Raw genomic sequence first — 72,089 nt, forward strand, 5'->3', positions numbered from 1 at the left:
CGATCTGGAAAGATGGAGATGTAGATCGTGATTAAGGAGATGGTGGTGGTAGTTATGATGATGGTACTGGTGGTGTTGGTTGTGGTGGCGTCGGAGATGGTAGTGGTGGCGGCAGCCATGATAAACTGTGTTGCTCGTTTTTTCATCCGAAGTGAAGAAGAAGAAGAGTAGATAACGCATAAAAGGTTAAAATTGAAAACACATGAAAATAAATCTTTTAGGCTTTAATTTTGCCATCAGGAATATATTTATTGTGTGATAAGATAATTGTATAGTCCATCAAAAATAGGGACAAAAATTCAAGTACCACCTGATAGAAGCTCTACCTAACGGATTGCATGAAAATAATAATCAATCAAGTTTTTCGGAATCCATAATTGACCATATGGACTTAGCGCGTATTCTTGATGATCGAATAAGATTCACAACTAGCATCGCCCAATATAGAACGGGTAATACGATTTTGATATATAAAGGATAATTTAGTCATTTTGATGCCACTAGAACATCTTAAAAAAAAATAAAAAATAAATCTATGGTTTTCACTTTTCAAGTTGGTTCACTTGGGGCATTGCATGGAGGCCCATTCGTTATTTGTCCCATTAGTCAAAATGGTGTAAAAAAATGATCTCCCATCCATATGTCGTTTCTGTTAATCATAGCATAGTCGTGGTGTGTGGAATATGGGCGAAGAACAACTTGAATACTAGTTTATTAGTTGAGGTGAGGATGCAATGTATAATCTTGCTCATCAGGAGTCAGGAAAAAAGATAACAGATCAGCACATTCTTTCGAAAAATTATTATTATTATCCAGGAGTTACTAAAATCTGAATACTATAATTCAGATGTTGGTGAAAACTTAAGTATCATAGATTTTATAGAGCTATGCGGGTGTATTCTACATAACCATCATTGATACTATTGAGTCATCAGTTGATATATGTTGATGTTCGTCTCCCAATATGGTTTCTGCCGACCGTATGCCTATTTATTCGTCTATATTAATTTTGGTGAATAAACATCCGTCGTCAATAACCCATTAAAAATTTGGAAAATAGGTCATTTGGCCAAATATTTTTAAAACATGGTTTTAATGGACGAGTAAAAATTCGTATGGGTGAAATGGAAAATAACAAGAATCAAACTGAATGCATCCTGATGTGAATTAAAATAAGAAAAAGTATTTGAAAGTGGGTAGGATGAAACTGTTTACATCCCGACAATTTTTACATTCTAGTCCATTTAAACAATATCAAATTTTACATGTCTTTTTCACCCAGAAATTATCGTTATTGGGTTAATTGACCAATTTTGTGATAAAAATTGGGAGATGATTCTCCATTTGTAATCTATATAAATCATCTATGGTTGTATGGTTTCTTCTGCTCAATACAACTTATTCGGAAAAAACCCAAAGAGAGTTTCCATAAATAAAAATGTGGAATTTATGTCATTTTTTTTCCTTTATATTTCATGAATGAAGAGGACATAAAACTAGGGATGGGACTTGGGTTGGGTTAACCGACCCGACCCATGCTCAATCCGAACATTGGGCGGACATGGGCAACGTGTTTCAAGACTTTGGGCAAGTTTGGGCATAAGTTTTATAAACCCGAGTTAAATTTGGGCAAGCATGGGCACAAATATTTCTAACCCAAGAAACCCGCCCAACCCGAAGAACTATGATATAGTAATATAAAACTATTTTTATAATTGGTATTATTATCTTTTTAGAGTAATTTTGGATATTATTTTCAAATCTAATAAAGAAAATATGAATTCTGTTTATTTCATTAATTATATTATTGTAAATAATCTTCACTTATTTGGAAATTTGAGATAAATAGAGCAATTAAATCTTATAATTACTAAAATTTGTTATTATTATATTAACAAACTCGTATGTCCAGCGAAACTTGGGCCAACCCGAGGAACCCGACGAACATAACTTGGGCGGGCTTGGGCAGTACTTCCATGGGTTCCACGGTGATGGGCAAGGATTCCTAGCTCGGGTCTGCCTCGGCCAAGCCTTCTAACCCACCCAACCAACCCAAGTCCCACCCCTACATAAAACTACACCCCTAACATCAACGTGATACATATTTCAAACTAATCTACTACAGTAGAAACTCTTTTAATTAATACTCGATTATTTAATAAACTCTCTTAAATAATACTTTTTGCTGGTCCCAAGTCGGGGACAACGTGCCAAATTAGTAATTCGCTAATATTATAAGATAATACTTTTTTGATTACCTATGTAGACCCCATATGAAACATAAATTAATAATGCATTAAATATATATATTCAATACGTTAAAGATTTACGAAGACTTTTTGAAAAATGATTTAATTGTCTTTTGTTTTTTGCTAAAATCAATATTGCAATGAATTTCATCCCTAATTTTTCTTATCATTGTAAGAATTTGTGGCGTTGTTTTCTCATAGCTTAGCAAGAAATTAGTCAATGTGATTGCCACTTTAATAGCCTCGTTTCGTGAAGGGGACTCTACTGTAGAACTTTCATCATCATCTTCCACATCTTTATCAGTTCCCATAGCACTCTCGATTATTTCTTCATCGGTAAACAACTATGTAATTTCATTTCCTTCCGGATAATTTAGGACATCTTCGGCATTCATTGAATTGCGATAGCTCAATTTTTCGATCAAATTTTGCAAGTCTTGAGTGATTTCACCGTCTGTATGTTCATAAAAATTGTCTAAACTTGTGTTATCGGTTGATCGAAGTTTGCAATGACGAAAGCAGTTTGCAAGTGTACTTGTACAAACATCGATGGTCCATGCTGAAATTGCAAGATTCATTGCATCTAACACATTTATTTTTTCTGGATTTGACGCCCCTAATTCATAGCCTTCCAAAAGACCTCTATAAAATCAACAACGATAATGCATTTTAAAAGCTCGTATAATCTTGCGTCACAAGGTTGAATTTTCGAAGTTGTGTTTGGTGGTAAAAAAATAAAAAATAAAAAATCAACATGTTTGAAGTTGTGTTCGGTTAATTAATATCTTGCTTAATTAATATATTTTGATGGTCCCGACAACATTAATTTATAGAGTTTCTACTTTTTTTTTTTTGGACAATCAACATATTTCAATTGATTCAAATCAAAATAGTGATCACATGTTCGCTTACAAGAATAACAAAAACATCAAAATTAAAGATAATCAAAACCCTAATACAAATAAGGACACCAGTTACAAGTAGATCGCGAAGAGAAATAGCGATAAACCGCAAAAATTACCAAAAAAAAAATTTATGTATAGTGTTTCTACTGTATGATTAGTTTTTTTTAGGGTAAAACTAATCAAAATTATGGGAGATCATTTAGTTGATTTTCAATTGGATTCAAAAATTAATCGACACGGACCACGATTGCTAAAGGGGTACCAGTATTTTAGCAATCATGACATCGTCCGATGGACGACATGTAATACAAAAACAAATAAATAGGAGTTACAAATCATGTTTGACGCATGCAAAAACTTAACAAATTTCTGACTTGCGTCTTGTTTGAAATGGGCAGGTGCATTTCAATGAGCTATGCAAATAGCAACCACTGCAATCACTTTCTTAGCTAACTGTTTATCTGTGGAACCAAAATATTCAATGTTCATCACTATAAATTCGACATAAAATAGCTAGTGTACTTCTCTCGAGAAACAAAAATGTGGTTGCTTAATTGAATTCTTCGTAAGTGGGTGAACCTTTTCACTGTTTCAGACACCGCTCGAGTTTGCACTTAATTTGATGCGCATATCTACTGACAATATTCATACATGTAACAACCACTTCATCTACTTTCTCAACTACTGCATCTGCCTATTCCTTTCAAGGAAGGGTAAGTACATATGACTTTCCACGTTGTGACATACTACATATACCAGTCTATGTGTCTATCTTTGGAGTGAAAGACCATGAGTTTAAAGTTTAAAGTGTATAAACATGATAATTGTATCAACTGCATATTCCACGACCTAGACCATCCTAATTTATATATCTGTAAGTGGTAAACAAATAGCAAGTATTACATAGGCCATAGGGTAAGTCGTAATTTATATATATACCATCGAATGTATCAGAGAGAAACAACTAAGGCTAGCAACAATGGAGAACCGGTACAACAGTGAAACAAATAGAGATCATGAAGATACAAGTCCTCCAGTAAGCCCATTATCACGAAGCTTAAATAGCACAATCATATCTTTGATCATTTTTGCTGTTTTTGAACTAGAGACACCGATTACTGAGTTCGAAACACTAGAACTTTTACTCAGCCATTTAGTACCATTGAGTACTCGTTTTTCTTCAATCATGGAGAAAAACAATAAAGGTGTTCTCAGATGGAAGAAAGTTGATGTTCGAATGGAAGATCATTTGATCGTTCCAACGTTCCCAATAGGTTTAAGTAGAGAAGGTTACGATGAACACTTGAGAGAATACTTATCAAAAATAGGTTGTGAGAAGTTTTCAGACGAAAAACCATTATGGGAAGTTCATTTAGTTAAGTACCCAAGCTTGAATGGTGCTTGTACTATGATCTTTAAGTTTAGTCATGCACTTGGTGATGGTTATTCTTTTATAAGAGTGTTTTTCAAGTGTTGTGGAAGAGCTGATAAGCCTTCATCTCCTCTTACTTTTCCGCGACTGTCATTGATGAGAACACAACAACAATATGATGGTTATCGAGTAATAGGATCGGGGAAGAAGTTGTTCGGGCTGATGCGTAAGTGCAAGAACACATCTTATGACCTCATGGAAAGCTTGCTGAGGACAACAGTTTTTGAAGATCGGCTATCTGCAATACGTTCGGAGACGTCAGCAAGTATGAAGATTGAGTTATTCAGACCTTTTAACATCCACTCGGTGACATTATCGCTTGAAAGAGTTAAGCAAGTTAAATCCAAGCTTGGAGCGGTAAGGTCAATTCACCTTAATCAATTAATTCCCCTAATTCTTATATTTATGTAACTCTAGCCGACTACCATTGTATTATGCAGACGGTAAATGATGTAATCGTTGGATTACTATCGTATATCATTCACTTGTACGCGGTGAGGAAGACAAAGAATATGGATCAATATGGTGAAGATGGATCAAAGATGAACTCTACTAATGGTGGCACAAATACAAGCATGACCATATGTGTCATGCTAAACATGAGAATATTTAAGGGATTTACGAACATGGAAGATATGATAAGGGCGGACGCATGGGGTAACCATTCTAGACTCTTGATGATACCATTACCGACTTTTCCATATCTTGAGGAAGTTAACCCTCTTGATTTTATAATCAAAGCGAAAGAGAATATGGACAGAAAAAAGAACTCTATGATTTTTTATCTTATTGATTCACTTCTAAAGACTGCCATGTGGATTAAGGGGCAAAAGGTATGTACAAATTATGATACGCCTATTTCGAATTTAAACTACGAAAAATGGGTCATTTGTCCAAATATTTTTAAAACATGGTTCAAATGGACGAGTAAAAATTATTATGGGTGAAATGGACATCAAAAAAGTAGTAAGGATGAAAGTAGATTCATCCCGGCTTAAACTTAAAAAATGGCAAGGATGAAACTGGATGCATCCTGATATAAATTAAAAATAAGAAAAAGTATTTGAAAATGGGTAGGATGAAAATGTTTACATTCTAGCTATTTTTACATTTTTGTCCATTTAAACAGTATCAAAATCTAAATGTCTTTTTCACTCAGTAATTGTTGATTTTGGTCTTTTTAACCAATTTTGTGTTTAAACTATTCGTTACACTGATTCATTTATCTAAAAGCTACCGTATTAACATATCACGCAGGGGATAGATGAAATGTTGTATTACAGCCTTAAGAATGCAAGCACTATGATAACAAGTGTGATAGGTCCAAAAGAGCAAATGGCTATTTTGAATCATCCTGTTAGCAGTTTTTATTACTTGGTCTCCGGTATACCTCAGGTAATTATCATGCACTTGGATCAGAAATTACTTGTTAATTTTGAAATTCCGTTGACGTGCTTATTTTGAGATGATTAAATCATATTCTGTGCGGTACAAACGAAGATAACGCAATTATTGATTTAAAAGTTGTAAACTTGCTTGTGTTTCTTTTATGCAGAGTGTAACATTCACATCAGTGAGCTGCATGGAACAATTGAAGCTTGTGGTAACAATGGAAAAAGGTTTTATTGATTCAGAACTTTTCATTTCATGTATGGATGAAGCCTTTGAAAAGATTTTTCGAGCAGCATTCGGATATCACCCAGGCATGGACGACAACCAGATCACGAGAAAATCCAATTAATTGTTGAGCCCCTAGACGAATGCAGTGTAACGTTGTTGATCGAAATCGTCCACCCATCTACGAATCCTCTGAACCCTGTAAAGATTTACACTATGATTGCTTACCTTTTAAAGTAAAACATAATAAAAGTAAAAATGTAAAATGTGAAAAAGAAACAGCTTGTCAAGTAAAACTAGAGTAAAGATAAGTAAATTAATAAATTCAAAAGAATTATACAATATTAAATTAATTTATTGAAAATGTCAAATGTGTAAAATAAAAAACAGCTTGGTCAAATGGTACCAATCCTTATCTGTTGTCAAGTAAAATTAGTATACTTATATTTTTAAGTAATGCACATGAAAGCCAAGAGTGAGCACCATCAAGATTGGGTTTTCCCTTTATCCACATCCAATCGGATGTATGGCGGATTACAACTTTGACATATGCATCTTATCCAAAATCAAATGGATTAGATGCAGATAATTTAATCGATTCCGTTTATAATTAACATTTAAAATATGCAAGAAAAATTAATAAACATGGTTTAAAAACTCGTTATCATTACCATGATTTCTAATATTAATTCAAATACACATAATTTTTATTAATGTTTTATTTACTCACTCATTAAATACTAGTCAAAATACTAACCTGGCCCCGTAATTTTTTTTATACACGAAAACCGGACCCAAACCTCTACCCGAACCCATCCAGTTGGACTGGTCCCACTGTCAGACCCAACACCGCTAAACCCACTATACAACTAATCTATCACTAACCTTTACGGCGTTTGGGATTGAACCCCTGACTTCCTCCTTACTGGAGTTGATGGGATACCACTGAGTTATGCTTTTGGACCCATTGAGCTATGCTCATGCCCCCTATAAAATACTAGCGAAGAAACTCGTCAAATTCATTTAGTAAAAACATTTCTAATTTTTATTAATATAGTAGCGCCAGGAAATTTATATTACAGTACTTCACCGAAGCAACTATTACCAACATAGTGAACAAGATAAACACTCCCAAAGAAAAAATAACCATCAACTTGGTGGATATAGACGTACAACAAACTTTTAACTTCCCCCCTTATCCAATCCATGGACACCGAATGTGCCGACTTGCGTCCAACGTGCTAGGGGGTCTGGCTTTCACGCCTCATTATTCTGAACTTTGTCTTTCTCCATCAAACCAAATTAGATTTGAGAGGTTTTTCATTAACTGTGATAAATATCAAAACATAAATTTAATTTTTCTTCCGTAGAGATTTAAGTATCGTAATCGGGAATTTAATGAGGTTGGGTTTTCTAACAAGCTGACTTATTAATATGTGACATTCATGGTATGATAGTGATGATATCAATGAATGGTGATGATAATGCCGTTAAATATCAAGAACACACCAAAAATTCAATCACAAAAAGAAAAGTATCATGCTTTTATGTCAAGAACATCAAAATCGATCAAGAAAATCAACTATCCCAACGTTTTCTTTTATTGTTAGATTAAGACATTTAATAAAATAGAAACCGGAACTTCTTTTTTGTTGTTTCTTTTATCATTGGATCTAAGTAAATTGTGTAAAAACAACACTAAAACTACCCTAACTTCAAATACACCCTTAAAAGGAAAAATGAGGAACCTTTTTGGAAGCGATGAGTTCCTGACTAAATGCTATGGGACTCGACTGAAAAGTTACGTGAGAGGTAGTTTTAGTGTTGTTCATATTCACGGTTCATTAAGTATTTTTGTATTTCTTATTCACTATTGATCCTATATTTGTAGTTCAGATTCGAATATGCTAGTAATTATATGTGGATATTTACGTTCTTAATGTGTTTAAAAACGGTTGCTTTTCATTAATAATTAGCAACAATTGAGAGAATGTAATCTTCAGTAAATTTTATAGAAAAACAGTCACTGCATGCTTAAACAACACAAATATTTGAACTTAAGAAAATTATAGACCTAGTCCGGTTGTGAATTAAATAATGTAATAATAATAAAAGAATTTTTTTTGGCATTTGACTGTTCTTGATAAGTTTTTCATGTTCTTAGAATTAAATATTTTGTTCTGATTGAGATATTCTTCATGTTTTTGATGTTTTATCTTGATTGATTAAGAAGTATTATCATCACCATCTTCATCACTACTCTGGTCATGGATGTTTGTATTTTTTCTTTTTGAAATATTTCTGATAAATTTCCTTTTTTTATTTTTTATTATTGGATAAAGAGTATTATTACAAGAAACTAGTTGGAAGCCTAACAAGCTAAGCTCCAACAGCGTACTACTACATTAGTTTAACAGGTTGCCGTGCTAGCCTACCAGCGAGCCTCATGAGGAACCATCCAAGGAAGCCGAAACAGATAAAGGGGCTGATTATGTCAGCAAGGGGGTAAGCTAACTCTACCTTCTATGTCAAAAACTGCAATATTACGCCATTGGAGACTCGAATCTGGGACCTCCTTGAGAGCATGAAACCTTTAAGAAACCAGGATGACCAGCTGTGCCAGCTACCCGATTTTTTAAAATAAAATATGTAATAATATATAAAGCATCTTGATAAATATATTCACACTAATAAATAAATATTGACACTACTAAATAAATATATTTAAATCAAAAACCAAATTTATTTTATAACATAATTATAGTTCTTTCATTTAGCACTGAAATGAAAATCTTTCAAATCTTAGTTTCAGGGGTAAAATAGTATTATGCTTCCAAAACACCCACGTACGCAAATACGTCGGATTGGAATATGATGAGTGGCGCGCAAACCATTTGTCACTAACTTCCAACTGCTTAAATGCTTGTCAGTATGGCCCTTACCATAATAGATTGTAGTTGTATTAATTTCTTGCATCCATATATGATCTATTTTTTCTGATTACATCTCTTCTATAGTAGAGTTTTTCTATGGATTCTTCTTGGATCACCTTGTTTATGTCTCTATTCTTTATTGCAATTCTATTCTTGTTTTCATATCTCTTCTTAAAGTCATTACTTTCTAAAGGTAGTTACCAGTTACCACCTGGTCCATATGGTTTGCCAATTCTTGGCAATCTTCATAGGTTGGGTGATCTCCCACATCAAAACCTTCAGAAATTATCCCTCAAATATGGACCCATAATGTACATGAGATTAGGTCTAGTTCCAGCCATTGTTGTCACATCACCGGAGTTAGCCGAACTGATCCTGAAAACTCATGACATTGTTTTTGCTAGCAGATCAATACTTGAGAGTGGAAAATACTTTGGTTATGAACAGAAGGGTTTAGTTTTCAAGCAATATGGTTCGGCATGGCGAAACATTCGGAAATTATGTACTTTACATTTACTTACTAATTCGAAGATTGAATCGTTCAAGTCTACACGAGAAAGTGAAGTGAGAAATGCTGTTGAATCCATTAAAGTTGCAGCTGATGGTCAAGTGCTCGTTAATTTGAGCCTTATAGTGGAATCGTTAGCAGAAGATATAACACATAAAACAATATTTGGATCACTTAAGAATGATCGGTACAATTCTAAATCTCTCATCCAAGAAGCTTTTAGGTTAGCAGGAGCCTTCAACGTTGCTGATTACATTCCATATATCGGGCCACTTGACCTTCAGGTACGTATACTAGAAATTCTTGTATAATGCCTTCAATAAATTATAAATATAAGAGTCAGATCCATGACCAATATAGGTTGACAGTTATTTTTTCCTCCAGTTTTCTTAATTGTGATCTATATTTAGGGATTGGCCAGGCAAATGAAATCAACCGGCAAACTTGTAGATGAATTTCTCGAGCACATCATTGACCAACATATAAAAGACCATGGAATGTCACAACAAGATCATTATCAAAGGGACTTTGTGGATATTTTGTTATCCTTGATGAATGCACAAGAGACGACCATGAATAATGAACTGAAATTAGATCGTGAAAATGTCAAAGCAATCTCGTTAGACATGATCGGAGCAATGATGGAGACGTCAGCAACGACCGTCCAGTGGGCAATCTCAGAAATCATAAAGAACACTCGCGTCATGAAACTAGTTCAACAAGAATTGGAAACAGTAGTCGGGTTGGATAGACAAGTAGAAGAGACTGATCTAGTGAAGTTGCCATACTTAGACATGGTGCTAAAAGAGAGTATGAGACTTCATCCTGTGACTCCGCTCTTGATACCTCGTGAATCCATGGATGATATATACATTAACGGTTACCATATACCTAAAAAGACTAGGGTATTTGTGAACGTTTGGGCAATCGGAAGGGACAAGCAAGTGTGGTCGGATAATGCTGAGGAATTTTATCCAGAGAGGTTCATTGAGGTGGATGTAGATATGAGAGGAAAAGACTTTAGGCTTTTGCCATTTGGATCAGGTCGTAGAGGTTGCCCTGGAATGCAAATGGGTCTAACCTTGGTCCGATTGATGTTAGCACAATTGGTTCATTGCTTTAATTGGGAGCTCCCAAATGGAATGTTACCCCATAAGTTGGAAATGAATGAAAAGTGGGGTTTAACTGTTCCTAGAGCTAACCATTTGATGGCTATCCCAATTTATCGTCTAACTAAATAGTGTTCCAACAATCACGATAGGTCAAAACGTCCGTTAATACATGTCTTTCTTGTTTGTTTGTTGCTTGTTTTATGTCTACTTGTAATATTTGAAGTCAGGCCTAGACTCCTCATTTATGTTTTCCATTCTCTTATTAATAAATTTCCCTCGAGGATGTGTTTAAAAAAATTGTACTTGTAATCTCAGTATAATAAAAATTGTACTTTTATTATAAGATTCTCATGTAATAAGATTTGCATTAGAAAAATATTTGGGTTTAGCATACTGGAGTCTACTGGAGTACATTAGAATTGAAAAGCATTGTCTTAGAAAAAAATAAATCCAAACTTGTTTTATATTGCCATAGAAATTAGTTAACATAACAAATTAAAATGGAGTGCTTGCCTGATAAGCAGTTTTGGAATTCTAAAGTTCCTGTAGGGTCTGTTTGACACCTGGGATATGAAATACGTTGTCCAGATTAGGGAATTCTGTGGTTTATCCAAGACTATCATGTCAGTTATTGTAAATGGTGTTTGTTCTCCATTGTGTGTTAATGTAATATGTTGTTTGTCAAAAGATTTGTATACAAGCTAAATTAGTTAATTTAAAAAGAATGAAAAACTAAATCATATAATTTTATGGTTTTGAGCATACGAAAATTTTAAATAAAAAAATTAATTATAAAAATAATCGTCTAACCCAGGAAAGGATTAAGGTATTCCGGGTTTTACATAGAATTTCATAACCCCACCTTTTTAGCCTCCTAAAATTCAGGTAGGATACACTATTCTTATCTTGACATAGAATAAACACCCACACAAACACAATATACGGTTATTTAAGGGATAACTCAACCTAGGTTAGGATATCAAGGCTGCCAAACACGACCTTAAAGATTTCTTTTCTGGTATGGACTTTTTTCTATAATGGTGCGCCCATTCTTGATTACTTTTATAATGTTGGCATGATTCAAGGGTCAATTTAGTTACTTGTAGGTAAGGTTTTCGAAACAAAGGAGCACTTGTTTGTAGGACTGCAAGACTTCTTTCGAAGTACAGACTTATTTCTCAAATAGTTTTGGGTTGTCATTGAATTGTGTTCTATCGTGACGGATTGGGGCGCTTGTCCATTTCGTTTTCAATTATCATGGTTAGAAAATACCAACATCATTTCTTTGATGAAAGAATGGTGGGAATCTTTTTCTTTTGTAGGTACCGCGAGCGCATGATTTTCAAAGAAACTTATTGCCTTGAAAGAAAAATTGAAGATATGGAACAAAGAAGTTTTTGGAAGTATAGATCGGGCTTTCGACGCGTCTCTTGAAAAGATGCGAGTTTTGGATGATAGTGGTGATGATAGACTTCTTAGCGAGGTGGAAGAGGACATGCTCGTGACGGCTAAAGTTGGGTTTGAAAAGGCTCGTAGATGTAAGGAAATTTGCATTCGTCAAAAATCTAGGGTCAACGCGATTCGTGATGGTGATAGAAATACCAAGCATTTTCATCGTATGTTAAGAAGGAATAGAGCAAGAAACAACATCAATAACATTCGCATCAATGGTATATGGACCGGTAATAAAGATGAGATTAAAGAAGGCATTGAAAATCACTTTGAGGTATATTTTAAGGAAGTATCTAATCATAGACCGAGAATTAAGAATATGTGCTTAAAGAGTATCGATGAGAATGCTAGAGTTTGGTTAGAGAGGCCTTTTAGTGAAGAAGAAGTGAAGAAAGCAATTCATGATTTGGGAGTGGATAGAGCTCCGGGTCCGGACGACTTCCCTATGAAATTTTATATTGTTGGGTGGGAGTTTATCAAAGAAGACTTGATGAAGGTGTTTCAAGAATTCCATGATAACAACATTCTCGATACTTCTCTAAGGAACAACTTTATAGCGTTAATTTCTAAGAAGATTTGTGTGGAGGAGGTGAAGGATTTTCGGCCTATTAGTGAAAAAGTGGGGGTCTAACAACACCACCCAATATTTTGCTTAGCAATCTGTATGGACTAACTCTGAAATACTTTGCTAGAGAATCAACTAGACAGTCAGACTCAATCTAGATAAAAGTATCTCAAGGAGTTAATATCTCTCTCTTGATTTGATTTTTACTCAAGATAAAATCAATAGCGAGTCTTTATCAAATACAAGGAATAACTTGGACGGTATCAAAGACCAATGTCCAAGGATCAATCAATATCAATCAACAACCAAAGGTTGGATTTATAATTGATGATCACGAACGCACAACCTGTATTATTTCAATTATATAAAATATAATGCGGAAAAGAAATAACACAGACCGCAAATGCAGAAAAAACCCCGGACCTAGTCCAGATTGAATACACATTGTATTAAGCCGCTACAGACACTAGTCTAATCCAAGCTAACTTCGGACTGGACTATAGTTGAACCACAATCAGTCTCCCACTGATCCAAGGTACAGTTGTACTCCTACGCCTCTGATCTCAGCAAGATACTGTGCACTTGATTCCCTTAGATGATCTCACCCATAACCAAGAGTTATTGCAAACCAAAATCGCAGACTTGATAATAAACAAATCTGTCTCACACAGAAAAGTCTATCAAAGGATAAATCTGTCTCCCACAGATAAACCCTAGGTTTTGTTCCGTCTTAAGATATGAAATCAAGGTGAACATGAAACAATTGATCAATCACCTCTCTACAATCCTTCCTGACTACACAGACGGTTTGTCGAGGAATCATAAACAGTGAGACGAAGATGTTTGTGACTTCTTTATCTTGCCTATCGGAGAACTCTCACGATCTCAAGCCAATCAAAGATTGTACTCGTACGATAGAAGATGCAAGATCAGATAACACAACTACGATAAAGTAGTATCGGTCTGGCTTCACAGTCACAATGAAGTCTTTAAGTCGTTACCCTGGTTTTAGAGAAGAAAACCAAAGGTTAAAGGATAATCGACTCTAGCGAGCGCACTAGTATCACACAGACGTGTGGGGATTAGTTTTGCACAATGCTAGATGTCTCCTTTATATAGTCTTCAAATCAGGGTTTTTCCTTAGTTACAGAGCAATCCATATTCACCGTTAGATGAAAACCTGATTTAGATTCAAGCTAATATTTCTCAACCGTTAGATCTAAAACTTATCTTGTCACACACATTTGGGTAGACGTTTACTGGGTTTGTGAAAACCATGCCCAAACGTGTACGTGTATGTTGGTTCAACATAGTAACCCAAAAGGATAACCATATGAGCATTTCATATTAACCTTGTTCTTCTTCACCAGAACTAGTTCAATTGACTCAAATGAACTAGTTAAAGAGTTGTTCAATTGCTATGAGATATTATGTAACTACATAAGACACAATTAAAACAAAGATGATTCGATTCGATTGAATCGGCTCATGAACTTTATAGCCACGGTTTGCATAAATCACTCCTTAGTAATTTAAGTTTCATGTTCAGAGCACATCTTTAGATCATAACCTCTTAAGCTCACAAACAAGTTCCCGGACTTAAGACAACCGGTGGAGTTTTCAAAACTCAGCATAAAATCTCGGCAAAAAGACTTTCGCCAGTTCGCGGACTTACACGCAAACGAGTTTTTGGAAAATCCCAGCAGAAATTATCGGTACAAGAACTTCCGTCTGTTCGCGGACTGAGTTCGCGGACTGGGTTCGCGGACTGTGCAAAGCTAATTCCTCCGGTTTCTCTCAATCAACAAAGTTCGAAAAATTCGGATTAAGGAATACATGGTTATGTAATCTAAACTCTCATTCCAATCATTGAAACATTCTCAGAGGACGTTATATAGCCGTTATTCACAGACCGCTTCGCGTCAGAGCAATTCTCAAAGTAATTGAAACTTTTCATGACTTTCGTTACTGGGTGAAGATAAACTTGATCAAAGCGAAACGCTTTACCAACACATGATTTCGAGATATAGATAGGCGAGATATACTCGGCTCGAAATATCAAATGTGTATGATCCAGTCTATATAGCATACGACTTTTGTCTCATAAGAAGTAGGAGATAGAAGAGATATACTTTTGAGTGATAGATAAGTTCAAGTCTCCACATACCTTTTTGTTGATGAAGTTCCAACATACCTTTTTGTTGATGAAGTTCCACGGTTCCTTGAGTAGATCTTCGTCGTTGTATGATGAATTGCCATGAAGTCCTTGAGCTCAACTACACTTTTCTATCCTAGTCCGAGACTTAGATATGTAGGCTAGAAATCGAGACTCATAGTTTTGATCACTAACATTGACAAACATGCTTGAGATAGCAATGCATGCGAGGTCGACCGAGCTATGCTCTAACAATCTCCCCCTTTGTCAATTTTAGTGACAAAACCATTAATACATATGGAATACAAAAAAGATAAACTTTAGTGGCTTCTATTCCATAGTCTAATCTTCAACGTTCCCTGAAATCTTCTTCCTTCCAAGTACTCCAATGATCCCAAATGTTGTAAGTTTAGCATCACCGTTGTTGAAGATCCGTAGCTATAAGAATGAGATAAATCGAAATTCTCGATCATTATTATACAGTGTCATAGTATCATTATGTAACATCAAAGTCCAATTGCATCACGACTTTAACAACAATACTATGGTGATATGTATCACTCCCCCTTAGTCAATACTCCATCTCGATCATGGAAACCACTCCAGCTTATAAAATGATCCAAAAACCATATGTATTTGTAGTGTGAACTACAATATTTCTCCCCCTTTTTGTCAATAAAATTGACAAAGGTACAAGAACGGGATCATAATGAAATTTCCACAAGAGACATTTCATAGACTAAAAGAAAAATACATACCAACTTAATTTAGATGCAATCATAAAGCCAAAGCTAAATGCATTCATCAAGGAGTTTTAAGATACAAGATAACCCCTATAAAATTCCACAGCCGCACACCCCGCAAGATATTACCATTAATCACAAGTTCAAAAGAACTCTCCCCCATTTGATGTCATTCCCGAAAGAACAACAAGAGAGACCTTAATTTCGAAAGAAAAGAAGGATTTTTTAAATTGGACACCAAAAACCATAAAAATGATTTTCTATATCCAAAACTCAACCAAATTAATCGCAAGAAAACCTATGATTAATTTAATTGGAATACGCAACTAAATCAAACCATAAAAAGTGATCAATTTAATTGAAGGTGCTCAACATAAGTAAACTTACGGAGATATGACTAAGATAATCATACGGAGACGACTAACTTAATCGTTCACATACTCAACATAAGGAAAAACCTTACGGAATATACGACTACATCAACCAATGGAATATGATTAGTATAGCCGTTCATATATTCAACACAAGAACTTGTGGAATATATGAAAAACTCAACTAGACTAATTACAATAGAACGTATAATTAATCTAATTGGAATACAAACAACCAAAGTAATCACAAAAGTAATCAATTTAATTGTCTAAGGATTTGCTCGACAAAAGAAGACTTTCGAAGCAAATAACTAAATAACCAACCAAAATGATTAATTTAGTTCATAATGCTCAACATATAGCATCTTATGGAACAACCAACAAGGCCAATAAGAATAATCGACTTAGTTGTATCGTGCTCAACATAAGACACACAATGGAGCCTTCACGGTAAAACATAACAAAATGGATCAATGAAGATCAATACCATGGATAACATACAAGGATCTATTCTATTTTCCCTCATAACGACATAATAGACTTTATCCTTGTCAAACAAAAGATTTTATCCTATTTTCCATCAAATACATGATTGCATAGGCATAACTTTTGTAATTGTCAAAAGTCCATTCGTCCTTTCATTAATACGAATACCAATTCATGAATGACTTTACTTTTGACAGCATATGGAACCTTCAAGTTCACGGACGCAAACAATACATATCCCATAATCAAATTGCAATATCACAAAATCATAACGATCAATACTGCAATAACATCATCCTCCAAATATTTTTAGAATTTAAAAACCAATAAACCTAAAAAATAGCATAAGAAGATGAAAACAAAAATAGTTATGTGTAGTCACAATCATCGCTATTGAAAGCACTAGTTATTTTCCAACTAATCCAAAAAGAAGACATACTAGGCAACAAAAAAAAAAAAAAAAAAAAAAAAAAAAAAAAAAAAAAAGACAAGCTAGAAAGAGTTAGACTCCATTGTTTCCCTGACAGCAAATAGGGATGTGGGCAGTACATAGTCCTCTCATGACCTGGAGTCTTCGAGCTTGTGAACGACAGCTTTCTCTACATCCTCAGGGAGATGATTCTCTTTACGAAGATCATTGATTTGAGATTTTATAAGACCAAGGTCAGACACAACCTTTTCCAACTCAGTTTTCACCATATCAAGACCTTTAAGAGTATCCACAAGCTGTTGTTTTGCTTCCCCAAAGTACTTAAGAAAGTCATGAACAAGTTCAGCAGAAATCATATCATCCTTTTCAGCATCTTCATGAGTATAGGCAAAGAAGCATGAGGCATTGGGATGATCTTCATCTACAAGTTTTCTCTTCCTCTTGGTTTCAACCTCAACACCTTTGTCAAGAAATCCTTTTGCGAAACCACCATAACAAGACGAGGAGGAAGACATTCTTTGAAAATACAAAAACCACCAGAGGTACACGTACTTGACTTGTAACCCTAAGAGGTTTGATATTTTATACTTGGGGACAACAATTTAGGGTTTTAAATAAATTGTTGACTCGGGCCAGAACGGAATCCGTTCGAGTACAACAAATACCCAAGAACAAAAGTCCTTCAAACATATGAGAACAGGTCCTAAAAACAAATTTTAAGGCAGTATGCAACAATTTGACTTAACCAATACTTGATCTTAGCGGATCTGTCAACACGAGTTTAGCTATGGACGATAAGAAAATAGATTAACTTAACAGATGCAAGCAGCAAGTATACATGTTTTTAACCCAACTTACTCAACATGATTTTATATGAGTAAGTTCTAGAACCTTGTGATTAATCAGCACAAGTACGAGCCACAGGATCATTACGAGGTTTATGTCTTTGGTTAATTTTGTTTTTCCTCTTAGTCTTAGAGAGAGATCCTGTTTGACATAAGTCATAAAATTTTCTGTCGTCAAAGTAAGAGACATAGTTAGAATTCTTACTAGAAGTGTCTTGACATGAGGAAGAAGATAATCTGTTGACAAACTCTTTGTATCTTACAATTATCTCTTTAATATCCTTTCTTATCTTATCAATTTTCCTTTCTTCTGGAATGATCTTCTCAACAGGAACAATGTTGCATTTAGAGACAAAGCGTTGAACTTCCTTAGGACGATGTTTATTAAGACGTCTATTCTGCCCTTGAATATTGGAGGAACTCACTGTACTGACTTTCCTGGTTGCATACACAGGATAGGTACGAAAACCAATTGGCTCAATCATACGGATGTCAGTCACACCTTTGAGAATCAAATCTAGGGTGTGTTGAAGTTGAACTAAGGAGTCTTTATTCAACTTGGGGTTTCTCTTCTGCCTAACAGAACACTTAGTCTCACAAACAAGACATCCCTTTTGATCATAGGAATGATTGGAGGATGTAGTCTTAATATTACCGTCAGAAGAGTTGTCTCTTTTACAGAATGTCCCAAGTTCATGATTGGAGGAAACATTAGGAACATTTGTAATTACTTCTGAATGTAAAGCATCAGAAGTTCCTGGTACATTAGATTGCTTTGAACATCCTTGAATTGAGAGTTTATTCAAGTGGCGTTCAATAATCAAGGAATCCTTTTCGAGGCTAGCCTCAAGAGTCAAGCATGAAGACTGATCTTCAGCGTTGCCATGAACTTTGCAATTTCTTACAATACCAAGAAGAACTTTGACATGGTGTTTTAACTAATTCATTCTAACAGCTTGAATTCTAACAAGATTAAGAATCAATTTACTCTCTTCAGCTGTATCCCATTCATTAGAAGAGAAGGTCTCTTTCGAAGGGTAGTCATGAACACTCATGTCATTGTCTGTCTGTCTCGTCGAACCACTAGGTTTCTCTATATTCGAGATCGAACTTTTCTCTTTAATAGATTTAGACGAGAGAGAATCTTTATTACTGGTGACGCGTTTATCAGAGATAGTACTCTTGTCCATAGAGTCAGATCGCTATAAACACGGACTTGTTAGGTCTTAAACGTGTTTGCCTGCTCTGATACCAATTGAAAAAAAGGAGGTCTAACAACACCACCCAATATTTCGCTTAGCAATCTGTATGGACTAACTCCGAAATACTTTGCTAGAGAATCAACTAGACAGTCAGAGTCAATCTAGATAAAGTATCTCAAGGAGTTAATATCTCTCTCTTGATTTTATCTTTACTCAAGCTAAAATCAATAGCGAGTCTTTATCAAATACAAGGAATAACTTGGACGGTACCAAAGACCAATGTCCAAGGATCAATCAATATCAATCAACAACCAAAGGTTGGATTTCCAATTGATGATCACGAACGCACAACCTGTATGATTTCAATTATATAAAATATAATGCGGAAAAGAAATAACACATACACCAGAAGTTTTGTTAACGAGGAAACCGCAAATGCAGAAAAACCCCGGGACCTAGTCCAGATTGAATACACATTGTATTAAGCCGCTACAGACACTAGCCTGCTCCAAGCTAACTTTGGACTGGACTATAGTTGAACCCCAATCAGTCTCCCACCGATCCAAGGTACAACTGTACTCCTACGCCTCTGATCCCAGCAGGATAATGCGCATTTGATTCCCTTAGCTGATCTCACCCACAACCAAGAGTTACTGCAACCGAAATTGCAGACTTGATAATAAACAAATCTGTCTCACACAGAAAAGTCTATCAAAGGATAAATCTGTCTCCCACAGATAAACCCTAGGTTTTGTTCCGTCTTAAGATATGAAATCAAGGTGAACATTAACCAATTGATAATCCGGTCTTATATTCCTGAAGAACAACCTAGATTAATCAATCACCTCTCTACAATCCTTCCTGACTACACAGACGGTTTGTCGAGGAATCACAAACAGTAAGACGAAGATGTTTGTGACTTCTTTATCTTGCCTATCGGAGAACTCTCACGATCTCAAGCCAATCAAAGATTGTACTCGTACGATAGAAGATGCAAGCCTATCAGATCACAGAACTACGATAAAGTAGTATCGGTCTGGCTTCACAATCCCAATGAAGTCTTTAAGTCGTTAACCTGGTTTTAGAGAAGAAAACCAAAGGTTAAAGGAGAATCGACTCTAGCGAGCGCACTAGTATCACACAAACGTGTGGGGATTAGTTTTGCACAATGCTAGATGTCTCCTTTATATAGTCTTCAAATCAGGGTTTTGTCTTAGTTACAAAGCAATCCATATTCACCATTAGATGAAAACCTGATTTAGATTCAAGCTAATATTTCTCAACCGTTAGATCGAAAACTTAGCTTGTCACACACTTGGGTAGACGTTTAATGGGTTTGTGAAAACCATGCCCAAACGTGTACGTGTATGTTGGTTCAACATAGTAACCCAAAAGGTTCACCATATGAGCATTTCATATTAACCTTGTTCTTCTTCACCATAACTAGTTCAATTGACTCAAATGAACTAGTTAATGAGTTGTTCAATTGCTATAAGATCTTATGTAACTACACAGGACACAATTGAAACAAACATGATTCGATTCGATTGAATCGGCTCATGAACTTTATAGCGACGGTTTACATAAAGCATTCCTTAGTAATTTAAGTTTCATGTTCAGAGCACATCTTTAGATCATAACCTCTTAAGCTCACAAACAAGTTCACGGACTTAAGACAACCGGTGGAGTTTTCAAAAATCAGCAGAAAATCTCAGCAAAGAGACTTTCACCAATTCGCGGACTAGGTTCGCCGACTGAGTTCACGGACTTGCACGCAAACGAGCTTTTGGAAAATCCCAACAGAAATTCTCGGTACAAGAAGAAGTTCAATGATATATGTTTAAACATTCAAGACATTTTACAAAAGAAAGGGAAGGAAACAACAATATTTTTATCACTTGTGCTACATTTACTCTAGATTTCAATCAAGACTAGCTCTTAACTTGGTTTAGTTTCAAAAGAGAAGACCCAATATAAGAAACTCCTACTTGTAAGTTAATATCTGATCTCAATGCATGGTGAGCTCAACTCCACTGCTTACGCGACAATCCTGCAACTCAAATACAATATATAAGTATTAGATATGGCAAATGCAGAAATGGAGAAATGAAGTAAATAGTGCATCTGGATTGAACATGTACATAGAGTGAAGAGCCGAAAGGCGGTTACTGGCAGTACATGTACATAAAAAGGCATCAATCTAGAAACTTGAGTAGAAATCTATCTTGTGCAGTGTGCTCAATATCTGTACAAAACAGCTAACAATATCAGTACACTGCATTAACTGAACTTAGCGGTGCAGTTTCCATGGACAAATGATGACAATCAAGAAAGAGATAAGGCGTTTATCATAGTTGAGGTTTGGTAATTCTGGTGTCAAAGTTTCCGTTGTGTTCATAAAACTAATGACATGAGATGAAACCTTGATACTCGGTAACATTTGCCTTGAATAATAGGGAAGAACACAGAAAAGTTGATACCAAACTTTATAGCCCATCAACAAAGGCTACCAAAAGGGGAAGTGCTAGTTAAGTGGCAGTATTCATACACAGAATGCTCCTTACAAAATGAGACGGAATTAGTAACAAAATTTAATCCTACCTATAACTTAAGTTCGATTTCCTCTGGAGATCATCAGGTAGCATTACACTCTTGATTCAATTCAAGCTCCCCCAGCAGCAGCCTACAAGTAGATTAACCACAACAGTGAGCAGAAAATATGCGTGAATCCAGAAAAGTAATCCTGGTTGTACAATAATAAATTCAGTTAAACTGAATTAGGACGGGTCAGTTTTTCTCTCCGCGGGTTACTTTTTCCTTTGTTTCTTCTAAAATAAGACAGAGGTATGAGAATAAACAAAACTTGTAAAATAAAGCATAACAGCTTCATATTTTAATTACCTGAAGAACTCAAATATGCACGAGTAAATCTCTTGCACTCCTCCAAATCTATCCTCCCGGCAGTCAGCTAAATACCTACAGATATTAAAATTACAGACAAATTTAGCATCTTTTTCAGTTTGTAGTATTTGATGGTAAGAAAAGGAACAATTATGAACCAAAAGACGACATCAGTGACGATTATACATTAGTAAGCATTACCAGAAAAATAATTCGAAGCAGGTTTTTGATCAGAATGGTGCTCGGGGAGAACGGATTTCATTGCATTGCTTCCACTAACATTTTCTGTGGGTCTGGGAGCAAGACAGTTTCCTCGCTTCGCATCTAACTAGACATGATCACCACCAACTCTGTTACTACTTGTACCATCCATTTACAGAGAACAGATACAAGCTACGTACGTTACAATCCACAAGAGAAGGTTAAGCCCAAAGAGAGAGAGGTACACACAGCAATGTCATCATCTAAATCAAAATGTACATAATTTTCCTTTCAAAAAGAATCGAATTTTTTAACATTGAACTTAACAGATGGATAATTGAGATCACCAGGACTACTCGATAACTAGATTGCATCGCAATCAACCTCCTTATCCTTTACAAAAACTGAAATCTCTGTTGCATCATACCCCATACAGCATAGGAAAGCTTCCTCATCACTAGGTACGATGTCATATATTAAACCAGAATGAATGCAAGTAGTATAAACATGTTGAGATGATAATATTTCCCAGGTACAAATGTAAAGCACGATACACAAGTATAAGCAAAACTAGATAAGTAAATCAAATGTCTGAAAGAAAGACAGGAAGAGTAAAGGAAAGAATGACATAGTAATAGTTACCTGCACCAGCAATGACAACATTCAATAAAGTAACCAGTTTCTAAGTAATTAACTGTGTTATCGAGTTCAGGTCGTGGATAATCCATACAAACAACCTACACACACAATAAAGCTTCTAACTTTCATCAACCTTAATATGTGTTTGGTTTCATGGTAACTTTTCACTTAGTACTGCTCCATAGCCTGACACAGTAAAGCTTAACAGCTCAATACAGTCAATTTCTATCATAACGGTAGATTCAGCAACAACAACAGAAATAGGAGAGAAGGTGGTGGTAGTAGTGGTGATGGTGTTGTTGTTGATGGTGACGGTGGTTTGACTGGTGGTTAGGGTTAACTTGTACAGCCCAACTAGACACCAAAAAAAAAAAAAAAATATTTGATACCAAAACTAAATGAGAAATTAAGAAAAGATGCTTAGAGATCTAGCATCCAGAAGTACCTGTAGTTTAGTTGCCTAGGCTTTCTGCTGCTGAGATAGATTTTGACCAGACTGCTGCATCATATACAACTTTTGTTGTAGCTGAGAGAATGCTTGTTTTGATGACTGAAAGCCAGCTTGTAAAGCTTGCGTCTGCCGAGACAGGACCTGAGCTAGCTAGGAAGAGGATTGGCATGGAGGCTGACGCAATTGCAGCTTCTGGTGAATACCAGCAAGCCCAGAGACACCTTGTTGCAAGTTCGGAGGCATCAGCTGTTGAGAAACTGAGGCAGTCTGCTGGACCCGAGGCTGGGAAACTGGCACTTGACCTACTGTCAGGTGAAAGCTGCGATGGAAATACCTGATTAAGGAGAGGGTCGAATAGAAGAATCAGAAGTCTGTAACTGGCCTTGTTGTGTTGATGTTTGTGAGTAAGACGAATCTGGCGTGTTCTGGGAATGTAATATACAAATTTTCAATAAACGGGCATCTTTGTGTATTCCAGCACGACATTTTCTTTCGACCATAGACATACACTATACAGAGTCTTCCTCAATGCGGGCCTGTAAATATATGCCAAAATTGGCTATTAGTCCTTGAAACTAGCTAGATAGAAGTCTTCACGTTCTATAATTCAATGAAAAAGTATCAATAATTCACGAGAAGTCTTCACGTTCTATGGAAGCACCAAATGTAGCAGGCTCAGATAGACTCCCAAATAAACTACAAGCAGCAAGTAAATCATATTAGAGCAACACAGATATTCAATTCTGAAGAAGCACCAAAGATAGCATGCTCAGATACACTCCCAAATGAACTACAAGCAAAGAACCAACTTAAAAAGATGCAACAAAATGGGCCACTGGAATTTTGGGCATAGTTCATTATCATTCTTATCAGTAGATGTTCAGCCAACTGCATGATTTTTGTTTGTCTTAGTTTCATAATTGCTGAACAAATTTTTCTGCAATTCAACCTAACATTAATACAGCATTCCATAGTTTTCAAAAACACTGCACCAAATTGATCAAATTCTCTTTGCACTCAACATTCATTTTTAGGACCATGAGGAATCATAATCTTGAATACCAGAAATGTGCTTACTGTAGATATAAAATTACCCTTGTCAAGAGACACATGTAACTGAGCACGTTGGTTGCCAGGACAAATAGAGGTTTTCCACTTAAACCACCAGTTTCTTCAGAAACTGGATTCTCATTAGCTGGATCTGGTCTTGCAATGGTTGTATCAGTTACGTTCTGAGAGGAAAAAGTGAAGAATTGACAATTAAATTCCACTGATATGATAAGTTCATATTTCATAAACTAGATTCTGCTTGCTAACAACGAAGATTTACCTTTTCTATTGTCAAAAACAACAAAGACTAAACGCCAGAAATTAAAAGCACTTGAAATACCTTGCTCAAAAGAGCAGCTTGCAGGATCTTCTCCGAAATAAAGAGCCAATGCATTTGCTGATCTACCCTGTAAGATCCGATTACAGACATATGTCAGACGACTAGTATAGATAAACATACTGAAAAAGTTCGGATATACTCTTGAAAGCTGAGACATACCACCACATAGTACAATGATGCCAACGACCTCACTTCAGCTTCAGCAACAACAGGAAAGTCCTTCAGTATCTGATTGAGATCATATTATATCTTATTAGATAGGCCAACATACATTTTCCATCGTACAATTGGCATATAGAGACCAAATCAACTTCTAAAAAGAGTTAAAGCTACAAATTAACTGTCAGTGCAAGTCATTCAGCTTAAATCAAACTAAACATCAAGATTGCTTCTAGATGACTGTCACTAAGAAAAATTCACATCTTTCATCATAGCTGGCATGATATATACTGAGCACAGACTCAATCAAAGAACTGACATGATATATACTAACCACAGACTCAAACAAAGAATAAGAGATACAGAATTTCTTGATCTAAAGGCTCTGTTCTACACTAACTGGGAGTAATAGCATAAAAAAAAGAACATCAACAAACATAAAAACGAAACCCTAACTATCAATTTACTAACATACACAAATATTTTACATGATTTAGCTGATTTAAACAAATCACAGAAAACCCTAAGTATCAATCTACCAAAATACATAAAAAAAAATACATAACTAATCGATTTGAACAAAAAGACACATAACCCTAGCAACCAAACCCTAACAGACGAAGCATAATCAATCGATTTAAACCCTAAATAGCAATCCCTAATCATCATCCACACCTAGCTTCCTCTGGTTTCAATGGCGGGGTAAGATTCAATCGCGGGAGAGATTTTTTCTTCAGATCGGATAAAGAGAGTGAGAGAGAAGCGAGTGGTTGAAAACTTGAAATGAATCGAGGATATTTTCTCCAAGGATAAGAGGAGTGTGCACACACGAAATTCGCATGCTCGGGAAAAAGTGTTCGCAAGAGTTTTTTGACACACGGGTATTTCGCACGCCTAGCAACTGAGATTCATCAGTTGCGAAATTAGCAACAGTTAAAACTGTTGCGAAACTTTAGTAACAGAAATCCGCAACTGAAAATTCGCAACAGCTACATTTCTGTTGCGAATCTGAGTTGCTAAAACCCATATTTGGTGTAGTGTCCATTACAAATAAGATTGATAAGATAGTAAGAAATTTTCTTTGGGATGATGATTCTAACAAGAAAAGAATTCATAATGTCGGGCGGTTTATAATCGTAAAATCTAGAGAAGGTGGTGGTCTTGAAATCCGGAAGTCTAAATACATGAACTCAGCGCTTCTCAAAAAATGGTGGTGGAGATTTGGAACGGAAAATGATGTTTTTTGGAGAAAAATAATTGTGGAAAAATTTGAAGAATCTTTAACCGGTTGGGAAACTCTTCAACCTAAAGGACCAAAAGGATGTAGTTTGTGGTACAATATTTATAGCGAGCTCGAGGATTTTAACAAACATGTGAAATATAAAATCGGTGCGGGAAATGAAATTAGATTTTGGGAAGATTTTTGGATTGGAGATGCCGTCTTATGCAATACTTTTCCATTGGTATTTGAAGCTTCAAGAACAAAAGGGAAAGTGGTGGCTACGTTATATGAATTTTCAAGTAACGGCATCAAATGGAAGTTCATGTCTCGAAATAGATATTCTCAAGCCATAATGAGAGAGATTGCTTCCATAAACTCTTTGCTAGAAATGGTGAATATTCAACAAGGGGTCGTAGATTCTAGATTGTGGATGGTGGATAGAAACAATACGGTTGATACTTATACGGTTAAATGCGGGTTTGATTCTCTTTGCAACCAAGGCGATATTAGCTTTCCAAGTGAGATTATTTGGAGTCGACATTATCCGTACAAAGTAAACTTTTTTTATGGCTTATATACCGTGAAAGGTTGATGACGACGGACAAACTTATTAGAAGGGGTATGGATGTGGATAGGGTGTGTCGATTTTGTGAAGAAGAAGATGAAACAAGTGCTCATTTTTTCTATGATTGTTGGCGAACAAAGAGAGTTTGGGACTATTTTCCCGAAGGATGCAACTCCAATTGCAATTACGATAGTAATATCTCCGAAACTATAAAAACTTGGAGTCATGATTGGGGTGATGAAAGACTTGATCGTATATGGAACAACTTACCGGTTGCAATATGGTGGTGTATTTGGAAAGAAAGGAACTCTAGAATCTTCGATCACAAAAAGCGAAACTTGGAAAGTCTTATTCGAGATATTAAGATTCAAGTTTATTTTTGGCGGAGTCAAACAAGAAAATGTTGTATTTGACGGCTAATGCGGTAATAGCTTTGTGGGACTCGTATTTTTATGGGCCGCTTTGAGTTGGATTTGGTTCATTATTATTCCCACTTGATTTTTTGTTCTTTGTTTTTTCTTTGGGTGATCGATTCCAAATTCAATCTCCTTTTTTTGTATCGGTTGTATTTATTTGGTTGAGATACCCCCTTTAAGTACCTCTTTTCAATGAATTTCTCCTATTGACCGATCAAAAAAAAAAGTTTTGGGTTGTCATAGTAGCGCTGGAAAAGAAAATGCATGGATGAAGTTCATAATTTCATACGGAACTATATGCCGCATGCAATCTGGTGGTATCCATGGCTGGAAAGGAATATAAGGTTCTTGCATAATAAGACCCAAACAGAAAACTAGATGTAGATGAATATATATAGTGATCAAATCGTTACTTTTTTAATGGGGGTTACCGAAAAAGTTTTCAGAAATTTGTTCTCTGAAGACTTGGTGTTTAAATGGAAGGTAGAAACATAACACATGTAATGATAACGGTTGTGCTCTAGCTTTTGTTCTTTGTTCAACCTTCCAGTGGCATTGTTACCGTGGGTAGCTTTGTTTTCCGTTTTTGTTGTAATCCTATATTTCCTCGGCACTTTGACATCAGATTTAAACCTTTCTTTTCTGAAAAAGTGGCTCTTAGCCAATAATGTTGGGATACTTTGTCGCTGTAGGCAGATTTGTTTTACAGTTTTTGGGTGCCCAAGGGGAACACGATATGTGGGGATTTTTTATGCTTAACAAATGCAAAATAAAGTTGGAACTTTAGTTTTGCGGAGACAAATTTATGTATTTAAAGCAATAATTTGAATCCAACTATGCGGTCGATGGCGCTCAATTTTTTCCAGCTGTTTTGTTTAGATTTTGGTTCGTAAACTTGTTATTTGACATAAAATAAGTCCGAAGAAAATAGTTATCAATTTGAAAAGCTAAAATATTAGTGACACTTATACTTGATACATAAAACTTAGTAACAATTATAACTGTTACAACTATATTACTGCAACAAAATTTATTCTAGAACTTATAAATGTTACAATTTGGCTATTAGTTTTAAAAAATAATAATTTTGGGCCCCCGACAATTTAAGGCCCTAGGAGCCTTGCTCGCCTTGCCCTTAAGACGGCCCTGGCAGTAGGCTCCTCAATGGTTTTTAACGGAACGGATAATGGCCATCCAGTATCCGTTTGTTTTGGCTAGCTAAGTTTAATCTTAAAACAGCCCTAAGATATGCATGTGTTTGGGTTGGTTTTATGGATGGAAATTCTATATCTGTCAAGCATTTTGTATCAATTAAACTCAAGCTACTAGAGGCAGATCAAAGGTGTCAGTCCAAATGTAAACTCATTATGGACATAATTTAAATCTGAGATCCAAAAATGTTGGAACTTTATTATAAATGCTGAGTTACATGCAAAAGGCATGTAAAACCAATGACTGAATGCCACTTGGGATTAGTCTGTATTTGGACTCTAACTTTGGTCTAACCACTCTTTGCTAGTAAATTCTAGAAATGGTTAATCATGGTGGTTCCAACCACTCTTTGCTAGTAAATTCTAGATCCACACTCCGCACCCATAGTTTAGGTTTTTTCTTTCCAACTGCATCAATGATGAATAAATGCCAAGTACGGCCGTTAACATAAAAGTGAATGTTTATGTTCAGAATGGCAGTTGACAACCAATTCATTGCAATAATAATATAATGTAGTTGTCTTAATTTCTTGCATCCATAATATGATATATCTTCATTAGTAAAGTTTTTCTTTGTTATTCTTCTTGGATCACCATGTTATTCTATTCTTGCTTTCATACCTTTTATTAAAGTCATCCCTTTTCAAAGTTAGTAGTCGTAATTACCACCTGGTCCATATGGTTTACCAATACTTGGCAATCTTCATAGATTGGGTGATCTCCCACATCAAGATCTTCAAAAATTATCCCTCAAATATGGACCCATAATGTATATGAAACTAGGTCTAGTCCCAGTCATTGTTATCTCATCACCGGAGTCAGCCGAACAAATATTCAAAACTCATGACATCGTTTTTGCTAGTACACCAATACTTCAGTGTGGAATATACTTTGGTTATGAGCAAAAGGGTGTAGTTTTCAAACAATATGGTTCGTCATGGCGACATATTCGAAAACTATGTACTGTACATTTACTTACCAATTCGAAGATTGAATCGTTCAAGTCTACGCTAGAAAGTCAAGTGAGAAATGGTGTTGAATCCATTAAAGTTGCAGCTGCTAGCCAAGTGGTTGTGAATTTGAGCTTTATAGTGGGATCATTGGCGGAAGAAATAACACATAAAACTATATTTGAATCACTTAAGGACGATCAGTTTAACTCTAAATTTCTCATCCAGGATGCTTTTCGGTTAATAGGAGCCTTCAAAATTTCCTTCTTCCTTGAATTACGAAGTTAACGTTCTTTCATTAAGAACACAGCGACAGACGGTAAAACATGTGCGAAGAAAAAGCAAACAAATGGAACTAACAGTTAATTATCGAACAGATGATGTTGCTCCCAATTGGGTTTTCAATTTAACAGTCACCAATGAAGATCCTAGATCCCTAATTAAGGCTTAGTTTGGTATTGTTGCAGCTTTTGTAGAAGCACTTTTCTGTTGTGCGTTGCTGTGAGAAAAAAACAGTTTGATGTTTGGTAAAATATTAACTAAAGTTAAAGTTGATTAAAAAAGCAGTCAAAGTGTGTTTGGTAAAATATCAAATTCAACCATTGTTGTTGTAGCAAATGACAAAAACAGACATGTCTTTGAAAATAGTTTTATTCGATTTTATTGATTTTAAAAATAATTAATCTTTTTTTACTATTCAATATAAACATGTATAATATTAAATTTACTAATTGTTACTATTATTATGATTGTTAAAAAAAATATTTTAATAAACCACTTTTTAATATATATATATATAATTTTCAAACAAAAAATCAAACTAAAATTAATTAAATAATTATTTAATATTTGTTTTTGTTTTTATTTTCATTATTGATAAATGAGATGAATGGTAAATGAAATAGTTTGAAAATAAAAAATAATAATATTTAAAGACTAAAATATAAGATATAAAAAATTAATTGTATATAAGTTTAAGGGTAACTTTTGTCATTTATAAAATAAAATAGGGACAAAAAAGATAAATCAAGCATTAAATTTAGGTGGGACCAAAGCTTATGCTTTTGTAGCTTTTAAAAGCTCATCCTCCCCAGCTTATGATAATTGAGAAATTTGGGAAGTGCTTTGGGTAAAAAGCACTTTGATTTTTTTTTTACCAAACACCAATTTCAAAAATTATTGACATATATAGGTTTTGAAAGTGCTTTTGGAAAAAAATAAAAACATTATCAAACCCAGCCTAAGTTAGACCATAGATTATCGATTTGTTTATTAAATTTGCAAGCATAAGATAAAAAAAGGGAAACAAAGAGAGTAGTAAAGGGATTTTTTGTTATGTACCTAGATGTACATAACATGAGGGGATAGATAGATTGAGGATAAACCTCACCCAATTCCGAAGAATCGAGCTTCTCTGGTTCAAATGAACACAGCCTAAGAACAAAGTTATGTTTTGATTAATAATTTTGGATTACCTTTCTCTTACAGACTCTGAGCTTATATATTTACGTATTCTATCCTAACATCCAACGAATAAAAATAGTCCAGGTGGTTGCATCCAAGGCACCCCCTACAACTGATAATAGCAAACACTAATTAGCTAAATACTACCAACTGTAACTTACACTAAATACCGACACTCAACAGGATATGGGCACTCTCTCACATATAGTAGGTACATGACATTCCCTTCCCCTTCAAAACATCCTTGTCCTCAAGGATGAGCGGCGAGTCGGCAACTTCAGTTACGCAAGGTTGTTTTGGAGCCTGGCGGTGCAGTTGTGAAAACGTGAAGCTGTGGTGGTAGTGCCCACTATCTCCTTCAGCTGTTGTTGAACCATATGCAAGAGTCAAAACTGCTGTGATAGTACAATGAGACACCCTTGGTAACTGACAATTCTTTGTGTAAAAGTCTTGAATAAGAGGTGATGCTTCCTTGCCAGCTAAAGTAAAAATATAATTCTCCAAGTACTTTCCACATCGTACTACTCCTTTGACCTGTACAGTGCTTGCTACCCTTTTGTGTAAGTTGCCGAAGCTCCCGTGCGACCAGTATCATCCCCAAAGATATAACTATTTCCATGCTATAAATACTGCCAGTAGCAAAATCAAACCTGGCCTCGGATATGAGGAGAAAGGCTAGCTGCCCCTTCATTATTCTAGCTCTCAGAAATTGACTACCAATACAATCCTTGACTGTAAGCCATAGTGTAACCTGACCAGGACTTCGCTCCAGTATATCATTGGGATGAGCATCATTATCTGCTGCAAGCTTCCATCTCAAAGGAAATACCCTCAGTGAGGCGAATTAAAAGTTGGCCCCTGTAGTGTGGAGCTAAAAATGACTGCTCACATTGGAGATAGAAGCTGGAAGGACCGCCAAGAGGATTTCACGTTGTTTCGAAAGAATCTGAAGCACAAGAATATGTCTCTCATACAGCTTACGACTACCAATACTATTCTCAGCTTCCACAGACAACTACACAAATAAAAACATAATTAAGGTTGCCCATAACAAATCCAGTTGGTACCAATGGTCTAAATCAAAATCATAAACAGGTGGCCCACTGGAAGAATCCATGACAATATACCCAGCGAACCCCTTCCCACGATTAAATAAGTAGCAAGTGTAAACAAAGTATAGAGAGGAAAAATTACCACTATTCAGACTCCACAGGTGAATATAGCCATAAGATTCAGGTTGATTATAGTGTAAGTAGCAAGGGCCAGTCCTTATGACAGAGTGCAGAAATACCTGGCCACCTTCAACTTTAAGTAGTTGTAAATAAGCATTGCCAGCTGAGGTACAATATGAGTTCACAAGCCTGGAAAGAGAGAAGTAAACTCCAATAAACACCATATGAGGCCTCGCAAAAGGAGAATGCCGACACAATCTTCTGACATTCCCTGCATCCCAGAAGGCCATAAGAAACAAAATTAATCCCCACGGCAAGGACGTCACAAACACTAATTAGCTAAATACTACCAACTGTAACTTACACTAATTAGCTAAATACTACCAACTGTAACTTACACTAATTAGCTAAATACTACCAACTGTATTTTACTTATTTTACCAAATAAGTAAAATACCCTTGATTAGCTAACAACTTTCCTCTATCATATATCCAGCGAGTAAATTTGATGATAAGGAAGAGACATTCATTCACTATGAACTTGTAACTTATTTGCGCTGTTGTAAGTAGTAAGATAAAATCATTTCCACCACCAGTATAAATCATACAAGCAGGTACAATTGAGCAAGAATTAGATAGACCAAAACTGAATTCATAGGCAACCACAGAATAAGAAAGTCTCTGAATTAGTTCGAATCCTTTTCCACGATTACGACAATGCTCTTGGATGAAACTAGGAGAGAAGATGGTTGAAGTGAACGGAATCTTGTGGAGCATTAGAAAAATAAAATTTACTGCTCTCCACATATCAACCATATGAAACATCAATTGATTATCCAGCTCAAAAGTAATTACTCTAGCCAGTAAGAATAATCTCTTTCAGTTATTTGAGCAAACATTTTCTTCGCAGCATGTATTGCAAAATCATAAACACTTAAATGAGGAAACGAATGTATAAACTGCAATTCTGAGTCATGTCGTAGGCTAATAAGCAATTGAAGAAGACATGTCTCATAAGTAAGTGATGGTGACACAGTACACTTACCTCGATCAAGTAAGGAGCGAGTATCAATTGTAGCAAAACAAGAAACCCATACAATGATGTCGATCTCTTTACCATGATCAAACACAGTGTTGTTAGAATCGATATTAAGGAAGAGACGTACATCAACAATTAAATTGTAACGCACTGTAGGCATGAAGGCTCTTAAATCATGATGTAAACTAAGTTGGAGCTTCCAGAAAATACCATCAGCACCATTACTCCTCCAAACTACACCCTCATCTAAGACATCCCACAGTGCTCATGCCTGGTCAATTTCAACTATTCTAGACAATCTTCTCTTAGATATTCCAACAAACAGCTTACTCTCATGAGTCTCATCAAAAATTGTATCATCATCAACAGACAAACTAACAATCAAATGCCTAGATCGATAATCTGAGTGGTACCCAAAGCTAGAAATCCATACAATAAACATTTGCTCAGAATACTTCAATGAAATAAGGCCACACTTACCTCTGTCGAATAATGAACGAGTGTCATTAAGTGGAAAAGAAGAACGAGCCACATAATTTGATTTGCTGTAGAGAATAGACAATAACTCCTTGAAGCATTCATGATTTTCGAATTTCTCCCCAAACTTGTTGAAGTAAAATTCTAGAGCAGAATCGTTCACCTCACCAATTTTGGTTCAATTCAACTCGGAGAAGTCTATCATCTCAGTTTTAGCAACTGCTTCAGACTAGAATCTCACATCATCAAGTGACTCAACATCTTCGTTTTCAGCAAAGAAATTTTGAGGTATCAACTCCAAATCTGAAGATTCATCACTATGTGTAGAAGCAACTTTCACTCGGTGAGGAGGTTGCTGAGATAAAGCAGTATCCTTAAGAAACAAGATCTTATCCAATTTCTTCTCCACTCTGTCTAACAATTTGCCCCACCTTCGGAGGCCGTCCTCTCTATTTACACAGTTTTTGTCCATCAAATAAAACAGATACCAGAAACGCAAGTGTCGAATTCATCACTTGCTAAACTTTCCAGTTTCAATATTGGTACCAATTTTCCATTCATTTGTACCCATTTTTCACTTGGTAAACTCTGAATTGCAGAGATCTGTTGATGAGTTCCAGTGAATACCTCCATGGATCGAACGAATCTGATACCAATTTTTATGTACCTAGATGTACATAACAGGAGGGGATAGATAGATTGAGGATAAAGTAACCTCACCCAATTCCGAAGAATCGAGCTTCTCTGGTTCAAATGAACACAGCCTAAGAACAAAGTTCTGTTTTGATTAATAATTTTGGATTACCTTTCTCTTACAGACTCTGAGCTTATATATTTAGTTATTCTATCCTAACATCCAACGAATAAAAATAGCCCAGGTGGTTGCATCCAAGGCACCCCTACAACTGATAATAGCAAACACTAATTAGCTAAATACTACCAACTGTATCTTACACTAAATACCGACACTCAACATGATATGGGCACTCTCTCACATATAATAGGTATATGACATTGTTCTAGACCCACTCCATCCTTGAAGCCTTTTATATCTCTCTATTAAGTTCACCTTGTAGGATTTTTAAATATCCATACAATTCATTCGCGCAATGACGAATGTCTAAATCAAAATAAAAAATACCGTTAGGTGATTTCTTTTCTTTCTGCATGTTCTTGTTCAGGGAGGAAATTAGGGTCGATGACGGTGAGGGTAGGATAGGTATTGCGATAGAAGTATAATATTTATAGTATTATTCGTTAGTGAAAAATACTAGAACCCCCTACTATATGGGTTCAATATATAGAAGCCCCACTAAATGGATCATATATTGTCAACTCCATACTTTCAGAAAATGATATTACTAGGCCCAAAACATCAAATTTTCTTCAGATCTGGCCCATAATTAATTATTATGAATTTTAATAATGGCAACACTACCCTTTAGTATATATACAAGAGGAATATATCAGAAGATATTTCATTTCTTCATTCTCTTTCTCTTTCTTCTCCATCTCTTTCTCTCTCGGCTCCAGCGTTTCAGATCTGTGAAGAAGAAGAAGACGAATCGATCCAGTAGTTTTTGCAGCTGATCATCAGTTAATCTTCAAATATGAATCAATCATTTAATCGATTTCATTTGAATCTAGGTTTTAGTTAGTTTTTAAGCTGCATCAGGTTAGGTTTTCGTTGGATCGACTGTTTTTTTTGAAGATTTTGAATCGAATCTAAGTTTCAGTCGATTCGAAGCAGCAGAAATCATTTCCGATTAGGTTCATCATTCTTACTTTTCTTAGTTCGATTAATTCGATTAGGTTTTTGATTTTTATTTTGATTGATTCTGTTCATATATGAGAAGAAGAAGAACCTGATTTTTTTTTGAATCAATCGAAGATCTTTAATGTAGTTTTAACCCTAATTACTTACTTTTTATGCAGATTCAACAATGGAACTAAGAAGATCTTCAACAGCAGCAGAAATGAATTCGTCGTACGAGAAAATATCTGAAAATCAATAAGATTTCTCTCGTTTTTAATTGAATCAACAAGTTTTAAATCTAGGTATGTGTTTAGGATATTGTTGTTTCTGTTGTTTTTGTTGTTGTTGTTGACTTGTTTTTGTTTTTATTTTGCTTATCTCGCCTACACATCGTTTGATTGATGAATCTGTGGCAGTGTTGGTGGTGGATATGCAGGTTCTGGTGGAAGATGAGGAGGTTGTAGTGGTTGAGTTGGTGGTATTGGAGAAGTTTTGGAGGAGGATCTGAAGTCAGTGGTAAGTAAGCTGATTCTTTCTTTCTTATTTGACATAACTTGCTTTATTTTCAACATTTTTTATGAATAGATGTATTTTGTGTACAAATTTATAGCAATATGACATGTTTTGTGTTGTTTCATTAATTTTGTATTATGTGTACAAATTTATAGCAATACGACATGTTCTGTGTTGTTTCATTAATGTGTATGGATAGTTTGATACTTAATTGTATCAGAAGTGCAAGGATGAAGGTTTGTGTTTCGATTTTTAAATGCCAGTACCTTTTGTTATTTGTCTGAAACTTTTACAAGTAATTCACTGGACTTGACTGATAGACTAGCTTTGGCACTTGATATCATAACATATATTGACATATTTAAACTGAACCAAGAATGATGTTCATGTGAAACCAATCCTTTTTTAGTTGTTTGCTCCTGGCCTGTAGTTGTATGTTTTATTTGATGTTTGTGAGTCTTCGTTTATATCTGAATAGGTACTTCCTTGGAATTCTACAACTGAAGTATCTAGTATTCATGTATTGGAGGTGATTTGTATATGAGCATCTAGGAAGATGCTGCAGTGACTACCAGAGCCACCACACCTTATATGACATGTGTAACTGTTGATTACACATTTCATATGCATGTGTAACTCCAAATTACACATTTTATATGCATGTGTAACTCCAAAGTACACATGCATTTTATGTGTACTAGATGATTATACATGCTTGTTTATGAGTGTTTAGTTAGCTGATTATACATATGCTATGATTTGATGAAATTTGTAGTGGAAGGTATGCTGATCTTTTGTAATGAAATGGTACTGAACAGGTTATGGATGTGTTGATTTCAGAGTATGAAAGTTCATAGAGAGCTGTAGGAGTGTGCAAGTTGTACAGATGCAGATTTGGCATTGGTTTGTAATGAACTAGTACTGTTATTGCTATCATATAACTCAGGTATGCACTGGTTGAAGAATCAGAATGGTTTGAGTTAATGATGCTCAGGTAGATTTATGTTAGGAGTTAACATTACATGTACTGGTGCAACTACAGTTAAGACAGTGGTATGGAATAGAGGAAATGAAGCTGGCTGGTGCTGAGATTTGTACTCAGTTGGTGTTGGTTGCAGTTGCAGGACATGGGTTCCGATGGAATTGATATGTGGTAAGTTATGGCCTGAGTCTGAGAACTCAATATTGCATGCTAGATGCATGTTAGGATAAACAGGTGCAGACTATGGATGTGTAACTAGTAGTTGCACATGCTAATTAAATATGTAACTTCTAGGTACACAAGCCAAATAAATGTGTATCTACTAGTTACACATGCAAATTAGATGTGTAACTTATAGTTACACATGCTAATTTGATGGGATATGCATATGTAACTTATAGTTACACATGCTAATTTGATGGGATATGTTATAGTGGTTATATTTATGAAATTGAGAAAAGAACATCAAGTCCTAGTAGTAGGGAGTAGTAGTGGATGCAGATTAGACTAATTAGATGCAGGTTATACTTATAGTTACACATAATAATTAGATGTGTAATTTCTAGTTACACATGATGATTGTATGTGTAACTTATGATAATATGCATGTGTAACTATTGTTTACATGTGTAACTACTGATTACACATGCATTTTGTTTTCCTGGGTTCATATCTATACCCTGCTGAATCAGTTGTGTGATCATTTTTTGCGATATTAATGTGCTAGCACAAGGTTCCCAGGTGTTTGTATTATTCTGCCAGTATAATTACTGTCTGAATCTTTACTTTCTGTTGCTTAAAATGTCCTTCGTCATCGATAATATGAAAATGAATTAGGTACATCTAGACTAGCGCTGTAAAACGTCTTTCTGTTAATACAGTGCTAACAACGTCTTTCTGCTGAAGAAGTGATATCTTAATTAAGAGCTTCTCATTCACTTGCAAGGTTAACTGTATTATTTTATGACTGGTAATTGCTTGATAGTCACCTCTCGTTTTTGCTAGTGTTATTCATTTATAGATGGATTTGCTGATTTTATGTTGACATATCTAAGTCAGATGCATGTGTAACTCCTAGTTACATAATTCAGATGCATGTGTATCTTCAAGTTACACATGTTAATTAGATGTGTAACTTTTACTTACACATACTGATTTTGGGTACACATATCAATATGTATGTGTAACTCTTAGTTACACTAGTCATATGCATGTGTAACTGCTAGCTACACTAGCCAGATGAATGTGTATCTCCTAGTTACACATGTTATATGCATGTGTAACTCTCAGTTACACAATTCAGATGCATGTGTAACCGCTAGCTACACTAGTCAGATGCTTGTGAAACTGAAATATACATTGTTTTATGTACTGTTCATTTTAATCGTATAAATACTGATTGCTTGTTGTTATATTTCAGGTTTTAGATAACTTCATAAAAGATAATTGCTTAAACGTGGTAATGGTCTCGCTGGAACTGGAGTTGACGCTGAATACACAAGTCAGATGCATGTGTAACTCTCAGTTACACTAGATAGACACATATGTAACTCTCAATTACACTAAACAGATGCGTGTGTAACTTCTAGTTACACATGCTAAGAAATTATTGTAAATGAATATTAAAGTAATAACTTTTTTTTTTGTGTTTTTTTTTTTTGATGTCTATTTATTTGCATATATATACAAGTGTAACTTTGCATTACACATATCATAAGGATGTGTAACTTCTGGTTACACATGCCATATGCATGTGTAACTTCTGTTTACACCTTCGCACTGTATTTTAATAATTTCGGGCCTAGATTTAATAATTTTGGGCCTAGATTTAAATTTTATTTAATTTTGGGCTTGACAATAAATATGCATAAGGGTATCAAGGTCTTTTAAAAACTCGGGGCCTAGATTTAAACTTTTTTAATTAAGGGCCTCATATTATGGGTTATCCATGGGTTGGGCCTGAGCCTAATTTCCCCTATTCGTTATGATTAGTGGTTGACCCGAGATTGACTTAGAAAAACCGAATTTCTTCCCTCCTAATAACACCACAGACTGACTAATGTAGTCAATATCGTCCGTATCGGCCGATATATCGGGGATATTTCGGATATCGGCCCAGAACGATACGACAAGAAGGATATCGGGGATACGATATTCGCCCGATAATATCGGCCGTAACGGTCGAATATCGGCCGTTTCGGTCAAATATCGGCCGTATCGGTCGATACGAAATTTTCCTACATTTCCCGATATGAGACGGTATTGATCGTTTTCTATAAAGTTTAAGAGTAATTTTGGCGAAGAAAGTCTTCCAGGTGATAGTAGAGGTGCATGTAGCTCTCGAAGCAAATCTACTAAAGTTACTCTTTTGTTTTTTTGATAAAATTGATGTTATCTATTATATCTTATCCGAAAATGTGTGGAGAAAATGTTTAATATAAAATTATAATCTCTAAATGTAGAACCGATATTATACCGATATTTCAACGATGATTTCCCCGATATAAAATCGTACCAGTGTATCGGTCCCGGCCGAGATGAACCGATATCCGATATTAACTACATTGAGACTGACCAAGGGTGTCAGTCCAAATGTAGACCATTAATCACTGAATGCCATTTAGGATTAGTGTTTTCGCAATTAAAACTTCTCGAATCATCTAGTTGGTCCTTTTAATGCAGGCAGCTGCAAGAACAAAAAATAATCTAGTAGGTAGAAATGGTTAAATATGGTGGTTCCAACCACTCTTCACTAGGAAATTATAGATGCCCACTCCGCACCCCCAACTTGGCCATAGTTTAGTTTTTTCCTTCCCAACTGTATCAATGATGGTTAAATGCCAAGTACGGCCGTTAACATTAAAGTGAATGTTTATGGTTGGAATGGCAGTTGACAACCAATTCATTGCAATAATAATAAAATGTAGTTGTGTTAATTTCTTGCATCCGTAATAAGATCTATTGATTCTGATATCTTCATTAGTAAAGTTTTTCCATGTTATTTTTCTCGGATCACCATGTTTGTGTCACTATTCTTGATAGCAATTCTATTCTTGCTTTCATACCTCTTATTAAAGTCATCACTTTTCAAAGGTAGTAATAGTAATTACAAATTACCACCTGGTCCATATGGTTTACCAATTCTTGGCAATCTTCATAGATTGGGTGATCTCCCACATCAAGATCTTCAAAAATTATCCCTCAAATATGGACCCATAATGTATATGAAACTAGGTCTAGTCCCAGTCATTGTTATCTCATCACCGGAGTCAGCCGAACTAATTTTCAAAACTCATGACATTGTTTTTGCTAGTAGACCAATACTTGAGTGTGGAAGATACTTTGGTTATGAGCAAAAGGGTGTAGTTTTCAAACAATATGGTTCCTCATGGCGATATATTCGAAAACTATGTACTGTACATTTACTTACCAATTCGAAGATTGAATCGTTCAAGTCTACACGAGAAAGTGAAGTGAGAAATGGTGTTGAATCCATTAAAGTTGCAGCTGCTAGTCAAGTAGTTGTGGATTTGAGCTTTATAGTGGGATCATTAGCGGAAGAAATAACACATAAAACTATATTTGGATCACTTAAGGACGATCAGTTTAACTCTAAGTTTCTCATCCAGGATGCTTTTCGGTTAATAGGAGCCTTCAACATTGCTGATTATATTCCGTACGTGGGATCACTTGACCTTCAGGTATGTGTTGTGTATATGTCCTCAAGTGACTTGAAATATGAGAGTCAGTTCTGTATCAACTTAGGTTAAACGTTATTTTTCTCATGCATTTTTTATTTTTTATTTTTTTTGTGAACTTATGTATAGGGATTGGTCAGGGATATGAAATCAACCGGCAAACTGGTAGATGAATTCCTGGAACATATTATCGACCAACATATAAAAGACCATGGAATAGCACAACATGATCATTATCAAGGGGACTTCGTCGACATTTTGTTATCCTTAATGAATGCACAAGAGAATACCATGAATAAGGAACTGAAATTAGATCGAGAGAATGTCAAAGCAATCTTGTTAGACATGATTGCAGCAATGATGGATACATCAGCAACGACGGTCGAGTGGGCTATCTCAGAACTCATAAAGAACCCTCGTATCATGAAACTAGTTCAACAAGAATTAGAAACAGTGGTCGGGTTGGATAGACAAGTCGAAGAGACTGACCTAGTGAAGTTGGAATACTTAGAGATGGTACTAAAAGAGACTATGAGACTTCATCCTCCAGGCCCGCTCTTGATTCCTCGTGAATCCTTGGATGATATCAACATTAATGGTTACGATATACCAAAACAGACTCGTGTATTTGTGAACGTTTGGGCCATCGGAAGGGATAAAAAAGTGTGGTCGGAAAATGCTGAGGAATTTTACCCAGAGAGGTTCATTGAGGTGGATACAGATATGAAAGGGCAAGACTTTAAGATTCTGCCGTTTGGCTCAGGTCGTAGAGGTTGCCCTGGAATGCAGTTGGGTTTAACCATGGTCCGGTTGATGTTGGCACAATTGGTGCATTGCTTTAATTGGGAACTCCCTAATGGAATGTCACCCTATAAGTTGGAAATGAATGAAAAGATGGGTTTAACCGTTCCTAGGGCTAACCATTTGATGGCAGTCCCAAGTTATCGGTTAACCATATAGGTTCCAACAATACCGATCGATCAAAACGCTCATCAAAATATGTTTTTGTTGTTTGATTTTTACTTGTAATTTTTGAGTTTAAGTCTAGCCCTCGTTGCTTTCCCTTCTTTTACTAATAAATTTTCCCTGGGGGTTTGCTTTTAGAGTATATTCCTCAGATCCACTGTACAAGATTGTGGTGTATTTGTGGAGTATAAATTTTACTAATATACTAGTTTTCCCTTCTTTCACCACAATCTTTTATTTTGATCACAACCTATACAAGATCCACTGTGTATAAACCTTTTGGAGATACAATCATTCAAGAAATATTTCAACACAGTGTCCACTTGATATTAGGATTAGTCCGAACTGACCCAACTCGTGAATTAAATATCAAAGGCAAGTGGGGAAAACCAATACACTTTGTGTGATTGTCTATGGATATGAAATCGAGACAATACAACAATAAAGTGATCACTTGATGAATGGTACGGAAATAACCGAAACCAATGGAACAATATCAAGTGCCCTGTTAACGTACAACGTGCAATTTACTTTAATTATAATAAAACAAATATAATAAGGAAATTAAAAGTAAATGGCATAGCAAGATTTTGTTAACGAGTAAACCGCAAATGCAGAAAAACCCCGGGACCTTATCCAGAATTGAATACTCTCAGGATTAAGCCGCTATACAAAATCTAAACCAACTTCGTATAGTTGAGACCAAGCAACTAAACCTATAGTTCACCTAGTTCCGTTTGTATTCATGCGCCTCCAACTTGTTAATAAGTCGCGCACTTGGAACAATTCCTTTGGTTCGTATTCCAAACAGTAAAGGAACAACAAATTTGTTCGGTAACAACTCTTTTCAATCAAGTGATATGAGTTCGACAAAAGGCTCTTCTTTTTATCCCAATAAACTCCTTTGTCAGGTCCTTAGATCTATCCAATAAAAATTACCAAAGTAATTGTCAAGATTTTACAATCAATACTTTGAATCACAAATAATTGTATTGATGCCGATCTACACAACTAATCAATCAAATCTATATATAAACCGATTATAGTTGGATCCTTTTCAGCCGAAACAAGTATTGTGCACACCAAAGACTATGAACCCAAATCAGAAATCTTCTTCGTCTTCAAATCTTCTTAGATCTTTAATAAACACCTGCACACAATCAAATTGAATCTCTTGTGATCAATCACACACAGAACGGAGTCTGTTAACAATGGATTATCACAAGATGTCTTTAGAACTACAAACAGTCTAAAGATCCCCGTCGAAACTTCGATCTAGTTTGAGTGAATCTTATTAAAAGAAGAGAAGATTCTCAAGCATAAACAAACTAGGTGCAATCAAAGTTCAACAACCGTTAGTCAATCAAATCAATCGAAAACTAATAATAAACCACAATTATCTAGTTTCCCACCAACGGTACTAATAGAGCTTCTCAATCCCAAAGAAGTCTTTAAACCGAGCGACCGTAAGAGATTTCGCCTAATTAGGTTACATTCCTCTCCGAATAGGCGGCTTCACCAGTAACAACACCACTAGGTAGTTTTGCTGGCTCTGAGGATTAGTTTGCTTGAAATGCCAACTTCAATATTTAAAGACCAAGGAAGTTTGGACACCAAGGAATATCCAAAACCGAAAATATTCTCAAGATATGTAATATATTTCCAAATTCGGTTTCCATAATTCCTGGAAATGCTTTGTCCAAATATTGACCAAAAATCTCTTAGAAAATCTCCAACTAGTAAATGCACATTACTAATTTTTATTTTCTAAATATATGCAAAGCTAAAAACCTTAGTTACAAGATTCTTAATTTATTTCGATCTGGGATTCTCCTTTAGCTATTAAGGAATATCTTTCAACAATAAAAGATAAGCGTTACTGCAAATGTTCAAAGTATGTCGACATCTTTACTTTGTAAATCTTTTTTCATACTTACAATCTTGTAACCGATTTTCCACACTTCCGAACAATTTTAGAATTGGTTCATCTGACTTTCAAGAACTATGTGATTGATTATCCTATCTGAAAAAGTGGGGGTACAACAACCTCATCCAATATTTCGATTAGCAATCTGTATGGACAAACTCTAATATACTTTTAATAGAATCAACTAGACTCAATCTTAATAAAGTATATCAAAGAGTTATATCTCTCTTTCTCGATTCAATTCTTACTCAAGCAAATAGTAATCTTCGAGTCTATTTTTTTTTTGAAGGAAACAAATGAATAATTATATTAATCCTCACTAAAAGTGAGACATTGCATAATACAATTAGGTGGTTCATAATGATACCACCATCTGTTAATAAAGTTTGAGATTGTGTATTGAGCTAAGTCATGCGCAATAGAATTAACATCTCTAGGAATAGCAACAAATTTAATTTCACTAAAATCCTTGATGCGATCACGAATAGATAGAACCGTTGAGCGAATACTCCAAGGGATCTTATTCGTATTTCCTGTCACTGCTTTTGGAATCTCAGATGCGTCACCTTCCACAATTACACGAGGAAGTTGTAATCTTCTAGCCAGTTGTATTCCAAAGCCATATGCTTTTGCTTCTGTCAATGCTGCGGAGAAAGTATCAGGGCAGATTGCGCCACAGCCCAGATGATTGCCAAAAGAATCTACTGCAACTGCTGCCAACAGCTCCTTTGCCATTATTGTATGCAGCATCCACATTGATCTTCACAAAGGTTGAAGGTGGAAGTTCCCAAGCTGCACTATTATTTTGATTAACCTGAATAGCAATAGTTCAAAGCATGGTGCAGATCAAAATGATTAAAATATTCCAGAGCTTTGTGGATACAAAGACCAACCGCCGTGTGATTATTGTTAAATACCAAATCATTCCTTAACTTCCAAATATTCCACATTAAGCAAGAACCTAAGTTCAGCAAATGCCTTGATCAGGGTAAGCCAACCAATGACTGATAACTTCCATTATAGTTTCTCCATGTGTTTCAATCAATATATGACTGTTCTGATACACTTCGAAAACAAACTGACAGTTGAAGAATAGATGAAATATCGACTCCTCTGCTGAATTGCACAAAGGACATATGTTCTGAACATTAGGATTGTATTACTGAGGTTAGCATAAACTGCAATTCCATCTTGAAGAACCTTCCATAAGAAATTCTGGATCTTTGGAAGGGTTTTAACTTTCTTCCAAAATTGTTTCCACAGAAATTCAGCCATCGAAGAGGTTGTTGGATTATTATGAGAGAGAAGTTTATAACATGACTTTGTAGTAAACTGCCCAGAGGGAGTTTTCATCCATATTAACTTGTCTTGAACTTCCTCTTCTTGCGGAATATATATTTGAGATATAATTTCCACTTGGTCCAGCGGGAATAATTCCAACAATAACTCCACATTCCGGCTTTTTTGACCTTGAACAAAGAGTTCTGAAACCTACATCACCTGAATGATTGAGTTTTGCAACATGGTTGGTCTAAAACCCGGTAGATTTGGGATCCATGGGTCATTCCAAATCTGGAAGTTGTCTCCAGACCCAATAAACCAACAACAATTATTAGTGAAGATGTTACGAACTGCAATCATATCTTTCCATGTATTAGAAACACCCTGCTTGACCTGATAATCCCAAAAAGAAGTATTCTGCAGATACTTTGCATGAAATAACTGAACCCATGCAGCTTGTTGATTTTTCAAGAATCTCCAGACTAGTTTAGCAACGAGGGTGATATTGACTAATTCCATGTTCCTTATTCCTAAACCTCCATCTTCCTTTGCTTTCATCGCTTTTTCCCATATGAAGAAGTGTTGTTTTTTTGAATTCACCTCATGACCCAACCAGAAAGCTCTTTGAGTTTTGTCCATTTGATTAGTAACTCCTTTGGGAAGAATACATGTTCTCATGGAGTAGACTGAAATTGTTGAAAGAACACTTTTTGACAGTAGAGTTCTTCCAACTTGGTTAACAAAGAACCCTCTCCATCCAGCAAGCTTTGAATCAAACTTTAAATTTAACGGTTGAAAATTTGAAATGTTTCAATGTTTCTATATGATTTCAAAGGATAAGTCCCCAAATACTTTTCATCTTTATGCATTTCCTTAACTCATAGCGTCTGGATAGTTCTTCCTGTATTAAAAGAAGTACATCCCTTGTTGAAATGAATTTATGACTTCATAAAATTAATAACTTGGCCTGAAAAGGATGAGTAAGTATCCAGAACTCTCTTTAATTGAAGCACGTTACCGATCCTCTGAATTTTCACCAAAGAAGAACAAGTCATCGGCAAACATTAAATGGTTGATGATTGGAGCTTGACTGTTTATCTGATAACCACTGTAAAGACTTGTAGCTTCAAAATTTTCCATCAGAAGAGATAATCCTTGAGAGCAAATGATAAACAAAGCGGGTGAAAGATAACAACATTTTCGTAAACCCCTACCATTGTTAAAATTCTCGTATGGAGCACCATTAAGAAGAATGGAAAATGTTGATGAAGTTACACAATTCATTATCAGGTCATGTGAATGATCATGTATCCCCATTTTGTGAAACATAAAGCTTAAGAAAGACCAAGAAACCCTATCATATGCCTTAGACATATCTAATTTAAGAGAAAAAAAACCTTGTTTAGATTTAGATTTGTTCATAGAATGAAATATGTCTTTCTCTATCACCACATTATCAATAATCTGCCTATTCTTCAAAAATGCATTTTGAGACCAAGATACGAATAAACCCAAAAACGGACTAAGTTTATTGGCCAAAATTTTTACCACAAACTTATACAACACATTACACAGTGAAATGGGTTGAAAGTCCACTGTTGTGGATGGGTTTTTGATCTTGGGGATGAGGCTAATATCTGTTTGGTTTAACTTACTTGTAATGATACCAGTGGCAAAGATTTGTTGAATATACTTTGATGTATCTACTCTTACAATTGTCCATCACTTCTTATAAAACACCACCAGGTAACCATCTGGGCCAGGAGAACCAAACGAATTTGTTTTCCTAACAACATTCCAGATATCTTCATTGGTAGGAATCTCCGTGATTGACGTGCTTTCTATCATATTCAGACTGAAGGAAGATTCTTGGATATCTGATGTAGATATGATGTTTACATCTTCTTGAAAAAGTTGTTTGAAGAAGGAGACTAATTCATCATCAATTTCATTAGGATTTGTGAGCCAGGTATTTGAAGCATTTTGGATATGAGTAATATTATTCTTCTTTCTTCGTTGTTGCACTGACAGATGAAACTATTTTGTATTTTTATCTCCTGTTTTTAACCACACTTGCTTCATACGCTGCTCCCAATAAGTTGTATTCATTAAGATGTATTCATTTAATTGATCATAAATCCGTTTCTCCTTTTGAAGAATTGCTGGTGTTGGAGTCAAACCCTGGAAATGAAGTAAAGTCTTTTTAAAACTGTTGATTTTATTCTTAATACATCCGATTTTATTTCTACTCCATCTCTTCAGAAAAGTTCCTAAAGCGCTGAGGTTAAGTATCAGATTTTCAGAAAGATTGATGTTCCGAGACTCTAAGACGACCTTGAGGAAATCTGGGTGTGAGCACCAATAAGCCTAGAATATATAAGAAGGAGGCTTTCTTAGAACATTTCTACAAGTGTTGAGTAGGATCGGGGCATGATCACTTGAGATTCTTGGAAAATGGAGAACTCCAGCATTTTGGAAAATCAGACACCAATCCGGGGAAGCTACCACTCTATCCAATCTCTGCCTAATAAGACCTTGAAATTGTCTACCATTACTCCAAGTATAAGCTGGACCAGAATATCCTAAATCCATAAGATGATTTGAGTGGATAAATCCGTTGAACTGAGATATGGTATTATTCAAAGATTGGTCTCCTCCATGCTTTTCTCTTAGAGAGGAAAGGGCATTGAAATCACCAATGAAACATTTAGTACCTGGAACGTGTTGAGAATACATCGACAAACTTTTCCAGAATCGAGCTCGATCGTTTCTATTTGGTGGACCATAAACACAGAAAAGGTTCCATTGAGGATAAGGACCTGAAGGTTTAATTTGAAGATGTATTAGGTTCTTCGAAAAGGAAATAATTTCTGCAGCAATATCTTGTTTCCATAAAAGTATTAATCCGCCACTACGACCTACAACATGAACTATGCAATGATTCGAGTAGCCAAGTCTTTGAATAAAAGAAAGAGAAGAGGGTTCTGATAACTTTGTTTCTGACAAAAAAATAATATTGGGTTTTGAACTTCTGAGGAAAGATTGGAGAGTTTGAATTGTTGGGTCATTCCCTAACCCCCAACAATTCCATGCAAACACTAACATGGACCGTGCGGCCTATTAGGGCTAGCCGCCACCTCCCATTGGTCATCAGAATCCTCCTCGATTCTTGTAGCCATCTCTGATTGTGCGTCTCCAATATTATCACATAGTCCATCCAACATTCGTTTAGAGCCTCTTCGATATTTGGAGGGAACTGATTCCGAAATAATGGTAGAGCTAGAGCCTCTAGCCATCGATTTCCATTCACGCCTCCTGGGAGTCTTGGTTGGTTGTCTGGGGTTCCATAAAACCCGTCCACAGTTATTATCCTGTGGTTTTCTGTTATCCCTGGATAGAAGTTGATGAACATTCTCATTAATAGATTTATCAGGGACTTCTCCTAGAGATGCTCTTTGTCTTTTTGTAACGAACTGAAAGGATTCAGAGACTTGTAGAGATTGAGCTCTGTTGTAATTTAGTTGTGTAGCATAATTTTGGGTATCAAAATCTATCAACTTTGTTTTCACTAAATCAGAATTCAGTTGTTGCAGAGATGGGATTGAAGCAGTTATTGGATAATTATGTCCACCACGTTGAGTAGTTGTTGTAGAACTGCTCTCTGAGAATTGAATGGGTGAATTAAACCCAAACCCAGGTGGTTGAATAAATGCTGAAGCGGTTTTTCCCATATAAAACTCATCTATAGATAACTGACTCTGCAAGTTAACTGAATTTATAATAAACGGATTAGTCGATGACGTGGTAGTCTTCAAACCAATTGAGTCTGATGTGGCTTGATGACTCATCATCGTCCCATAAACTCCGTAGAGGTTGAATTTCTATAATCCATGGAGTTAGTAATATCTTCTTCACCAGTATTTGAATCTTCAAAATCTGCCATCTCAGTGACGTAATTTTTCACACTTGCATTAATGGAACGTTTATACTTTGGAGCAATTAATTAACTGACTTGTTGATGTAACTCAGGAGGGAATTGGTTGTGGATTTGCCTTTGTACTGCCGAACTTTAAGACAATTCTTCATTAGATGACCAAGAATTCCACAGAAAAACAAAACCTTGGTAGACGTTTATAACGGATTTCTGTCGTGATTTCCTATGTTGTAGATATAGGTAATGAAATTGAATCCCTTAGAGGTTTTTTAATATCTACAGGGATTCGAACTCTAGCAAACTTTACCCAATTTTCTTGCATCTCTTGAAGAAATAATTCTATTGCTTCCTGTAAACACTAAAAGTTGTTGAATGAAATTTTTATTTAGATAATTTACAGGCAATACATGCAGTTGAGCCCAAAATTCCGCACTATCGAAAAGATATTCATGTGGAAGCTTGTTTGGTTGACATCTTTCTAGAGCTAGAAGATCATCACGAATTACCCATGGCGAAGATTCCATAATAAATTCAGAATCAACATGAGATTCAAAATTGACAAGGAATGTTTCTGCAGTGAACTCCGAAACGTAAAATTTCTGACAGATTGATTTCCAAGTTTTATGTAATAACTCTCGGACTCCAGTAATCTGCAAATTCCTTGGAGAAATTATCATGAGTACCAAACAGTTTTGGTAATCGTTTGACAGATTTGGTAATTGGGATTCTATACGGATTGTCTTGGATGGGTTATCTTGGTTGAGTAGATTGGCGAATTGGTTGATCATATCCCTCTCTGGACATGATTGAATGTTTTTAGGATTAGTATGAAGAGACATTTTAGGAAAATGACAAAAACTAGTTATCTAAAATTGCCAATGGCCTGGAAGTTGAAAAAATTGGAAACTTAAAATTTAAGGAGATCTTCGTTTAACCACAAATAAAAACGAAACTTTTAGTTCTCAAGGAGGAGGTTTTGAAGTGAGAAACAGGGAAAGATAATCCGGTTGAATTTAGATCTTTAAGTTTTGTTTTGGATGATTCTCAGAAGAAATTGTTTGAGAGAAAAATTTTAGTTGCAGAGAGGATGTTATCACGGAATACATCTGCGAGTCTAATTGAATACAAGAGAAATCACTTGATTGGTACCAAAGACCAATGTTCAAGTATCAATCAATTTCATTCAACAACCAAAGGTCGGATTTCCAATTGATTGATTATAACGCACAACCTGTGATATTTCAATTATATAACAAACTAGCCAAAGGTCTGATAAGCCTCTACAGACACAAGCGTACCAAAAACTAACTTCGGTCTGGACTGTAGTTGAACCCCAATCAATCTCACACTAATCCAAGGTACAATTATGCTCCTACGTCTCTGATCCCAGCAGGATACCACACACTTGATTCCCTTAGCTGATCTCACCCACAACTAAGAGTTGCTACGATCCAAAGTCGAAGACTTTAATAAACAAATCTGTATCACATAGAAAAGTCTACAGGAATAGATAAATATTTTCTCCCACAAAAATACCTACAAGTTTTGTTCCGTCTTTTGATAAATCAAGGTGAACAGGAACCAATTGATAAACCGGGCTTATTCCCGAAAAACAGCCTAGTATTATCAATCACCTCACAATAATCTTAATCGACGCGGCGAAAGAAGATATTGTGGAATCACAAACGATAAGACGAAGATGTCTGTGACTACTTTTATATATTGCCTATCGGAGATATAAATCTCAATGTAATCGTTACGATTGTACTCAAAACGATAGAATCGGCAAGATCAGATCACACAACTACGAGAAAGTAGTATCGGTTTGGCTTCACAATCCCAATGAAGTCTTTAAGTCGTTAACCTGGTTTTTAAGAAGAAACCTAAGATTAAAGGAGAATCGACTCTAGCAAATACAACTAGCATCACACAGGAGGTGTGGGGATTAGGTTTCCCAGTTGCTAGAGTTCTCCCTTATATAGTCTTTCAAATCAGGGTTTGCAATCAATGTTAGCTTGGTAACAAAGCATTCAATATTCACCGTTAGATGAAAACCTGATTTAGATTCAAGCTAATATCTTTCAACCGTTGGATCGAAAACTTAGCTTGATACACACAAATGAAATGCAAGATTTTAGGTTTGTGTAACCGTACCCAAGCATGTGCATTTGTTGGTTCAACAATAGTTAACCAAATGGTTAGCCATATGAGAACTTTCATATCAACCATATTTTTCTTCACCATAACTAGTTCAAATGACTCAAATGAACTAGTTAGAGAGTTGTTCAATTGCAAGGAAATCTTATGTAACTACACAAGACACAATCGAAGCAAAAACGTTTTGATTCACTCGAATCGGTTCATGAACTTTAGCCACGGTTTGCATAAGTTCATAAACAATCGTCTTTAGATATAACCTACTTAAGTTCGCAGACTTAGTTTGTGGACTTAACTTCCCGGAAGGAGTTCTCAAACTCCAGAAGATTTTCTTGGGACGAGAACTACCGTCAGTTCGCGGACTGGGTTCGCGGACTGAGTTCACGACTCTTGTTCCGGTTTTCTTGATCAACATAGTTCGAAAACTTCGGTTCATGGAAAAAATGACTTATACATATATGTGTTGCCACACAATGCTTATATCCATCATTGGTTATATAATCTAAACTCTCATTTCAATCATTGAAACATTCCTAGAGGACGTTATTATATAGTTGTTATTCACAAATTATTTTTCGTCAAAGTAAGCAATTTTCAAAGTGATTGAAACGTATCATGACTTCCGTCACCAGGTAAAGATGAACTTGGCCAAAGAAAAAGCTTATCAACACATATTTCGAGAAATAGATAGGCGAGATAAACTCGGCTCGAAATAGAAAATGTATATAATCAAAGTCTATATAGCAAAATGACTTTTGTTTCAAAATAGGAGATAGAGTAGATATAATTTTGAGTGATAGATAAGTTCAAGTCTCCACATACCTTTTAGTCGATGAAGTTCCACCAGCTCCTTGAGTAGTCCTTCGTCTTGTATGATGATTGCCATGGAGTTCTTGAACTCAACTACACTTTCTATCCTAGTCCGAGACTTAGCTATAGTAGACTAGAAATCAAGACTTATAGTTTTAATCACTAACATTGACAAACATGCTTGAGATAGCAACGCATACAAGTTCGACCGAGCAATGCTCTAACAATCTGCCCCTTTGTCAATTTTTGTGACAAAAATATCAATATTTATGGAATACAAAAATAAATGAATTAACTTTTGTATCTCCTATTCCACATGCCTAATCTTCAACATTACTCGAAATCTTCGTCACTTCCAAGTACTTCAATGATCCCAATTGTTGTAAGTTCAACATCATCGTTGTTGAAAATCCGTAGTTATAACAACGAGAAAACAAGAGTTCTCAATCATTGTTATACAGTGTCATGGTATTATTACACAGTGTCGAAGTTCAATTGTATCACAACTTCAACAATAATACTATGGTGATATGTATCACTCCCCCTTTGTCAATACTCCATCTCACATGGAAACCACTCCCCCTTACGTAATGATTTGAAAACCATATGTATTTGTAGTGTGAATTACATATTAATTCTCCCCCTTTTTGTCAATAAAATTGGCAAAGGTACGAAAACGGCATCCTAATGAAATTTCCGAAAGAGACATTTCATGACCAAAAGAAAGCATATATCAACTTATTTAGATGCAATCATATAGACGAAGCTAAATGCATTCATCAAGGAGTTTATAAAGATACAAGATAACCCCTATAATATTCCACAACCGCATTCCCCACAAAAGATTTGGCAATTAAGCACAAGTTCAATTAAGAACTCTCCCCCATAAAATGTCATTCCCGAAGGAACAACAAGAGCGACCTTTATTTCAAAAGAAAAGAAGGATTTATTTGGACATAACAAATCACATACAAGTATGAATTTGAATCCAAAATACTCAATTAAATTAACCACAAGAGAACTCATGATTAATTTAATCGAAATTGCTCAACATAAGTGAACTTATAGATACTCAAAAATACTCAATTAGATTAATCACAAGAAAACCCATAATTAATCTAATCGGAATACACAACCAAATTAACCACAAAAAGTAATCAATTTCACTGGTCATGCTCGACATAAGAAAACTTACGGAGCAACAACTAAATCACCAAACCAGGATGATTAATTTAGTTGATCATGCTCGACATAAAGTATCTCACAGAACAACAACTAAGCTAAGAATAACTCAGTCGATTGTGCTCAACATAAGAAACCTTATGGAACAACACAGTATATGCACAAAAATTGTAGACCGGAGGTCGACCAAATACTGTGGAATAATCAAGGATTCATTCTATTTTCGATCACCATTTTCACGATGACATACAATAGACATAATCCTTGTAAACAAAAGATTTTAACATATCTTCCATCAATAATTGACATAATAGGCTTAACTTTTGTATTTGTCAAAAGTTCATTCCTTCTTTTATCAACACATGCATATCGACATATAAAAGACTTAACTTTTGACAAGGTATGGGACAATCACAGTTCACGGACGCAAACACACATATCCCATAAAAAATTGCAATATATAAAACCATAAAGATTAATACTGCAAAAATCATCTTCCAAACAATTTTATAATTTAAACCAATAAATCTAAAAACATGAAGATGAAAACGTTGGACATAGCTATGTGAAATCACAATAATGGCTATTCAAAACTCTAGTTATTCTTCTAACAAAACAAAAATAGAAGATTTACTAGGCATATAAAAGAAAATCAGAGTTCATTGAGAACCTCATATCTTTCAATGAATCCATCAAAGAAGGTGTCACTGATTTCCTTTGCCCTCTTGACCGTAGATACACCATGTTCGTGATCAACAACCCGAGAAAGCTGTCTAGATTTGACATAATCCATGATGAGCTTCTTTTGATTCTATATCAGAATATTCTGATTAGCAAGGATTCTTGCATGACCATCTAAGATTTGCAAACTCGACCTTTAAATCGTTCTGAAAACAGGATAAATCCTTGGCGAAATCATCAATCCAGGAGTTGTGATCCTTTCTTTCAAGCATCCTCCATATCAAGATGCACAATCTCTTGAGATTTTGCAGAGTTCTCCATATATTTTTTTTGTTAGGGATGGAAGGACAAAATATAGAGTATATATGTGTATGTAAACAGGAGAAGGAAAATCTTGTTTTGGAAACCCTATGAACTCACAAGAGGAGGACGCGAACGTTTGTGTATCGGTTAGCACAAAAAAATAAACATAAAATAATATACAACATACTTGAGCATTTCTCAACCATTATCCTTGCACCTCTCAATCTAGACACAAGGAAAAGAGTACCTGACATCAGGTGGTAGAGTGAGAGATAATATCACTATTGGGAAATGAGTTGTACATATCATCTGACAGCTTGATCTTTGTGTTCTTCGCCTTTCTTTGGTTGACACTCATCCCAGAAGGGGAAGACACAACTTGTTTAACATATCCATCAGAAGGCTTTCTCTGAGGACTAAATCTAGGACCTCTTGCAATTGTTTCAAGAGAATCAAAATAGAGAGGAATCCATTTTCTAGACTTAGATTTACCGGAATCATCCTTATAAGCACAAGGAATGTGTTCATTAGTGGCACAAGAGTTTATACCATTGAGATGAACTTGTTCCCATTTTTATAAGGTTTCTGGTTTTCTATGGGCACGAGATTCATTGCAGAAGTCGACAGATTATTTACTCCATTGACAGTAGAAAGATGCAAATTATGAAGATCCGAAATTTGTTTCCTCCTGGCAAAACAATGGATAGTATAGTGATTCTTTTTCCACATAAGGTACAGATTCGTGGAGGAGAAACAGTAATTGTCACGCGTTTTAACTTCATAGCCATATGAGAGAGTTGTAAGTCACGAAAATCCTTCTTGACACAACCTTCTTGTGAAGAACATTTCTCCATGTGCTGTAATTCATGAGAATTAGTTGGTACAGAAGAATTTCTCATTAAGACGGATTTTTCCTTTTCCAAGGATCTGCACTGTGCATGGGCCAGAACAAGAGATGCACTTAGTTTGTCTCTTTTGACACGAAGTATGTTCATATCTGATAAATGCGTCTCGATCAACCGTCTTTCTCTAATTGAGTCTTCCTTGACAATATCCTCAAGAATACTAATCTTTTCATGATGTGGAGTAGTTTCTTGGAGAATTTTTTAATATTGTTAGAGAAGGACTCAATGGTGTTATAGAGTTCACGTTCTCGATCAAGAGACTTTTCAAGTTCATCAATAAGCTGAGCATGATCCTGAAAATCAATAGCCTCAGTAGAATTTTTTGAGATTCTGGTGAGCTACATTTTAGTTTTTTCCATAGTGTCAAATGTCTCATTGGAGGGAGAGATGACAACATCTGATGAGACAACCTTCCTTCCTCGGGATTCGAAAAAATCAACTAAGAAGTAATCCTTTGAGCTATTTCCAAGACATTTGGCATAATTAAAAAGCTTTAGGGGACATCCGGGTATGCGTAAATGCTAGAGAAGAGATATTTTCCTCAGACTCAGATTGCCACAAACACAGACTTATAAGGTCTTTAAACGTGTTTGCCTGCTCTAATACCAATTGAAAAAGCGGGGGTACAACAACCTCACCCAATATTTCGATTAACAATCTGTATGGACAAACTCCAATATACTTTCAAGAGAATCAACTAGACTCAATCTTAATAAAGTATATCAAAGAGTTATATCTTTCTTTCTCAATTCAATTATTACTCCAGCAAATAGTAATCTGCGAGTCTAATTGAATACAAGAGAAATCACTTGAACGGTACCAAAGACCAATGTTCAAGTATCAATAAATTTCAATCAACAACTAACGGTCGGATTTCCAATTTATTGATTTCAACACAGAACCTGTGATATTTCAATTATATATATAAAAAAATATAATGCGGAATAAAAATAACACAGACACCAGAATTTTGTTAACGAGGAAACCACAAATGCATAAAAACCATGGGACTTAGTCCAGATTGAACATACACTGTATTAAGCCGCTACAGACACTAGCCTAGTACAAACTAACTTCGGTCTGGACTGTAGTTGAACCCCAATCAATCTCACACTGATCCAAGGTACATTTATGCTCCTACGTCTCGGATCCCAACAAAATACTACACACTTGATTCGCTTAGCTGATCTCATCCACAACTAAGAGTTGCTACGACCCAAAGTCGAAGAATTTAATAAAAAAATCTGTATCACACAGAAAAGTCTACAGGAATAGATAAATCTGTCTCCCACAGAAATACCTACAAGTTTTGTTCCGTCTTTTGATAAATGAAGGTGAACATGAACCAATTGATAAATCGGACTTATATTCCCGAATAACAACCTAGTATTATCAATCACCTCACAATAATCTTAATCGACAGGGCGAACAGATATATTGTGGAATCACAAAAGATGAGACGATATGTTTGTGACTATTTTTATATCTTGCATATCGGAGATAAAACTCTCAAGCCAATCGTTAAGATTTTACTCAAAACGATAGAATCAGCAAGATTAGATCACACAACTACGAGAAAGTAGTATCGGTCTGGCTTCACAATCCCAATGAAGTCTTTAAGTCGTTAACTTGGTTTGTAAGAAGAAACCTAAGGTTAAAGGAGAATCGACTCTATCTAATACAACCAGTATCACACAGGAGGTGTGGGGATTAGGTTTCCCAGTTGCTAGAGTTCTCCCTTATATAGTCTTTCAAATCAGGGTTTGGAGTCAATGTTAGCTTGGTAACAAAGCATTCAATATTCACCGTTAGATGAAAATATGATTTAGATTCAAGATAATATCTTTCAACCGTTGGATCAAAAACTTATCTTGTTACACACAAATGAAATGCACGATTTTAGGTTTGTGTAACCGTACCCAAACGTGTACATTTGTTGGTTCAACAATAGTTAACCAAATGGTTAGCCATATGAGAACTTTCATATCAACCATATTCTTCTTCACCATAACTAGTTCAAATGACTCAAACGAACTAGTTAGAGATGAAAAAGCGGGGGTCTAACAACACCAACCAATATATCGCTTAGCAATCTGTGTGGACTAACTCCGAAACACTTTTTAGAGAATCAAACCGTCAGACTCAATCTAGGTAAGAGTATCTCAAGGAGTTAATATCTCTATCTTGTTTTGATTTACTCAAGCTAAAAGAAATCAGCGAGTCTTTAATCAAACACAAGGAATAACTTGGACGGTACCAAAGACCAATGTCCAAAGATCAATCAATGACAATCAACAACCAAAGGTTGGATTATGCTAATTGATGATCTAACGCACAACCTGTATTATTTCGATTATAAAGATAAAACAATATAATACGGAAACTGAAATAACACAAACACCAGAAATTTTGTTAACGAGGAAACCGCAAATGGAGAAAAACCCCGGGACCTAGTCCAGATTGAATACATACTGTATTAATCCGCTACATACATTAGCCTACTCCAAGATAACTTTGAACTGGACTATAGTTGAACCCCAATCAGTCTCTCACTGATCCAAGGTACAGTTGTACTCCTTACGCCTCTGATCCCAGCAGGATACTGCGCACTTGATTCCCTTAGCTGATCTCACCCACAGCTAAGAGTTTCTACAACCCAAAGTCGAAGACTTGATGACAAACAAATTTGTCTCACACAGACAAGTCTATCGAAGGATTAATCTGTCTCCCACAGACAAACCCAAAAAGGTTTTGTTCCGTATTTTGATAGTAATCAAGGTGAACATGAACTAATTGATAATCCGGTCTTATATTCCCGAAGAACATCCTAGATTAATCAATCACCTCACAACAATCTTAATCGTATGGTTTCGAAACAAGATGTTGCGGAATCACAAACAATGCGACAAAGATGTTTGTGAGTACTTTTTATATCTTGCCTATCGGAGATATCAATCTCAAGCCAATCAATATGATTGTACTCATACGATAAAGGATGCAAGATCAGATCACACAACTACGATAAAAGTAGTATCGGTCTGGCTTCACAATCCCAATGAAGTCTTTAAGTCGTTTAACCTGGTTTTAAAAGAATAAAACCAAAGGTTAAAGGAGAACCGACTCTAGAAAGAAAACTAGTATCACTCATAAGGTGTGGGGATTAGTTTTGCAGAGTTGCTAGATGTCCCCTTATATAGTATTTCAAATCAGGATTTTTCCTTGGTAACAAAGCAATCAATATCCACCGTTAGATGAAAACCTGATTTAAATTCAAGTTAATATTTCTCAACCGTTAGATCGAAAACTTAGCTTGTTATACACAAATGAAATGCACTCTTCTAGGTTTGTTAACTGTACCCAAACCTGTACATTGTTGGTTCAACAATAGTCAACCAAAAGGTTAGCCATATGAGCATTTCATATCAACCATGTTCTTCTTCACCATAACTAGTTCAAATGACTCAATTGAATTAGTTAGAGAGTTATTCAATAGCAAGGAAATCTTATGTAACTACACAAGACATAATTGAAGCAAAGATGATCTGATTCACTCGAATCATTTCATGAACTTTATAGCCATGATTTGCAAATAGCATTCCTTAGTCTTTTTGAGTTTAAGTTCAGAAATCATCTTCAGATATATAACCTTCTCAAGTTCGCACACTAGGTTCGCGGACTTAAGCAACCGGGCTGAATTTACAAACTTCAGCAGAAAATCTCGGCAAAAGACTTTTCGCCGGTTCGCGGACTGGTACTCACACAACTAGTTTGTCAACTCCATCATAATTTCTCGGGTTGAGAAGTTCGGCAGTTCGCGGACTGGGTTCGCGGACTTGGCACTTGGCATTCTTTCGGTTCTCTTGATCAACAAAGTTCGAAAACTTTGGTTCAAGGAATAGGACTTATACATAAATGTGTCTCCACAACAATATGTATTTCCACCATTGGTTATGTAATCTAAACTCTCATTCCAATCATTGACACATTCTTAGAAGACGTTATATAGTTGTTACACCATTTCTCGTCAAAGCAATTTTCAAAGTGATTGAAACATATCATGACTTTCATCACTAGGTAAAGATAAACTTGGTCGAAGCGAAAATCTTACCAACACATATTTCGAGATATAGATAGGCGAGGTATACTCGGCTCGAAATACCAAATGTGTATAATCATAGTCTATATATATAGCATACGACTTTTTGTCTCAAAGAGTAGGAGATAGAATAGATAGACTTTTGAGTGACAGATAAGTTCAAGTCTCCACATATCTTTTTGTCGAGAAGTTCTACCGGTTCCTTGAGTAGATCTTCGTCTTGTATGATGAATCGCCATGGAGTCCTTGAGCTCAACTACACTTACTATCCTAGTCCGAGACTTAGATATAGTAGACTAGAAATCAAGACTTATAGTTTTGATCACTAATATTGACAAACATGCTTGAGATAGCAATGCATGCAAGTTCGACCGAGCAATGCTCTAACAATATCCCCCTTTGTCAATTTTAGTGACAAAACTATCAATACATATGGAATAAAAAAAAGATAATGAAACTTTAATAGCTCCCATTCCACATGTATAATCTTCAACATTCCTCGAAATCTTCGTCACTTCCAAGTACTCCAATGATCCCAAAGGTTGTAAGGTTAACATCACCGTTTTTGAAGATTCGTAGCTATAACAATGAGAAAGCATCGGTCTCGATCATTGTTATACAGTGTCATAGTATTATTACACAGTGTCGAAGTTCAATTGTATCACAACTTCAACAATAATACTATGGTGATATGTATCACTACCCCTTTGTCAATACTCCATCTCACATGGAAACCACTCCCCCTTACACAATGATCCAAAAACCATATGTATTTGTAGTGTGAACTACATATTAATTCTCCCCCTTTTTGTCAATAAAATTGGCAAAGGTACAAGAAAGGGATCATAATGAAATTTTCGTAAGAGACATTTCATGACTTGAGAGAAAGAAACACACATCATCTTATTTAGATGCAATCATATAGCCGAAGCTAACAACATTCATCAAGGAGTTTAAAGATACAAGATAACCCCTCTAAAATTCCACAGCCGCACACCCCTCAAGATATGACCATTAAGCACAAGTTCAAAAGAACTCTCCCCCATTTGATGTCATTCCCGAAAGAACAACAACGAGCGACCTTAATTTCAAAAGAAAAGAAGTGTAGTTGCAGGAAATCCTACACTACACCCCTCGTATGATTTCATTGTTGATCAACTCATTTTTAGGTTTACACTCTTAATTTTATTGATGAATGTTCTTACAAGAAAGATAAAGAAATCAAGAATGAACCCTGCTTTGAACTTTCTCTCTCCTATTTACTTGTTTCTTACTCAAAAAAGATCTCTCCCTCTTTTTACAACTCGAATGACTATTTATAAGGAAATACATAGTGGATGACAGCTAATCTGTCCTTTATTTTCGGATATGGTTTGCGAAATTCTCGCAACCTTACAAATATTAACTTCGCAAGCTCTCTAATTTTCGCAAGAGTGTCACATCTTTCTCATGATCCTTACTGACGTCGTTTCTGAAATTGTTCTGCGACGCTATTGTGCAATACCATTGATAATTTTGCTGAGACATAATTGTTGCGATATTCTGATCCTACATCTTGCCTCTTCTCATATCTTCTCTGCAAAGTAGAGAATGATGTGAGAAATGCCGCAACTGCTTATCTTTTTATATTCCACATTTATCACACGTACTCTCTCTTCCATTTATTTCTTGACACGTCTTCTGTAACCGCTACCTTTCAACCGCTCACGTCTTTTCGTCTTAATGGTGTTTATTTCTTCGAGAAGTAAATTTTCTTTATATACTCTTCTCCCCCCTTCTTTCCACTTTTCTTTTTACTTTCTCTTCTATTTTTATTCTCTCATCTCTGCAACTCTGTCATTCTTCTGCAAATTCTGCTGCTGTAATTTTTTCCTCCTTCAATTCTTTTACCTTCTACACATTCCCATACTCTATATTCAAACATGGCTCCAAGTGGTCATAGATATGATAAGAATCTACAAGATTTCCAAAAATATCTTGCTAATAGAGGTTTTACACTCTCCCCCATTCCTGGTGTGAATGCCAAATCAATTCTTTCTGTCAAGCTTTTCTCCAATCAAAATTGTGATGATCATTCAATCATAATTTCGATAGGTCAAATTCTCGCAGGTATCCCTATTCCTCTTTATAACCCAGACATTCCTTTATTTTATGAAATTCTCGCTCATCCGAGATTTTCGTGAGCCATTTTCCAACTAAGTGGGGACTGCATCCGTCTGATGCTAGAGTTCGCTAATCGTGGTGATGGTAGAGGATCTCTTTACTCCACAGAACTTAGGGATCCAAAATTCGCAGACCTAGAGATAGTTGCTGAGAAATATACAGTGGCGAATTTCTTTGAAAACTACGAACTTATCTCCATGAAGAAGGAGAATACTCGCTGGGGTATTCGATTAAGAAGGAAAGATAACATTGATGAAGCCGAAATTCTTATGCAAGATATTGACTGGCATTCTGGTAAAAATACAACTCCTCTTCAATCCAAAGATGACAAATGGTGTGTGTTTCCTTTAATGCTAAAGGGCCCTTACATTGCTGGATCAAACGTTCTTCCTGCGAATCTCGCTGCATATCAACCTTGGGTTTTCTCCTGGCCAGAGAAGTAGAAAGAGGTATACTTCTCCCCTTTAACTCATTCTATACTTCTTTATTGATTTTTATTATTCTGTTCGCTAACTCTTGCGATATTCCGCAGATCCAAAAACTAAAAGATAGTTATAATAAGACTGGGAAATCTAGCACTCTGTTAGCTCTTCGGTCATACACAGATGAGGTAAGAAATTTTATTTTATGACTTTAAATAGTATTGTTACTTCCATGCTTCCATTTCTTATTTCTATCCGTGTGTGAAGATTATTGCTGAAGTAGAAGAATCTGCTGATGCTACGAAGATTGGTGATAAAGGTAAAGGTTCTCTTAGCAAGGAAAAATCAACTGGTCCTCCTCCAAAGAAAAGAAAATTTCGTTATCCTTCTCCTTCAAATGTTCTTCCTAACGAAAGTTCTGAAAGTGATAAGGGTGATGAAGATAACGATGATCTTGCTGCAACTGAAGATTCTCCACCTGAATCTTCTATGGCTAAGCTTTCTGGTCTTTTTTCTGATTCTCTACAAGGTATGGGAGATAGACAATTCGCAAATACCTGCAAAGCTCTCGCTACCCTTTGTGATGTTCCTTTACTGTATGGTGACAACTCTCTTCGTGGAGTTTCTAGATCAGTGACTCCCAACTTCTTGCATTCTCTCAATAGTCTGGTATAATTTTATCTTTTTACTTTTTTTTATTGTTATAACTCAAAATCTCTATCTATATTAATATTTTTTATTTCTTTTTGCAGGATGGAAAAGCTTCTTTTGCTGTTGCCTCGGATCTGGAGAGAAGACGCGAAAATCTTGAAAAGAAAAATCTTCAATTTCGCAAAAAGAATGAAGAATTGGAAGCTGAAGTTAAAAGTCTTCGCGAGAAAAATAGACAATTAGAAATTGATTCTTCCTCGGATAAGAATAAAATTTCTAGTCTTCAACAAGCTAATAATCAGCTTTATGGTATGTTATTTTTCTCTTTTCTCTTTATTCATTCATCCTGTTGTTTTATCTTATTTAAATAATCCTTTTTGCAGACATCTATGGTCTTTCTGATGAAGCCACCCTTCTTCGCTCATTTCCTAATGCCTTAAATATCTTTTCAAATGATAGAATTTCATCTCTTTCTCTAAATGAACTTAGATCGAAATTTCGCCTCTTAGAAATTGATCATAGATCCAGTTTAGGCTTAGCCAACAGATTTAAGCGTCTCCTTATTGATTCCAAAGAGAAAACCAATGAATTAAGAACCAAAATTAGAGGTCTCATAGATGATAAGGATCATATCTCTGATCAAGGTGCCAAGGCTTTAGCGAAATTCCAAGAGGCTCTTCTTGAAGTTCAACTTGAGCGAGATGAAGCTAACCGCAAGAATATTGAACTCTGCGAAAGGGAAAATCAAATTCGTTCTCGTCTTCTCATAAGTAGTGATGATGAATTTGTCTGGGCTGCGAAATTTTAGATGATGCTAGAAAAGATTTAGGCGTAAATGTTAGTATCCAAGTTGAACATACAGCCTTGATTAGAGACATGATTTCTGACAGAGAAGGTTGCTAATTGCTCTTCTTTATTAATCTTTTGCTTCTTATGAATTTTGATTAAGTTAATAATTGGTTGTCTTTTGTTCGCAGATTCTGAAAATAAATACCGTGAAAAGATTGAAGAACTTGAAGCTGAAAATAAGGAACTCGCGAAGAATATTTCTTCTCACAATGACAAGTATTCTAGATTGAAAAATCAAATCATAATCACTGTTGAGAATTTTAAGAATGACGATATGCACTTTCGCAATCAAACCATCCAGATGGTTTGTGATGATCATAATATACCTCATTCTGATTATCCTTGTCTTTTGGAAGAAATCCCACAAAATACTCTCAGTTTGATTATCTCTGATAGCGAAGTTGACGATGAAGAGTCTGATAGTGATGAAAGTTCTGATGGTGATAAAGATTCTGACGCAGATGAAGAAGGAAATAAGTCTGGTGAAGATAATGAGGATTAACCAAAAAATAGTCTTTACTTCTTTCTTTGATTCTTTGTAATACTTGTACACTTATTTCTTCTTTTCTGTATATTTCCTGCATGAATGAAAACAATTCTTCTTTGCAACACAATTAATCAATATAATTATTAACTTTTGAATTTGAGTAAATCTCTCATATGGAGATAAATAACATTCTAATTTCATACATTCCCATACTTGCCTCTGTTATTTAAATCCAAATGAGAGATTTCATATAATTTTTCTTATTGTATAATTTCGCAGCCTTTTGCGAAGTGATTTTTGTTTCTTTTCAAAATCTCATTCCTGTGTGGTCTTATTTCGCCTTCCTAATTAAAGGCCTTATTATGCCACCTCTTGTCATTGCGACAAAATCGCAGGACGTCCTTGCATTTTCATGCAAAAACCCATTGATCTTGCCTTAACTTTTTCTTTTGTATTATGGATTCTTCAGGAATATTGCGACAATATGATAGGCCTAAAAATTCTTGCGAAAATAAAGCCCCATGACATTGTCATCTTGCGACGAAATCGCAGGACGTCTTCGCACTTTCATGCGAAAACCCATTGATTTCATCTTATCTTTTTCTTTTGTATTATTGCGTCTTCAGGATTGTTGCACAAATATGACAAGCCTTAATACCCTTGCGAATAAAAAGCCTCATGACATTTGCATCTTAAGACACTTATCAGCTCCCTAATGGAGGGTGCCGCCCTTATCTCCCCCCTGGCTGCCCCTTCAAGGAGGCGTACTTCTACCATACAAGGTTAGATACTCTCATCCAGTCTTAACAACAACCAGTTGTTTTCGCAGCCTCTTATCCCTTTTACCTATAGGGCTTATGGTTACGAGACTGCACCCTAAGTGGGGTTTTCTTCAGGCCCAGTGCAGTATAAGCCAAGACTTTTCAATAATGGCAAGGACGCTTCAAACGCCCCCGGCACCCTTGAATCAACCGTGTACCTCGGCGTCTTGATCAGATTCTGCACTCCTTGGGAGAGTCCTTATTACCTTAGTCGCCCAACCTAAGTCATATACTTAAGTTGAGAATCCAAGGTGCCTCTCCCGGATGGGCTTTATTAACCTTAAATCTCCATGACTCAGGTTCCGGTGGAGGTGTAGACTTTCCCCGAATCATGCAATAGGTACCCCCTTATATGACGTACTTTAGGTCTTACATTTTCCTCTTGCGAAATTGTATTCGCGAACTAAGGTGTACGCCATAAAGGTTCACCTCTTTATTTTTTGTCATTCTTCTCTGATTATTTTCTGTAAAATTCACTATCTCTGCGAGAGTCTCGCAATTCATACTATTGTATCTGAATTTCGCAATCTCAATTTTGTTGTTCAATCAAATGTATTTTTGAGAATTTTACTTATTGCGAGATTATCGCAACAACTTAATCATTCATACATTTATTGTTTTTATTACTTTTGCCCTCCTCTGCTTCTTTATGATTTTCTGCTACTGCTTCCTTGGTAATGGTATGTTCATCCTTTTTATCCTGAGCCAGCATTAATTTTGCAACATCTCTTCTCCTTTCTTTTCGATTGTATCCACCATCAACTTCTCACTTCTTTGTACATCCTTGATTTTGTGTCGCTAGTTTTCCTTCTTGTTTGCTCTTCCTTTGCAAGATTCTATCTCAGTTTCGTAACATTTCTTTCCTTCAACCGAATCTCCCTTTATGATTCCTACACCATTGGGGTGAGTGAATTTGATGCATTGATGGAAAGTTGAAGCTACACCTAGAATCCCATGTACCCAAGGTCGACCAATTAATGCATTGTAGGGTGATTCTACATCAACGACACATAATGAGATTTCAGAAGATATTCCCTTCAATGGAATTTGCATAGTAACCTCCCCTTTAGGCTTGTTAGAAGTACCATTAAAACCATATATCTTATATGTTGATGGTATTAGATCATCATCTCTTCCACCCATGGTTTTATAAGTATGATAAAATAAGATGTTCACAGAGCTTCCAGTATCGACTAGGATTCTATTGATTGCCCATGAATCTTCAGCTTCATCATCCTCATCTTCTTTTGGTTTTGGATTAATTTCTAATTTTATTACCAATGGATTGTCATGCACCTCTTCTCCTTCGGGAATTTCTTATGCGGTAAAAGAAATGATTTGTTTCTGCCATTCCTCTAGTCGCGAAATTTTCGCAATATTCATAATTTCTCTTCCATTATTATCTCTTGCGAACACTCTACTTAAAAAATAATCATGAAAATCTTCAATTGTCTTATATGAATGTACGATAGAGTGACAGAATAGATTTTTTGCTTTTGCACCAACTTCTATGAAGAATGTTTCTTTCTTTTTCATCGTATTCACTTTGTGATGTTCTGGCGGTGGTGGTAATGGTTGAGATTACGGATGCTCTACTAGAAAGTCGTTTAGTTTTCCTTGATCTATCATTCTCAAAATAATTCTCTTTACATTTCTGCTATCGTTTGTGGTACGTCCATGACTTCTGTGATTTGGGGGCGGTTCCGTTCCCATGTTCCATGGTGTTGGTATATTCTCCATTAAAATTATAGCTTCCCATATCTTCTCTACACTTGCCTTTAGAGGTGGCATCTTGATTTCTTCCCATATTACTTTGTGACCTCCTTGCCCTCTATTAAAGTTTGGTCTTTGACCTCCATAAGTTTCTTGCGGTTGATCGAGTCTTTGAATCTTGTTATTTCCTCCTCTCTTTCATACTCTTCTTGATCTCGGCTCCCCATAGCTACCAATTTCTGCTGATTGTAACTTGTATCCTTTTCTTGTTGTACTTTCGAAGTATTCACCATTGTGTTTATTAGCTTGGGTAATAAGTTTGCATTCACTGTTTGTGAGCTGGTGTTCGCAACTGGATATGATTCCATTTCATTTTGTTTTTCCTCTAAAGCAATGTATTCTTCTTGAATTTCTCGCAATTCAGTCATTGTAATCGTCTTCTTGACTCTGAAAATTTGAACATACAACAGGTTTGTTTCAAACATAGCATTGATAAATGATAATATGAGATATCTCTCATCTACATGGCCATCCATTAAGCTGGATGCGAAATATTTGCACAATACTGCATCATGATTTTCCCATTGTAACATGCACCTCACATAAGCTTTAATGTGTTGAATTGCACAAGTTGTTTCATCGAAAATGCTGGTTAAAACGGGCAAATTGCATTTCGGTGGTATTCCTCCTAATTGTACTTCCCTTGTAAATGGAGTTTTCGCAGCTTCTTCTATTGCTTCATCCAATTTTCTTCTACCTACTTCTCCTCTGTTATTTAACATTCATCTCATTTCTTCTAATTTTTTCAAGATTTGTTTATTTACACCTGAATCTTGGCCCATTGGTCTCTTTAATTTTGCTCTCTTCTTCTGCGTTCACGTCTATCTTCTCTTGCGAAATTTCGTATCTCTTCTTCATTATCCTCATCTCGTCTTCTTCTGCGATTCTCTTCCTCATCCCTATCTTGAATTTGTAAATGATGATGTCGTTCATTTTCCCCTCCATAATTTTGTTCATTTCTTATCAACTCGGTTCGCTGTCTTTCAGCCATTCTCTTCACTCTATCATACTCCTCATTGAGATTATCATTATTCCGGTTTTGTATACGCCTTCTTTCTCGATTTTCATGATTGTTCTGGCGAATTGTCTCCTGAAGCTCATGATCTTCCATTTCCGCTCTCAACCTTTCACGTTCGCAGATTAAACGTGCTTGTTCAGCATTATGTCTTTCAATTTCTTCTTCAATTGTCTGTTGATTTCTTTGATTTTCTCTCACATGTAAAATTCTTCTTCCCTCCTCTTGATTTCCTTCGCCATCTTGGTTATTTTGTATCTGAATTTGCCCGTTCTCTTGATTTCCTCCAATTTTCCCATCACCAAAAGTTTCATTTTGTGGAATGTAACGATCATCAGTTCTTTCTCTATTTTCGCGATATTCTTCATTAGGATTTGATATTTCTTCTTGAATATTGTTTCCAGCATTGATCGTGGGTGAATTTTTCCTCATTTCTCTTCTGGTCCATCTGGAATATGATTTTTTAATACTTCTCGATCTTCTATTCTGCAATCTGATACTCTCCATCCTTAATTCGTGATTTTGCCTTGTTAAATTCGCACGTCCCTCTGCCTCGGCTCTGCTTTCTTCATGTATTCTTCTTCTCAATGTTTCTAGCGCTCCAATTTCCTCATTTCCATGAATTATTCCTTCATCTGCTTCTTGATTGCTCTCTTCCTGTCTATAATTTCTATTTTGTTGCTGTTCTTCTATTTCTTCTGCTGAATTTGTTCGCCAAGTGTGTACGCTCATTATGTCATAATCTGTATTCCTGTCTTGAACTAATGTTTGTTGAATTGGAAATTGAATTATATTTTCTCTATTATTTCTCATTCTAGTAGATTCTCCCATTTCTCTTCTTTCTCTTCCAGCAATTCTCTTGCTTCTTCTAATAGTAGTCGGTTGTTCGGATGTATTTCTTCTTCTATCCATTTCTTCAGTGTTAACAGTATTGCAAGAAATTATGAAAAATTCTTTAATCAATCACTTTAAATTTTCACAAATCTCAATATCAATCTTTAGTTTTCTCTAGAATAATCTTCAACTCGTCCCTGTTTCTAGCGCCATTATGTAGTTGCAGGAAATCCAATCCTACACTACACCCCTCATATGATTTCATTGTTGATCAACTCATTTTTAGGTTTACACTCTTAATTTTATTGATTAATTTTTGAATGTTCTTACAAGAAAGATAAAGAAATCAATAATGAACCCTACTCTGAACTTTCTCTCTCCTATTTACTTGTTTCTTACTCAAAAAAGATCTCTCCCTCTTTTTACAACTCAAATGACTATTTATAAGGAAATACATAGTGGATGACAGCTAATCTGTCCTTTACTTTCGGATATGGTTTGCGACATTCTCGCAACCTTACAAATATTAACTTCGCAATCTCTCTAATTTTCGCAAGACTATCACATCTTTCTCATGATCCTTACAAACGTCGTTTCCGAAATTGTTCTGCGACGCTATTGTGCAATACCATTGATAATTTCGCTGAGACATAATTGTTGCGAAATTCTGATCCTACAAGAAGGATTTTTATTGGACGCCAAAACAATATGAATGATTTTTATATCCAAAAACTCAATCAAATCAATCATAAGTAAACCCGTGATTAATTTAATTGGAATATATAATCAAATCAAACACAAAAAGTGATCAATTTAATAGATTGTGCTCAACATAAGTAAACTTACGGAGCAACGACTAAGTTAACCATACAAGAGAGTGACTGGCTTAATCGTTCATATACTCAACACAAGTGAAACTTATGGAATAATAACTAAATAACCAAACAAGATGATTAATTTAGTTCTAAATGCTCAACATAAAGTACCTTACGGAACAACCAACCAAGCTAATCAAAAATTAACCAACTTAGTTGTATCGTGCTCAACATAAGACACATTACGGAGCCTCACAGTATTACATAAAATATGGATCAGTGAAGATCAATACTGTGAAATACACAAGGATTCATTTTATCTTCAATCATTGTAAGCATAACAATAATTAATAGACATAATCCTTGGATACAAGATTTTAACTTATCTTCCATCAAAGATTGACAATGTAGGCTTAACTTTTGTAAATGTCAAAAGTCTATTCATCCTTAAATCAATACATGAATACCGATCATAAACGACTTTACTTTTGACAAGATATGGGACAACATAGTTCACGAACGTAAACACCAATATCCCATCACAAGTTGCAATATAACAAATCATAAAGATTAGATACTGCAAAAACATCATCCTCCAAATATTTTTAGAATTTAAACCAATAAATATAAAAACATAAAGATGAAAACGTTGGACATAGCTATGTGTAATCACAATAATGGCTATTCCAAACTCTAGTTATTCTTCTAAACAAAACAAGAAAATAGAAGATTTACTAGGCAACAAGACAAACTCGTAATGCACATACAAGATGATTTGTCCTTACAGGGTAGAATCAATCTTTTTCGCATGGATTTACACCAATAATAGCTACCAAAGGCGTATAAAAATATTTTCTCAACAAAGAAGAACATACAAAGTCAATAACGACTATGCACCATAGTTCACAAAGGATGATTGTCAACATTCAAGAATTCCATAGCACTGTGTACTACTTTCCATTCTTGAACTTCCTTCTTTGTGATTCACCAACAACATTCTTGTAAAATATAAAAATTAGCTTAGAAGAATAGTCCTCCAAGAATCCAAGTGCCCAAGTTCAATAGAAGTGGAACAAGTGCAACGAAACGGAGCAAAATACTCAAAAACAAGAGACAGGAAAAATACCAATCTTAACTCATCCAAATTAAAGGTTTCTCATCTCCATTTTGAAGTGAATCACAATAGGAAGAGAGTACAAAAATAATGAGGTCAATCCGAGTTCGGACGAAGAAGTTACGGCCAAAACAAGTTTACCGAATATCAACGTCAAGTATGCATACGGGTTTGCACACGAATTTTCATATCTTGGAGCAGTATGCAGACGGGGTTTGCGAACTTAAACCCCTGGATTTTGGTTTTAAATGATGTTATGCATACTTGGTATGTGTACCATGAAGTCCAAATATCCCGAATTAATGTTTTCAAACCTAAACATTTAAGAACCTTAAACACAGATCAAATTAGGTAGAAATGAACGATAAGCAAGGTACATGGATCATTATAAGTACTCAAACAAGTATTTAAAAAATAAACTTGCTCAAGTTTATAGACATACATTTTTAGAAAAGTCCAATTGAATTCTACAGCCTTACCGAATATAATCTGTGCGCCCCAGTTGTTGTGCTTCCCTCACCGTATACATAGCAGGGCATTTCTTTGTGAAGATGCACTTTCAAAACAAACAAGTTGTGTTGAGGTGAACAATGTCTTGCTCACCATGGCACCAAGAAAGAGTTTCTTTCCAACAGCTCTTAAATATTGTAGTGTTGAGAAACACCCAAGGAACTGTTTTTATAAGTCTATCAAAGAACTTCAAGAGAACCCAAAAAGATTTGTGTTTCTGATTTCTTGTTTTCCAACTTATAAAAAAAAGTTTTTGCAGATAGTTTTTAGTATTGCGAAGGGAAACTTTTTTGATAAAAAGAGACGTCCTAGATTCTTCATAAAAGAAGAAAATACTACTATCTTGATAGGAAGTATCAGGAATTGAGCAACAAATCAATTCATGCTTTGAGGTGATACACTCAGATAACTGAGATTTAAACTCCTCTTGTAATTCATTTAGTTTATCACAACTAATTGGATTACGCAGAGGAGGAGCATTGCTCTCACCGATTAGTAAATCAATATCAACCTCAACATGAATATTATTCATCATAAATTGATTTATCCTGTCAAGAATTTCTTGATAAGCTCTCAAGCTTCTTTTCAAGACCTGAAAACACTTTAAGGGATTTTAAACCTGGTGGAGGTTTAAATAGAATTTCTTATACATATTTTATTAAATCAGTCATGGAACAGAGTTCTGATATCCCTGGATCTGGTGGTGCATTTATTGAGATATCACTACTGTCCATAGAGTCAGATCGCTACAAACACAAACTTGTAAGGTCTTAAACGTGTTTGCCTGCTCTGATACCAATTGAAAAAAACGGGAGTCTAACAACACCACCCAATATTTCGCTTAGCAATCTGTATGGACTAACTCCAAAACACTTTCTAGAGAATCAACTAGACAGTCAGGCTCAATCTAGGTAAGAGTATCTCAAGGACTTAATATCTCTCTCTTGTTTTGATTTACTCAAGCTAAAAAAATCAGCGAGTCTTTAATCAAACACAAGGAATAACTTGGATGGTACCAAAGACCAATGTCCAAGGATAAATCAATGACAATCAACAACCAAAGTTTGGATTATGCTAATTGATGATCTAACACACAACCTGTATTATTTCAATTATAAAGATAAAACAATATAATGCGGAAACTGAAATAACACAGACACCAAAAAATTTTGTAAACGAGGAAACCGCAAATGCAGAAAAACCCCGGGACCTAGTCCAGATTGAATACACATTGTATTAAGCTGCTACAGACACTGGCCTACTCCAAGATAACTTCGGACTGGACTATAGTTGAACCCCAATCAGTCTCCCACTGATCCAAGGTACAGTTGTACTCCCTACGCCTGTGATCCTAGCAGGATACTGCGCACTTGATTCCCTTAACTGATCTCACCCGCAACTAAGAGTTGCTACGACCCAAAGTCGAAGACTTGATGACAAAAAAATCTGTCTCACACAGACAAGTCTATCGAAGGATTAATCTGTCTCCCACAGATAAACCCTAAAAGGTTTTGTTCCGTCTTTTGATAGTAATCAAGGTGAGCAGGAACCAATTGATAATCTGGTCTTATATTCCCGAAGAAAAGCCTAGATTAATCAATCACCTCACAACAATCTTAATCGTATGGTAGTGAAACAAGATGTTGCGGAATCACAAGTAATGAGACGAAGATGTTTGTGATTACTTTTTATATCTTTCCTATCGGAGATATCAATCTCAAGCCAATCAATATGATTGTACTCGTACGATAGAGATGCAAGATCAGATCACACAACTACGATAAAAGTAGTATCGGTCTGGCTTTACAATCCAAATGAAGTCTTTAAGTCGGTTAACCTGGTTTTAGAAGAAAAAAACCAAAGGTTAAAGGAGAACCGACTCTAGCATGCAAACTAGTATCACACGTAAGGTATGGGGATTAGTTTTGCAGAGTTGCTAGATGTCCCCTTATATAGTCTTTCAAATCAGGGTTTTTCCTTGGTAACAAAGCAATCAATATCCACCGTTATATGAAAACCTGATTTAGATTCAAGCTAATATTTATCAACCGTTAGATCAAAAACTTAGCTTGTTATACACAAATTAAATGCACGCTTCTAGGTTTGTTACCCATACCCAAGCGTGTACATTGTTGGTTCAACAATAATCAACCAAAAGGTTATCCATATGAGCATTTCATAT

The 72,089-nt window shown here is 35.6% G+C and overlaps 4 protein-coding genes and 1 long non-coding RNA gene across 16 annotated transcripts; 3 read left to right on the top strand and 2 right to left on the bottom strand.

Annotated features, from left to right (window-relative positions):
* Positions 1 to 4,079: 4,079 nt before the first annotated feature.
* LOC113335809 (O-acyltransferase WSD1-like) lies at positions 4,080 to 6,488 on the top strand. Its single transcript, XM_026581846.1, has 4 exons — positions 4,080 to 4,943; positions 5,027 to 5,419; positions 5,844 to 5,981; positions 6,142 to 6,488. The coding sequence occupies exons 1-4, from the start codon at positions 4,134 to 4,136 to the stop codon at positions 6,325 to 6,327; spliced, it is 1,527 nt and encodes a 508-aa protein (XP_026437631.1). The 5' UTR covers positions 4,080 to 4,133; the 3' UTR covers positions 6,328 to 6,488.
* A 2,686-nt stretch (positions 6,489 to 9,174) lies between these two features.
* LOC113335643 (cytochrome P450 CYP736A12-like) lies at positions 9,175 to 11,096 on the top strand. The gene is made up of 2 exons (XM_026581668.1): positions 9,175 to 9,928; positions 10,055 to 11,096. The coding sequence occupies exons 1-2, from the start codon at positions 9,233 to 9,235 to the stop codon at positions 10,883 to 10,885; spliced, it is 1,527 nt and encodes a 508-aa protein (XP_026437453.1). The 5' UTR covers positions 9,175 to 9,232; the 3' UTR covers positions 10,886 to 11,096.
* Positions 11,097 to 20,811: 9,715 nt separating this feature from the next.
* Positions 20,812 to 25,551, bottom strand: LOC113335748. Of its 10 annotated transcripts, XR_003353453.1 has the most exons (11): positions 25,422 to 25,551; positions 24,747 to 24,815; positions 24,588 to 24,654; positions 24,292 to 24,429; positions 23,844 to 23,893; positions 23,192 to 23,733; positions 22,108 to 22,844; positions 21,907 to 21,981; positions 21,607 to 21,688; positions 21,147 to 21,250; positions 20,812 to 21,055 (listed from the first exon to the last, which is right to left on the bottom strand). It is a non-coding gene; the product is annotated as an uncharacterized LOC113335748 (long non-coding RNA). The 10 variants fall into 10 exon arrangements; XR_003353458.1 differs by lacking the exon at positions 23,844 to 23,893; XR_003353454.1 differs by having other exon boundaries at positions 22,108 to 22,230; positions 23,192 to 23,893.
* Positions 25,552 to 30,545: 4,994 nt separating this feature from the next.
* On the bottom strand, positions 30,546 to 34,045 carry LOC113335752. 3 transcript variants are annotated; one of them, XR_003353462.1, is made up of 3 exons: positions 33,266 to 34,045; positions 31,769 to 32,857; positions 30,546 to 31,589 (listed from the first exon to the last, which is right to left on the bottom strand). XR_003353462.1 is itself a non-coding variant. In XM_026581764.1 (3 exons), the coding sequence occupies exons 1-3, from the start codon at positions 32,943 to 32,945 to the stop codon at positions 31,573 to 31,575; spliced, it is 420 nt and encodes a 139-aa protein (XP_026437549.1). In that variant the 5' UTR covers positions 32,946 to 34,045; the 3' UTR covers positions 30,546 to 31,572. The 3 variants fall into 3 exon arrangements, 2 of the variants coding, with proteins under 2 accessions (XP_026437549.1, XP_026437548.1); XM_026581764.1 differs by having other exon boundaries at positions 31,769 to 32,017; positions 32,792 to 34,045; XM_026581763.1 differs by having other exon boundaries at positions 30,546 to 32,017; positions 32,792 to 34,045.
* A 5,356-nt stretch (positions 34,046 to 39,401) lies between these two features.
* LOC113335787 (cytochrome P450 CYP736A12-like) lies at positions 39,402 to 41,378 on the top strand. Its single transcript, XM_026581827.1, has 2 exons — positions 39,402 to 40,214; positions 40,341 to 41,378. The coding sequence occupies exons 1-2, from the start codon at positions 39,531 to 39,533 to the stop codon at positions 41,169 to 41,171; spliced, it is 1,515 nt and encodes a 504-aa protein (XP_026437612.1). The 5' UTR covers positions 39,402 to 39,530; the 3' UTR covers positions 41,172 to 41,378.
* Positions 41,379 to 72,089: the final 30,711 nt, after the last annotated feature.

This window comes from Papaver somniferum, unplaced genomic scaffold (assembly GCF_003573695.1).
Source record: "Papaver somniferum cultivar HN1 unplaced genomic scaffold, ASM357369v1 unplaced-scaffold_15, whole genome shotgun sequence".
Taxonomy (NCBI): domain Eukaryota; kingdom Viridiplantae; phylum Streptophyta; class Magnoliopsida; order Ranunculales; family Papaveraceae; genus Papaver; species Papaver somniferum.

Coding starts and splice junctions, on each gene's coding strand:
- LOC113335643 (XM_026581668.1), top strand. CDS start 9,233: ATGGATTCTTCTTGGATCACCTTGTTTATGTCTCTATTCTTTATTGCA. Junction 9,929..10,054: donor TCGGGCCACTTGACCTTCAG/GTACGTATACTA, acceptor ATCTATATTTAG/GGATTGGCCAGGCAAATGAA.
- LOC113335809 (XM_026581846.1), top strand. CDS start 4,134: ATGGAGAACCGGTACAACAGTGAAACAAATAGAGATCATGAAGATACA. Junction 4,944..5,026: donor TTAAATCCAAGCTTGGAGCG/GTAAGGTCAATT, acceptor TGTATTATGCAG/ACGGTAAATGATGTAATCGT. Junction 5,420..5,843: donor TGTGGATTAAGGGGCAAAAG/GTATGTACAAAT, acceptor CATATCACGCAG/GGGATAGATGAAATGTTGTA.
- LOC113335787 (XM_026581827.1), top strand. CDS start 39,531: ATGTTTGTGTCACTATTCTTGATAGCAATTCTATTCTTGCTTTCATAC. Junction 40,215..40,340: donor TGGGATCACTTGACCTTCAG/GTATGTGTTGTG, acceptor ACTTATGTATAG/GGATTGGTCAGGGATATGAA.
- LOC113335752 (XM_026581763.1), bottom strand. CDS start 32,945: ATGCCTACAGTGCGTTACAATTTAATTGTTGATGTACGTCTCTTCCTT. Junction 32,018..32,791: donor TCGCTCCTTACTTGATCGAG/GTAAGTGTACTG, acceptor TCTGGGATGCAG/GGAATGTCAGAAGATTGTGT.